At 43.1% G+C, this 72,089-nt stretch overlaps 1 long non-coding RNA gene and 5 pseudogenes across 1 annotated transcript; 4 read left to right on the top strand and 2 right to left on the bottom strand.

The window, feature by feature from the left end:
- Window positions 1-3,854: 3,854 nt before the first annotated feature.
- On the bottom strand, window positions 3,855-4,306 carry LOC135051195 (uncharacterized). Its single transcript, XR_010242108.1, has 3 exons — window positions 4,220-4,306; window positions 4,031-4,128; window positions 3,855-3,951 (listed from the first exon to the last, which is right to left on the bottom strand). It is a non-coding gene; the product is annotated as an uncharacterized LOC135051195 (long non-coding RNA).
- A 2,402-nt stretch (window positions 4,307-6,708) lies between these two features.
- Window positions 6,709-6,827, bottom strand: LOC135051997 (5S ribosomal RNA; annotated as a pseudogene).
- Window positions 6,828-9,804: 2,977 nt separating this feature from the next.
- Window positions 9,805-9,923, top strand: LOC135051738 (5S ribosomal RNA; annotated as a pseudogene).
- A 12,147-nt stretch (window positions 9,924-22,070) lies between these two features.
- Window positions 22,071-22,189, top strand: LOC135051981 (5S ribosomal RNA; annotated as a pseudogene).
- A 12,250-nt stretch (window positions 22,190-34,439) lies between these two features.
- On the top strand, window positions 34,440-34,558 carry LOC135051980 (5S ribosomal RNA; annotated as a pseudogene).
- Window positions 34,559-39,759: 5,201 nt separating this feature from the next.
- LOC135052429 (5S ribosomal RNA) lies at window positions 39,760-39,878 on the top strand (annotated as a pseudogene).
- The last annotated feature ends 32,211 nt before the right edge of the window (window positions 39,879-72,089 follow it).

Raw genomic sequence — 72,089 nt, 5'->3', positions numbered from 1 at the left:
GCCCTGTCTGTTCCAAGACTTACCGCGGCTGCGTTTGACGGCATGGCGGATCCTGAAGGAAAAGGGCATTCCGGAGGAAGTCATTCCTACGCTGATTAAAGCTAGGAAAGAAGTGACCGCAAACCATTATCACTGCATTTGGCGAAAATATGTTGCGTGGTGTGAGGCCAGGAAGGCCCCAACGGAGGAATTTCAGCTGGTCCGTTTTCTGCACTTCCTACAGTCAGGGGTGACTATGGGCCTAAAATTGGGTTCTATTAAGGTCCAGATTTCGGCTCTATCGATTTTCTTCCAGAGAGAACTGGTTTCACTACCTGAAGTTCAGACTTTTGTTAAGGGAGTGCTGCATATTCAGCCCCCTTTTGTGCCTCCAGTGGCACCTTGGGATCTCAACGTGGTGTTGGATTTCCTAAAGTCACATTGGTTTGAGCCACTTAAAACCGTGGAATTAAAATATCTCACGTGGAAAGTGGTCATGCTGTTGGCCTTGGCTTCGGCCAGGCGTGTGTCAGAATTGGCGGCTTTGTCATGTAAAAGCCCTTATCTGATTTTCCATAAGGATAGGGCAGAATTGAGGACTCGTCCCCAGTTTCTCCCTAAGGTGGTATCAGCCTTTCATTTGAACCAACCTATCGTGGTGCCTGCGGCTACTAAAGACTTGGAGGCTTCCAAGTTGTTGGACGTAGTCAGGGCCCTGAGAATTTATGTTTCCAGGACAGCTAGTGTCAGGAAAACTGACTCGTTGTTTATCCTGTATGCACCCAACAAGCTGGGTGCTCCTGCTTCAAAGCAGACTATTGCTCGCTGGATCTGTAGTACGATTCAGCTTGCACATTCTGCGGCTGGACTGCCGCATCCTAAATCAGTGAAAGCCCATTCCACAAGGAAGGGGGCTCTTCTTGGGCGGCTGCCCGAGGGGTCTCGGCTCTACAACTTTGCCGAGCAGCTACTTGGTCGGGGTCAAACACATTTGCTAAATTCTACAAGTTTGACACCCTGGCTGAGGAGGACCTAGAGTTTGCCCATTCGGTGCTGCAGAGTCATCCGCACTCTCCCGCCCGTTTGGGAGCTTTGGTATAATCCCCATGGTCCTTACGGAGTCCCAGCATCCACTTAGGACGTCAGAGAAAATAAGATTTTACTCACCGGTAAATCTATTTCTCGTAGTCCGTAGTGGATGCTGGGCGCCCATCCCAAGTGCGGTTTGTCTGCAATACTTGTATATAGTTATTGTTTAACTAAAGGGTTATTGTTGAGCCATCTGTTGAGAGGCTCAGTTATTGTTCATACTGTTAACTGGGTATAGTATCACGAGTTATACGGTGTGATTGGTGTGGCTGGTATGAGTCTTACCCGGGATTCAAAATCCTTCCTTATTGTGTCAGCTCTTCCGGGCACAGTATCCTAACTGAGGTCTGGAGGAGGGTCATAGAGGGAGGAGCCAGTGCACACCAGGTAGTCCTAAAGCTTTCTTTAGTTGTGCCCAGTCTCCTGCGGAGCCGCTATTCCCCCATGGTCCTTACGGAGTCCCAGCATCCACTACGGACTACGAGAAATAGATTTACCGGTGAGTAAAATCTTATTTTTTTTCTCCTCTTGTAATTAACACTTTCTGTGTAACAGTGTTAAAATAGCTGGATCTATTGTGTTCGTACGCCGCCCTCAATTTTGTCCTTCCATAAGTTCCTTCCCAAGTTCCCTGGGGATCCCCATGCCCAGTGAGTTGAGTGCTCATGGGAACTCATGAAACCATGATAGGTGGAGTGTCTGGGTGATGGGTATACTCAAGAAGCACTGTGGGACCCATCACCCATACCGTTGTGAAACACAGGACGCCGGGAAATAGGATTCGGGTCATGGTGTCTGTGAACTTGTGGAAAGACAGTGGAGACGAGACACAAGAGAGACTGGAGACTGGAGACCAGATCAACAACTGAGTATAATACGCGGCTGACACAGCCAGAGCTCTGGGCTTGACCAGAGAACCAGCAGGAGGCAGTGAATGGGACACTCTTTTACCGCCGTTTCCAAGGGTAAGGAGGAGATTTTGTACCCCTGTTTATTGGCAATGGGGTGCAGCTTGCCTTTTTTGACCAGGAGACAGTCACTCTCACTAACACCATTATTATTGCATAGTGTGGCACTGGCATATAATGTGAAATGGGAGCATTGCACAGTGTGTGTGTGGTATATAATGTGAACTGAGCACATGCACAATGTGGCAATCAGTGACGTGCGGTGGGGTGAGGCAGAGCCTTTTTTGTCATACTTACGTTTGTACCAGAGTTTTGATTGTGTAAAGTATATGAAAAATACAAAGAATATGAATATGTTTGAAATATCTTCTTTGTATTATTCTAAACATTTTTATAGCCAAAACTCTGGAGTAAAAAGCCTATGGCAAGTGACGCAGTGCCTCCCCTGCTTATCTTTTCTGCACAGCTCTGATCAAATCTCACCAAATTCTCAGGAGTTTATACTGCTGCACCTGTGTATAATGCCCAGATGTACCCTTTGGCTCATATTTTGTGTGTAAATCTTGCTCTGGTGCTAGCTAGTGCCTCCTTAGTCTTTTAGCTCACCGCACGTCCATGGTGGCAATAGCATATAATGTGAACTGGGCACATGCACAGTGTGGCATATAATGTAAACTGGGGACATGCACAATGTGGCAATGGCATATAATGTGAACTGAAGACATGCACAGTGTGGCATATAATGTGAACTGGGATATGCACAATGTGGCATATAATGTGAACTAGGGCATGCATAGTGTGGCAAGCAATGTGTGTTGGTAGCATGTACAATGTGGAACATAATGTGACTGGGGACATGCACAATGTGACAATGACATATCATGTGAACTGGGCACATGCACAATGTGGCATATAATGTGAATTGGGTCATGCACAGTGTGGCATATTATGTGTGTTGGTGGCATTCACAATCTGGCATATAATGTGAATTGGGTCATGCACATTGTGGCTTATAATGTGAATTGGGGGTTGTCCAGTTTCAGTTTGTTTATGTGCAAATTATGCATTTATATGGGGTGGGGAGTTCCATGCTGAGCCTGAGACTTTTAGTGCCATATAATAAGAAAATGCTGGAAATACAGGTACAGACACAATTACACTTTAAGCACTAAACATACTGATACAAAACAATGATGATAAACTACTAAATCTAAAATGGAGTAAAATTAAAGTTGGGTTTTCTTAGCGTTGATTTGGCTAAAAATGTAGGCCCACGTCATGGTGGGTGTCCTCATCAGGTGGTTTCTGGACCCTAACATGCCTAATACTGATATATATATATTATATATATATATATATATATATATATATATAAACAAGAGGGTTCTGCACTCTCATCAAAGTTCCTAATGGTGGGTGCTCCCGACAGACGAAATGTCCGCAAATGTAGACGAGAATTCCATGTGGTGGAGGGTGCACTCTCACTGTGTATAAAGTCCACACATTTCTTCAATAGAAAATTTTTATTGTAGCCTCAAAGGTTTCGACGTTTCGATCCAAAAACCAGGATCTTTTTCAAGAAGGCCATACATGAATCATCAAATCCAATCATAATATAATGAAGCCGAATAATTAAAAGTACAGTATATCTAGAAAAAATAGAACATAAACATGACTGAGCCTCCCAGGTCCCAATATATAACAATATTAGTGACAATGCTTGTATCAACATAAACTACTACATAATTCCAGATGTAGAAAAAAGGAACTCATATACCAAAAACAGGTGGCAGAGTAGTGAGACTACAAGGAGGAATAAAATAACACCCTGTGTTCACCACTGGTCTTAAAATGCATGCAAGGCCTACCCCTCCTCACCTCTATCAGCACATTCCAATGGGGCTGCATGTCTGAACTGCTGTATACCAAGTGTGGAGAATGTCCATATAATAACAGCTCTGCAACCAAACCACTGCTGTAATCAAAGGATATCTCTATTATAAACGTGTATCAGAATCAAATGTATATATCAAACCTTGTTACCACATAAATACCTATGGGTCTGGAAAGGTGTGCACAAGACTACACCTGGATAAGGCATTCTCCCACTCAGGGTCAACAGCTGCAGGATCTCAAAAAGGACATTCAGCCACTGTGATTACACATATACTCTGTTTAAACAATGTGCATCTGAGGCATAGAAATATATATCAAAAAAGCCATAATCAACGATCAATAAATACCTATAGGTCCAAGAGGATACACATAGGGCAGCCCCTGGGTTAAGCGTTCTCCCACATCAAATCCATAGCTACAAACAATAAATAAACCCAAATCAAAAGATTATAGGGTTATACAAACATCAAACTTAATCAGTGGGACAAACCCAACATAGTTACTCACAGAATCATGTGGAACACTGCACAAACCAGGGCTGCATGCGCCAACTGGATCTAAGCAGGGGATTTAAATACCCCTTGACCCGGAAGTATCAAGGGTATGAGGGGTCAACTCAAAAAATAACCTGAATAATTATCCAAACCTTTATTCCACTTGATTAACCGTTTACCACCAGCACAAAAGGCCAAATAAGCAATCAGTATGCCTGTGTATGCATTAATATTCACAGTACAACAGAGGGAATACACAAAATAGCGCTGCATGCGAAGGGGGACCGGAAACAGGAAGTGTCATGCGTTCCAACCGCCAAGCCTGGTGGAACGCACCCTGCAAACACCCCAGCGAACACACAGCGCACGACACCCGCACGGGGACAAAGTACCCGAATCACGAGCACAGTCCCCCCGCCACCAAACAGACACTTCCGCATCAACCCCACGGACCGAACCGATCCACACACGCCGGGGGCCAGAAACAGGAAGTTACGTGCGTTCCAGCGGCCGAAGCCGGTGGAACGCACGCTGCTAACATAAATAGGGGATGGAAAAACGATCTAATATATTTAGAGACAAAGTGATGTTTTATATCAAAAGATGAGATCATCCCTCAAGAAATATATATATATATATGTATATGGTTAGGGATACCCGATAGGGGTTCTAAGCGACCTGAGGTGTTTATGTGTGACCGAGTGTAATAAATATATAAAAGATATGAATAGTAAGATATAAATTTATTTCACAACACTAAGAGTAGGTTAAAATACAATGCCAAAGAGATATATAAATAAATATAAAAAATTCTTTACATAAAATGCAGTTCTCTAAAAATGACTATTTTAGAAAAAAATGGATACATATAAAATTCTCAATAAAGTGCGGATTGCTTGTGCAAATAAGCTACATAAATGTAGTAAAAATAGTAATGAGAGTCTTAACTGATATAGCAGGAGGTTTCTGGGTGAAGGCCCAACGCGTTTCGTCTCTAAGACTTCTTCATGGGGTAAGTGACAAGGTACTACAGAGCTCCTATATATAGCCCCCTAATTGGGAGTTAAGTGATGACGTCATATCCTGTCTATATTCATGCATATTCATTAGAAAGGTCACTCCTTGCTGGAGCACATGTTTAATACTTATTGATGGCCGCCATTACTGTGTACAGCATAAGATAAGCAGTGTAGATTACTTAATAACAAGGTTTGGGCATTAAAACAGATGATTCCGGAGACGTGCGGTACTTCCGCCACACTTCCGGCGTTTGAAAAGTTCATGTGCGCATGCGCGCCGTCTTCTCACAGTTCCCCGCTTCTGGTTGCGCGTGTGTGGCGCCTTGGTGACGTCTTTGTTGGTTCTGTCTCTGTGTATTTCCGGCGTTAGAGAAGTTCATGTGCGCATGCGCGCCGTCTTCTCACAGTTCCCCGCTTCCGGTTGCGCGTGTGTGGCGTCTTGGTGACGTCTTTGTTGGTTCTGTCTCTGTGTATTTCCGCCTCCATCTTACTGGTTGCTCGTGTCACATGGTCTCTCAGTCCCGGAACTGACATGTTGTGGAACGCACGGGTGAGCCGCATCACGTGACCCGGAGTCCCAGCTTTGCTTTGTAGTCATGGAAACGTTCTCCCCGTTCTCTCATGGTGTTTTTTTATACATATATTGCCCGAACGTGGTCACCAAAAAATAAATAAAAATATGTTTAGAAGGTTTTTATGTTACAGCGTTTTACACTTGAGAAACGAGGATCATGTATTCATGGAAAACATATACTTGTGTTTATGATCGACATTACACACACCTATGCATATTTAATTATGTTATATACCAAAACTTATGACAGAGTATATATCGTTTATAGGGATAGAGAAATGGATGATAAATATAGAAAATATATATATATAAAGATATATACATATATAAAAAAAATCCTTTTATATAAAATTTATTAAAAAAAATAATATATATATATATATATATATACATAAAAGGGGGGGGATATGGAATATACCCATTTTCCTCATGATTGTGAACAAGTGATTTCTATATATATTATTACATGATAGTGGTTGTACCATGCTGTGTCTAACATTTATTCCCTTAGTTAAAGGTGCCCGTGAAATATAAGACAGTGATCTGATTAATAAAGTGTTGTGGCCTTAATTTTAATACAGTGGTCTAATTAGTAAGGTGCTTTTACCTAGATACTGCATGCATATATCTATTTACAGTGATCATATATATTATTCATATGCATTTATACGGCTTATGGCCTACGTTTATGTGATCATGTGATCTATGGATATCTAACATGATTGGACATTAATAAGTTGCCTTTACTTTCAGTACAGTACCCAATATTCCCAATGGGTCGCCCCTTTTGGTACTAGTCAGGCCCAACACTGCTTCGCTTCCAAGTTCGGTTGAGATTGGGCCTTTCCAGTGTGGTTTGACTGTATTTATTTCGCGCGCAACAAAAAATGCCAACATGATATATTATATATATTTTATTATGTAAAAATTTTTTAGTGCAGTGCTACATATACTATTAACATACATGTGAAATGATGGGGAGTGCAGAGGAAAATTCTGGATATTTTCTAATAATTTTCAACGACACCTTTACAGAAATGGAGCGATCTCATAATTCTCATTCAGGCTGAGTGGATGCATGGTTTTAGCTGAAAGATCCAAAACATCTCTCGTTGCGATAGCTTGATTGCCAAGTCCCCTCCTCTCTCTCCAAGTTTGACCAGTTCTATTGCTTTAAAAGTTAGTTCTTCCGCATTCGAATTGTGTTTCTCAGTGAAGTGTCTTGAAATGGTATGACTGTCGACTTTATTCGTGATGTTGCGGACTTGTTCTTGTATCCTAAGTTTGAGTTGTCTCTTCGTCTTTCCCACTTACTTTTTTTCACACGTGCATTCCAATAAATAGATCACCGATGAGTTATTGCAATTAATGAAGTCCTTAATTTTGTATTCCTTCTGGTTCCCCATGTCACTGAAACTTCTCCGATTGGGATGAAGGAACTTGCAGACATTGCAACGACCGCACTTGTAAGATCCAACGCATTTGGGCATCATCGTAGTACCCTCTGTTCTGGTTTCAACATGCTTGGTGCCAGCAGATCCTTCAAGTTCTTTGATTTTTTATATATAATCTCTGGGCATGGCGAGAGTATCTCTCTTAGTACCGGGTCCATAAAAAGATCCCCCAATGTGTTTTAAATGATTTCCTTATCAGGTCCTCGTGACGGTTGTATGTGGTTACAAATGCTGTGGATTCTTTATTTGTGTCCTTTGCCTTGTAAACAAGTACATCTTCTCTCTTGAGGCCCTTTGTTCTAGTGAGAGCTTTTTCTAGGATGTCGGATGGATACACATTCTTTCAAGTCACTGCAGTTTCTTCTTAGTCTGTGAAACTGTGAATACGGAATGTTGCTTTTTCATTTTCTGAGATGATTACTTTTAAAGTGGAGGTAGCTGTTCCGATCTACTTCTTTGATATAGTTCTTGGTTTTGACCGCGCCTTCTGATCCTGTTAGGACTAAGTCCAAGAATTCAATGGATTCTTCATTGGTATTGGAGGTAAAGGAAAGGTTCATGTTGTTATTACTTATATAAGAAAAAAATTGATTAAAAGTATTCAGTGTTCCATCCCATATAATTAAAATGTCGTCGATGTATCTTCTATAAAAAAATATATTCCCTTTAAAACAATGTGGACCATAGATAAAAGAGTTCTCCCACTGTCCCATGAAGAGGTTCGCGAAACTTGGAGCGAGGATGGTACCCATAGCTGTCCCACAGCATTGTAGATAAAAGCGATCTAAAAATGTAAAATAATTATGGTTTAAAATAAATTTCATGATGTCGCATATGAAATCTTTGTGTTGGGTCGTTAGAGATGAATCGTTGTACAGGAAATGTCTGCATGCTGTAATACCTTTCATGTGTTCGATGCATGTGTACAATGATTGCACGTCGATGGTAACCCAAAGGTAACTGTCTGTCCATTTTTGATCCTTCATGAGGTTGAGTACCGTGGTAGTGTCTTTGAGGTAAGATGGTAAGTCCTTCACATACTTATTCAAGAAGATATCTACGTACTCTGATAAATTGGACGTCAATGAGTCAATACCGGCCACTATTGGGCGTCCTGGTGGATTGGAGATAGACTTATGAATTTTCGGAAGAAAATAAAATATGGGGGTAACGGGGTCGTTTTTCATTAAATACTGGTATTCGTCTTTGGTGATCAATTCCATACAGAGCCCTTTGATGAGTAATGTTCTTAGCTCCTCTATATATCCGTCCTTCGGATCGTTTGGTAGTAAGGTATACGATTTCTCATCTCCCAACAGTCTTTCTGCTTCCATAATATACCGATCCCGATCCAAGATCACCAGACCCCCCCCCTTTGTCAGCCGGTTTTAAAATTATATCTGTATTTTTCTGCATTCTCTTCAAAGCTTCACTTTCTTGATTACTCAGATTCTTTTCTCGCACTGGTTCAATATCACTGTCGCATAGGTCTTTCTTTACTAGTTCATAGAAGACACTGATGTTACTCCCTTTTGACTCCAACGGGTAGTATTTTGATGTCGGCTTGAGTCCAGACTTCGAGCGACTCTCGTAGTTGGATATAATGGCGTTTTCTTTCCTAACAAAATGTCTTTTAAGAGTGAGTTTCCTCACAAATTTATTGAGATCGATGAATGTTCCAAATTTATTAAGCCCTTCTGTGGGGGCAAATGACAGACCTTTTCCTAAGAGAGATATTTCTGGTTTCGTAAGGGTGTGTTTTGACAAATTGAAGATTCCTTTTGTGATTGGATCTAGTGTTGTAGTGTTCTTCTTTTCTGTTCTCTGCCTCCCGCCGCCCCGTTTTCCTCTTCTTCGTGTTGCTGCCTTTTGAGTGGTGTTGCATGTCTTATGTCTTCCTTGAGGTGATATTTTGTCAGTTATTTTGGACGGGCACCTATACCTGACGATAAAAAATGTTGGTCGGTGTCTGAGCCCAACCTTTGTAATGCACGTCCGCAACATCAAGAATAAAGTCGACAGTCATACCATTTCAATACACTTCACTGAGAAACACAATTCGAATCCGGAAGAACTAACTTTTAAATCAATAGAATTGGTCAAACTTGGAGAGAGAGGGGGGGACTTGGCAATCAAGCTATCACAATGAGAGATGTTTTGGATCTTTCAGCTAAAAACCATGCATCCACTCGGCCTGAATGAGAATTATGAGATCGCTCCATTTCTGTAAAGGTGTCGTTGAAAATTATTAGAAAATATTCAGAATTTTCCTCTGCACTCCCCATCATTTCACATGTATGTTAATAGTATATGTAGCACTGCACTAAAAAATTTTTACATAATAAAATTTATATAATATATCATGTTGGCATTTTTTGTTGCGCGCAAAATAAATACAGTCAAACCACACTGTAAAGGCCCAATCTCAACCGAACTTGGAAGCGAAGCAGTGTTGGGCCTGACTAGTACCAAAAGGGGCGACCCATTGGGAATATTGGGTACTGTACTTAAAGTAAAGGCAACTTATTAATGTCCAATCATGTTAGATATCCATAGATCACATGATCACATAAACGTAGGCCATAAGCCGTATAAACGCATATAAATAATATATATGATCACTGTAAATAGATATATGCATGCAGTATCTAGGTAATAGCACCTTACTAATTAGTAGAGATGAGCGGGTTCGGTTTCTCTGAATCCGAACCCGCACGAACTTCATGTTTTTTTCACGGGTCCGAGCAGACTCGGATCCTCCCGCCTTGCTCGGTTAACCCGAGCGCGCCCGAACGTCATCATGACGCTGTCGGATTCTCGCGAGACTCGGATTCTATATAAGGAGCCGCGCGTCGCCGCCATTTTCACACGTGCATTGAGATTGATAGGGAGAGGACGTGGCTGGCGTCCTCTCCATTTAGATTAGGGTTGAGAGAGAGAGAGAGAGATTGACCTGAGGCTGTGATACTGTAGAAGAGAGTGCAGAGTTTAGTGACTGACGACCACAGTGACCACCAGACAGTGCAGTTGTTTGTTTTATTTAATATATCCGTTCTCTGCCTGAAAAAAACGATACACACAGTGACTCAGTCACATACCATATCTGTGTGCACTGCTCAGCCCAGTGTGCTGCATCAATGTATATATATATCTGACTGTGCTCAGCTCACACAGCTTATAATTGTGGGGGAGACTGGGGAGCACTGCAGTGCCAGTTATAGGTTATAGCAGGAGCCAGGAGTACATAATATTATATTAAAATTAAACAGTGCACACTTTTGCTGCAGGAGTGCCACTGCCAGTGTGACTAGTGACCAGTGACCTGACCACCAGTATATATAATATTAGTAGTATACTATCTCTTTATCAACCAGTCTATATTAGCAGCAGACACAGTACAGTGCGGTAGTTCACGGCTGTGGCTACCTCTGTGTCGGCACTCGGCAGCCCGTCCATAATTGTATATACCACCTAACCGTGGTTTTTTTTTCTTTCTTTATAGTCATACTAGTTACGAGTATACTATCTCTTTATCAACCAGTCTATATTAGCAGCAGACACAGTACAGTGCGGTAGTTCACGGCTGTGGCTACCTCTGTGTCGGCACTCGGCAGCCCGTCCATAATTGTATATACCACCTAACCGTGTTTTTTTTTTCTTTCTTTATACATACATACTAGTTACGAGTATACTATCTCTTTATCAACCAGTCTATATTAGCAGCAGACACAGTACAGTGCGGTAGTTCACGGCTGTGGCTACCTCTGTGTCGGCACTCGGCAGCCCATCCATAATTGTATATACCACCTAACCGTGGTTTTTTTTTCTTTCTTTATACATACATAGTAGTTACGAGTATACTATCTCTTTATCAACCAGTCTATATATTAGCAGCAGACACAGTACAGTGCGGTAGTTCACGGCTGTGGCTACCTCTGTGTCGGCACTCGGCAGCCCGTCCATAATTGTATATACCACCTAACCGTGGTTTTTTTTTTTTTCTTTATACATACATACTAGTTACGAGTATACTATCTCTTTATCAACCAGTCTATATATTAGCAGCAGACACAGTACAGTGCGGTAGTTCACGGCTGTGGCTACCTCTGTGTCGGCACTCGGCAGCCCGTCCATAATTGTATATACCACCTAACCGTGGTTTTTTTTTCTTTCTTTATACATACATACTAGTTACGAGTATACTATCTCTTTATCAACCAGTCTATATTAGCAGCAGACACAGTACAGTGCGGTAGTTCACGGCTGTGGCTACCTCTGTGTCGGCACTCGGCAGCCCGTCCATAATTGTATATACCACCTAACCGTGGTTTTTTTTTCTTTCTTTATACATACATACTAGTTACGAGTATACTATCTCTTTATCAACCAGTCTATATATTAGCAGCAGACACAGTACAGTGCGGTAGTTCACGGCTGTGGCTACCTCTGTGTCGGCACTCGGCAGCCCGTCCATAATTGTATATACCACCTAACCGTGGTTTTTTTTTCTTTCTTTATAGTCATACTAGTTACGAGTATACTATCTCTTTATCAACCAGTCTATATTAGCAGCAGACACAGTACAGTGCGGTAGTTCACGGCTGTGGCTACCTCTGTGTCGGCACTCGGCAGCCCGTCCATAATTGTATATACCACCTAACCGTGGTTTTTCTTTCTTTCTTTATACATACATATTAGTTACGAGTATACTATCTCTTTATCAACCAGTCTATATTAGCAGCAGACACAGTACAGTGCGGTAGTTCACGGCTGTGGCTACCTCTGTGTCGGCACTCGGCAGCCCGTCCATAATTGTATATACCACCTAACCGTGGTTTTTTTTTCTTTCTTTATAGTCATACTAGTTACGAGTATACTATCTCTTTATCAACCAGTCTATATTAGCAGCAGACACAGTACAGTGCGGTAGTTCACGGCTGTGGCTACCTCTGTGTCGGCACTCGGCAGCCCGTCCATAATTGTATATACCACCTAACCGTGGTTTTTTTTTCTTTCTTTATACATACATACTAGTTACGAGTATACTATCTCTTTATCAACCAGTCTATATATTAGCAGCAGACACAGTACAGTGCGGTAGTTCACGGCTGTGGCTACCTCTGTGTCGGCACTCGGCAGCCCGTCCATAATTGTATATACCACCTAACCGTGGTTTTTTTTTCTTTCTTTATACATACATACTAGTTACGAGTATACTATCTCTTTATCAACCAGTCTATATATTAGCAGCAGACACAGTACAGTGCGGTAGTTCACGGCTGTGGCTACCTCTGTGTCGGCACTCGGCAGCCCGTCCATAATTGTATACTAGTATCCAATCCATCCATCTCCATTGTTTACCTGAGGTGCCTTTTAGTTGTGCCTATTAAAATATGGAGAACAAAAATGTTGAGGTTCCAAAATTAGGGAAAGATCAAGATCCACTTCCACCTCGTGCTGAAGCTGCTGCCACTAGTCATGGCCGAGACGATGAAATGCCAGCAACGTCGTCTGCCAAGGCCGATGCCCAATGTCATAGTACAGAGCATGTCAAATCCAAAACACCAAATATCAGTAAAAAAAGGACTCCAAAACCTAAAATAAAATTGTCGGAGGAGAAGCGTAAACTTGCCAATATGCCATTTACCACACGGAGTGGCAAGGAACGGCTGAGGCCCTGGCCTATGTTCATGGCTAGTGGTTCAGCTTCACATGAGGATGGAAGCACTCAGCCTCTCGCTAGAAAAATGAAAAGACTAAAGCTGGCAAAAGCAGTAGCACCGCAAAGAACTGTGCGTTCTTCGAAATCCCAAATCCACAAGGAGAGTCCGACTCCAATTGTGTCGGTTGCGATGCCTGACCTTCCCAACACTGGACGTGAAGAGCATGCGCCTTCCACCATTTGCACGCCCCCTGCAAGTGATGGAAGGAGCACCCGCAGTCCAGTTCCTGATAGTCAGATTGAAGATGTCAGTGTTGAAGTACACCAGGATGAGGAGGATATGGGTGTTGCTGGCGCTGGGGAGGAAATTGACCAGGAGGATTCTGATGGTGAGGTGGTTTGTTTAAGTCAGGCACCCGGGGAGACACCTGTTGTCCGTGGTAGGAATATGGCCGTTGACATGCCTGGTGAAAATACCAAAAAAATCAGCTCTTCGGTGTGGAAGTATTTCACCAGAAATGCGGACAACAGGTGTCAAGCCGTGTGTTCCCTTTGTCAAGCTGTAATAAGTAGGGGTAAGGACGTTAACCACCTCGGAACATCCTCCCTTATACGTCACCTGCAGCGCATTCATAATAAGTCAGTGACAAGTTCAAAAACTTGGGCCGACAGCGGAAGCAGTCCACTGACCAGTAAATCCCTTCCTCTTGTAACCAAGCTCACGCAAACCACCCCACCAACTCCCTCAGTGTCAATTTCCTCCTTCCCCAGGAATGCCAATAGTCCTGCAGGCCATGTCACTGGCAATTCTGACGAGTCCTCTCCTGCCTGGGATTCCTCCGATGCATCCTTGAGTGTAACGCCTACTGCTGCTGGCGCTGCTGTTGTTGCTGCTGGGAGTCGATGGTCATCCCAGAGGGGAAGTCGTAAGACGACTTTTACTACTTCCACCAAGCAATTGACTGTCCAACAGTCCTTTGCGAGGAAGATGAAATATCACAGCAGTCATCCTGCTGCAAAGCGGATAACTGAGGCCTTTGCATCCTGGGCGGTGAGAAACGTGGTTCCGGTATCCATCATTACTGCAGAGCCAACTATAGACTTGTTTGAGGTACTGTGTCCCCGGTACCAAATACCATCTAGGTTCCATTTCTCTAGGCAGGCGATACCGAAAATGTACACAGACCTCAGAAAAAGAGTCACCAGTGTCCTAAAAAATGCAGCTGTACCCAATGTCCACTTAACCACGGACATGTGGACAAGTGGAGCAGGGCAGGGTCAGGACTATATGACTGTGACAGCCCACTGGGTAGATGTATGGACTCCCGCCGCAAGAACAGCAGCGGCGGCACCAGTAGCAGCATCTCGCAAACGCCAACTCTTTCCTAGGCAGGCTACGCTTTGTATCACCGGTTTCCAGAATACGCACACAGCTGAAAACCTCTTACGGCAACTGAGGAAGATCATCGCGGAATGGCTTACCCCAATTGGACTCTCCTGTGGATTTGTGGCATCGGACAACGCCAGCAATATTGTGTGTGCATTAAATCTGGGCCAATTCCAGCACGTCCCATGTTTTGCACATACCTTGAATTTGGTGGTGCAGAATTTTTTAAAAAACGACAGGGGCGTGCAAGAGATGCTGTCGGTGGCCAGAAGAATTGCGGGACACTTTCGGCGTACAGGCACCACGTACAGAAAACTGGAGCACCACCAAAAACTACTGAACCTGCCCTGCCATCATCTGAAGCAAGAAGTGGTAACGAGGTGGAATTCAACCCTGTATATGCTTCAGAGGTTGGAGGAGCAGCAAAAGGCCATTCAAGCCTATACAATTGAGCACGATATAGGAGGTGGGATGCACCTGTCTCAAGCGCAGTGGAGAATGATTTCAACGTTGTGCAAGGTTCTGATGCCCTTTGAACTTGCCACACGTGAAGTCAGTTCAGACACTGCCAGCCTGAGTCAGGTCATTCCCCTCATCAGGCTTTTGCAGAAGAAGCTGGAGACATTGAAGGAGGAGCTAACACGGAGCGATTCCGCTAGGCATGTGGGACTTGTGGATGGAGCCCTTAATTCGCTTAGCAAGGATTCACGGGTGGTCAATCTGTTGAAATCAGAGCACTACATTTTGGCCACCGTGCTCGATCCTAGATTTAAAGCCTACCTTGGATCTCTCTTTCCGGCAGACACAAGTCTGCTGGGGTTCAAACACCTGCTGGTGAGTAAATTGTCAAGTCAAGCGGAACGCGACCTGTCAACAACATCTCCTCCTTCACATTCTCCCGCAACTGTGGGTGCGAGGAAAAGGCTCAGAATTCTGAGCCCACCCGCTGGCGGTGATGCAGGGCAGTCTGAAGCGACTGCTGATGCTGACATCTGGTCCGGACTGAAGGACCTGACAACGATTACGGACATGTTGTCTACTGTCACTGCATATGATTCTCTCCCCATTGAAAGAATGGTGGAGGATTATATGAGTGACCGCATCCAAGTAGGCACGTCACACAGTCCGTACTTATACTGGCAGGAAAAAGAGGCAATTTGGAGGCCCTTGCACAAACTGGCTTTATTCTACCTAAGTTGCCCTCCCACAAGTGTGTACTCCGAAAGAGTGTTTAGTGCCGCCGCTCACCTTGTCAGCAATCGGCGTACGAGGTTACATCCAGAAAATGTGGAGAAGATGATGTTCATTAAAATGAATTATAATCAATTCCTCCGTGGAGACATTGACCAGCAGCAATTGCCTCCACAAAGTACACAGGGAGCTGAGATGGTGGATTCCAGTGGGGACGAATTGATAATCTGTGAGGAGGGGGATGTACACGGTGATATATCGGAGGATGATGATGAGGTGGACATCTTGCCTCTGTAGAGCCAGTTTGTGCAAGGAGAGATTAATTGCTTCTTTTTTGGTGGGGGTCCAAACCAACCCGTCATATCAGTCACAGTCGTGTGGCAGACCCTGTCACTGAAATGATGGGTTGGTTAAAGTGTGCATGTCCTGTTTATACAACATAAGGGTGGGTGGGAGGGCCCAAGGACAATTCCATCTTGCACCTCTTTTTTCTTTTCTTTTTCTTTGCGTCATGTGCTGTTTGGGGAGGGTTTTTTGGAAGGGACATCCTGCGTGACACTGCAGTGCCACTCCTAGATGGGCCCGGTGTTTGTGTCGGCCACTAGGGTCGCTTATCTTACTCACACAGCTACCTCATTGCGCCTCTTTTTTTCTTTGCGTCATGTGCTGTTTGGGGAGGGTTTTTTGGAAGGGACATCCTGCGTGACACTGCAGTGACACTCCTAGATGGGCCCGGTGTTTGTGTCGGCCACTAGGGTCGCTTATCTTACTCACACAGCTACCTCATTGCGCCTCTTTTTTTCTTTGCGTCATGTGCTGTTTTGGGAGGGTTTTTTGGAAGGGACATCCTGCGTGACACTGCTGTGCCACTCCTAGATGGGCCCGGTGTTTGTGTCGGCCACTAGGGTCGCTAATCTTACTCACACAGCTACCTCATTGCGCCTCTTTTTTTCTTTGCGTCATGTGCTGTTTGGGGAGGGTTTTTTGGAAGGGCCATCCTGCGTGACACTGCAGTGCCACTCCTAAATGGGCCCGGTGTTTGTGTCGGCCACTAGGGTCGCTTATCTTACTCACACAGCGACCTCGTGCAAATTTTAGGACTAAAAATAATATTGTGAGGTATTCAGAATAGACTGAAAATGAGTGGAAATTATGGTTTTTGAGGTTAATAATACTTTGGGATCAAAATGACCGCCAAATTCTATGATTTAAGCTGTTTTTTAGGTTTTTTGGAAAAAAACACCTGAATCCAAAACACACCCGAATCCGACAAAAAAAATTCGGTGAGGTTTTGCCAAAACGCGGTCGAACCCAAAACACGGCCGCGGAACCGAACCCAAAACCAAAACACAAAACCCGAAAAATTTCCGGCGCTCATCTCTACTAATTAGACCACTGTATTAAAATTAAGGCCACAACACTTTATTAATCAGATCACTGTCTTATAGTTCACGGGCACCTTTAACTAAGGAAATAAATGTTAGACACAGCATGGTACAACCACTATCATGTAATAATATATATAGAAATCACTTGTTCACAATCATGAGGAAAATGGATATATTCCATATCCCCCCCTTTTATGTATATATATATATATATATATATTTTTTTTTTTTATAAATTTTATATAAAAGGATTTTTTTTATAAATGTATATATCTTTATATATATATATATATATATATATATATATTTTCTATATTTATCATCCATTTCTCTATCCCTATAAACGATATATACTCTATCATAAGTTTTGGTATATAACATAATTAAATATGCATAGGTGTGTGTAATGTCGATCATAAACACAAGTATATGTTTTCCATGAATACATGATCCTCGTTTCTCAAGTGTAAAACGCTGTAACATAAAAACCTTCTAAACATATTTTTATTTATTTTTTGGTGACCACGTTCGGGCAATATATATATAAAAAAACACCATGAGAGAACGGGGAGAATGTTTCCATGACTACAAAGCAAAGCTGGGACTCCGGGTCACGTGATGCGGCTCTCCCGTGCGTTCCACAACATGTCAGTTCCAGGACTGAGAGACCATGTGACGCGAGCAACCAGTAAGATGGAGGCAGAAATACACAGAGACAGAACCAACAAAGACGTCACCAAGGCGCCACACACGCGCAACCGGAAGCGGGGAACTGTGAGAAGACGGCGCGCATGCGCACATGAACTACTCAAACGCCGGAAATACACAGAGACAGAACCAACAAAGACGTCACCAAGGCGCCACGCACGCACAACCGGAAGCGGGGAACTGTGGAAAGACGGCGCGCATGCGCACATGAACTTTTCAAACGCCGGAAGTGTGGCGGAAGTACCGCACGTCTCCGGAATCATCTGTTTTAATGCCAAACCTTGTTATTAAGTAATCTACACTGCTTATCTTATGCTGTACACAGTAATGGCGGCCATCAATAAGTATTAAACATGTGCTCCAACAAGGAGTGACCTTTCTAATGAATATGCATGAATATAGACAGGATATGACGTCATCACTTAACTCCCAATTAGGGGGGTATATATAGGAGCTCTGTAGTACCTTGTCACTTACCCCATGAAGAAGTCTTAGAGACAAAACGCGTTGGGCCTTCACCCAGAGACCTCCTGCTATATCAGTTAAGACTCTCATTACTATTTTTCCTATATTTATGTAGCTTGTTTGCCAAGCAATCCGCACTTTATTGAGAATTTTATATGTATCCATTTTTTTCTAAAATAGTCATTTTTAGAGAACTGCATTTTATGTAAAGAATTTTTTATATTCATTTAAATATCTATTTGGCATTGTATTTTAACCTACTCTTAGTGTTGTGAAATAAATTTATATCTTACTATTCTTATCTTTTATATATTTATTACACTCGGCCACACATAAACACCTCAGGTTGCTTAGAACCCCTATCCGGTATCCCTATTCTCTTTTGCGGCAACCTACCATTGCCGTTTTTTTAGGGGGCAGCTGACGCCCAAATAACTGGGAGTGTTTTTTAATTATTTGGGAATTGGTGGTACCACAAGTGGCGCGGCATTCTCTTGCAATCACATAGACTTTTGGTTTACTTTGCATAGCGGCCTGGTGGGAACACAATCCCGTAGCAAATATGCTTAGGAGCAATGATCGCAACACTAGAAGAAATGATATATGTAAAAAAGTGTTTAACAAAAATAAGACTACTCCAGTTGAACACAATAAGTGTGATCTAGATGAACTATTCTGGGGGATGGAGAGACTGCTCACTAAGGAGCTTAAAACCTGGTGAGACATTAAAGAACTAGAACACTACATTTCTGTTAATAGAGTCCCCAGGGGTCTGAGGCTACTGAAGCAGCCAACAATAGGGAATATGGATTCAGAATTCATAACAAAATGTGAAATGATACTACATACATGCTCTATTGATTTGATGAAGCTACTTATTGTGGAGAAAAAGAGAGTCTTAGCAGAGTTGGAAAAGGACATTAAAATTAAGGAATCCGATATGGACCCATTTAAGGACAAAGAAGACTTTGCTATTAATGAGAAAGTACTGAATAAGAAAATAGAACATATAGAAAACGAGGTCATCAAAGGGAAAAAAGGAAAGTTTGAACGTGACAAGAAGGATTATGACCAGGGCAAGGTAAAGAACTGGAGCAGATTCAGAACACAGATGACTAACACACGGAGGAATGAGAATCCTCATTGGACACAAATACCCAACAAAGGAAGAACGCAAAGGACCACGAATTATACACCAAAATCACAAACAAGATCAAGTAACAGGTTCACGGCATTACAAAGGTTGGGCTCAGACACCGACCAACATTTTTTATCGTCAGGGATAGGTGCCCGTCCAAAAGAACTGACAAAATATCACCTCAAGGAAGACATAAGACATGCAGCACCACTCAAAAGGCTGCACCACGAAGAAGAGGAAAACGGGGCGGCGGGAGGCAGAGAACAGAAAAGAAGAACACTACAACACTAGATCCAATCTCAAAAGGAATCTTTAATTTGTCAAAACACACCCTTACGAAACCAGAAATATCTCTCTTAGGAAAATGTCTGTCATTTGCCCCCACAGAAGGGCTTAATAAATTTGGAACATTCATCGATCTCAATAAATTTGTGAGGAAACTCACTCTTAAAAGACATTTTGCTAGGAAAGAAAACGCCATTATATCCAACTACGAGAGTCGCTCGAAGTCTGGACTCAAGCCGACATCAAAATACTACCCGTTGGAGTCAAAAGGGAGTAACATCAGTGTCTTCTATGAACTAGTAAAGAAAGACCTATGCGACAGTGATATTGAACCTGTGCGAGAAAAGAATCTGAGTAATCAAGAAAGTGAAGCTTTGAAGAGAATGCAGAAAAATACAGATATAGTTTTAAAACCGTCTGACAAAGGGGGGGGGTCTGGTGATCATGGATCGGGATCGGTATATTATGGAAGCAGAAAGACTGTTGGGAGACGAGAAATCGTATACCTTACTACCAAACGATCCGAAGGATGGATATATAGAGGAGCTAAGAACATTACTTATCAAAGGGCTCCGTATGGAATTGATCACCAAAGACGAATACCAGTATTTAATGAAAAACGACCCCCGTTACCCCCATATTTTATTTTCTTCCGAAAATTCATAAGTCTATCTCCAATCCACCAGGACGCCCAATAGTGGCAGGTATTGACTCATTGACGTCCAATTTATCAGAGTACGTAGATATCTTCTTGAATAAGTATGTGAAGGACTTACCATCTTACCTCAAAGACACTACCACGGTACTCAACCTCATGAAGGATCAAAAATGGACAGACAGTTACCTTTGGGTTACCATCGACGTGCAATCATTGTACACATGCATCGAACACATGAAAGGTATTACAGCATGCAGACATTTCCTGAACAACGATTCATCTCTAACGACCCAACACAAAGATTTCATATGCGACATCATGAAATTTATTTTAAGCCATAATTATTTTACATTTTTAGATCGCTTTTATCTACAATGCTGTGGGACAGCTATGGGTACCATCTTCGCTCCAAGTTTCGCGAACCTCTTCATGGGACAGTGGGAGAACTCTTTTATCTATGGTCCACATTGTTTTAAAGAGAATATAATTTTTTATAGAAGATACATCGACGACATTTTAATTATATGGGATGGAACACTGGATACTTTTAATCAATTTTTTTCTTATATAAGTAATAACAACATGAACCTTTCCTTTACCTCCAATACCAATGAAGAATCCATTGAATTCTTGGACTTAGTCCTAACAGGATCAGAAGGCGCGGTCAAAACCAAGAACTATATCAAAGAAGTAGATCGGAACAGCTACCTCCACTTTAAAAGTAATCATCTCAGAAAATGGAAAAGCAACATTCCATATTCACAGTTTCACAGACTAAGAAGAAACTGCAGTGACTTGAAAGAATGTGAAGAACAGTTGGAGACATATAAGGAAAGATTTAAGCAGAAAGAGTATCCATCCGACATCCTAGAAAAAGCTCTCACTAGAACAAAGGGCCTCAAGAGAGAAGATTTACTTGTTTACAAGGCAAAGGACACAAAGAAAGAATCCACAGCATTTGTAACCACATACAACCGTCACGAGGACCTGTTAAGGAAATCATTTAAAACACATTGGGGGATAATTTTAATGGACCCGGTACTAAGAGAGATACTCCCGCCATGCCCAGAGATTATATATAAAAAATCAAAGAACTTGAAGGATCTGCTAGCACCAAGCATGTTGAAAACCAGAACAGAGGGTACCACGATGATGCCCAAATGCGTTGGATCTTACAAGTGCGGTCGTTGCAATGTCTGCAAGTTCCTTCATCCCAATCGCAGAAGTTTCAGTGACATGGGGAACCAGAAGGAATACAAAATTAAGGACTTCATTAATTGCAATAACTCATCGGTGATCTATTTATTGGAATGCACGTGTGGAAAAAAGTACGTGGGAAAGACGAAGAGACAACTCAAACTTAGGATACAAGAACACGTCCACAACATCAAGAATAAAGTCGACAGTCATACCATTTCAAGACACTTCACTGAGAAACACAATTCGAATCCGAAAGAACTAACTTTTAAAGCAATAGAACTGGTCAAACTTGGAGAGAGAGGAGGGGACTTGGCAATCAAGCTATCACAACGAGAGATGTTTTGGATCTTTCAGCTAAAAACCATGCATCCACTTGGCCTGAATGAGAATTATGAGATCGCTCCATTTCTGTAAATGTGTCGTTAAAAATTATTAGAAAATATCCAGAATTTTCCTCTGCACTCCCCATCATTTCACATGTATGTTAATAGTATATGTAGCACTGCACTAAAAATTTTTTACATAATAAAATTTATATAATATATCATGTTGGCATTTTTTGTTGCGCGCAAAATAAATACAGTCAAACCACACTGGAAAAGCCCAATCTCAATCGAACTTGGAAGCGAAGCAGTGTTGGGCCTGACTAGTACCAAAAGGGGCGACCCATTGGGAATATTGGGTACTGTACTGAAAGTAAAGGCAACTTATTAATGTCCAATCATGTTAGATATCCATAGATCACATGATCACATAAACGTAGGCCATAAGCCGTATAAACGCATATGAATAATATATATGATCACTGTAAATAGATATATGCATGCAGTATCTAGGTAATAGCACCTTACTAATTAGACCACTGTATTAAAATTAAGGCCACAAAACTTTATTAATCAGATCACTGTCTTATAGTTCACGGGCACCTTTAACTAAGGGAATAAATGTTAGACACAGCATGGTACAACCACTATCATGTAATAATATATATAGAAATCACTATTCACAGTCATGAGGAAAATGGGTATATTCCATACCCCCCCCCTTTTATGTATGTATGTATGTATGTATATATATATATATATATATATTTTTTTTTTTTTATAAATTTTATATATAAGGATTTTTTTTATATATGTATATATCTTTATATATATATTTTCTATATTTATCCTCCATTTCTCTATCCCTATAAACGATATATACTCTATCATAAGTTTTGGTATATAACATCATTAAATATGCATAGGTGTTTGTAATATCGATCATAAACACAAGTATATGTTTTCCATAAATACATGATCCTCGTTTCTCAAGTGTAAAACGCTGTAACATAAAAACCTTCTAAACATATATATATTTTTTTTTTGGTGACCACGTTCGGGCAATATATATATAAAAAAACACCATGAGAGATCGGGGAGAACGTTTCCATGACTACAAAGCAAAGCTGGGACTTCGGGTCACGTGATGCGGCTCACCCGTGCGTTCCACAACATGTCAGTTCCGGGACTGAGAGACCATGTGACGCGAGCAACCAGTAAGATGGAGGCGGAAATACACAGAGACAGAACCAACAAAGACGTCACCAAGGCGCCACACACGCACAACCGGAAGCGGGGAACTGTGAGAAGACGGCGCGCATGCGCACATGAACTACTCAAACGCCGGAAATACACAGAGACAGAACCAACAAAGACGTCACCAAGGCGCCACGCACGCACAACCGGAAGCGGGGAACTGTGAGAAGACGGCGCGCATGCGCACATGAACTTTTCAAACGCCGGAAGTGTGGCGGAAGTACCGCACGTCTCCGGAATCATCTGTTTTAATGCCAAACCTTGTTATTAAGTAATCTACACTGCTTATCTTATGCTGTACACAGTAATGGCGGCCATCAATAAGTATTAAACATGTGCTCCAGCAAGGAGTGACCTTTCTAATGAATATGCATGAATATAGACAGGATATGACGTCATCACTTAACTCCCAATTAGGGGGGTATATATAGGAGCTCTGTAGTACCTTGTCACTTACCCCATGAAGAAGTCTTAGAGACAAAATGCGTTGGGCCTTCACCCAGAGACCTCCTGCTATATCAGTTAAGACTCTCATTACTATTTTTCCTATATTTATGTAGCTTGTTTGCCAAGCAATCCGCACTTTATTGAGAATTTTATATGTATCCATTTTTTTCTAAAATAGTCATTTTTAGAGAACTGCATTTTATGTAAAGAATTTTTTATATTCATTTAAATATCTATTTGGCATTGTATTTTAACCTACTCTTAGTGTTGTGAAATAAATTTATATCTTACTATTCTTATCTTTTATATATTTATTACACTCGGCCACACATAAACACCTCAGGTCGCTTAGAACCCCTATCCGGTATCCCTATTCTCTTTTGCGGCAACCTACCATTGCCGTTTTTTTAGGGGGCAGCTGACGCCCAAATAACTGGGAGTGTTTTTTAATTATTTGGGAATTGGTGGTACCACAAGTGGTGCGGCATTCTCTTGCAATCACATAGACTTTTGGTTTACTTTGCATAGCGGCCTGGTGGGAACACAATTCCGTAGCAAATATGCTTAGGAGCAATGATCGCAACACTAGAAGAAATTATATATGTAAAAAAGTGTTTAACAAAAATAAGACTACCCCAGTTGAACACAATAAGTGTGATCTAGATGAACTATTCTGGGGGATGGAGAGACTGCTCACTAAAGAGCTTAAAACCTGGTGAGACATTAAAGGACTAGAACACTACATTTCTGTTAATAGAGTCCCCAGGGGTCTGAGGCTACTGAAGCAGCCAACAATAGGGAATATGGATTCAGAATTCATAACAAAATGGGACATGATACTACATACATGCTCTATTGATTTGATGAAGCTACTTATTGTGGAGAAAAAGAGAGTCTTAGCAGAGTTGGAAAAGGACATTAAAATTAAGGAATCCGATATGGACCCATTTAAGGACAAAGAAGACTTTGCTATTAATGAGAAAGTACTGAATAAGAAAATAGAACATATAGAAAACGAGGTCATCAAAGGGAAAAAAGGAAAGTTTGAACTTGACAAGAAGGATTATGACCAGGGCAAGGTAAAGAACTGGAGCAGATTCAGAACACAGATGACTAACACACGGAGGAATGAGAATCCTCATTGGACACAAATACCCAACAAAGGAAGAACGCAAAGGACCACGAATTATACACCAAAATCACAAACAAGATCAAGTAACAGGTTCACGGCATTACAAAGGTTGGGCTCAGACACCGACCAACATTTTTTATCGTCAGGGATAGGTGCTCGTCCAAAAGAACTGACAAAATATCACCTCAAGGAAGACATAAGACATGCAGCACCACTCAAAAGGCTGCACCACGAAGAAGAGGAAAACGGGGCGGCGGGAGGCAGAGAACAGAAAAGAAGAACACTACAACACTAGATCCAATCTCAAAAGGAATCTTTAATTTGTCAAAACACACCCTTACGAAACCAGAAATATCTCTCTTAGGAAAAGGTCTGTCATTTGCCCCCACAGAAGGGCTTAATAAATTTGGAACATTCATCGATCTCAATAAATTTGTGAGGAAACTCACTCTTAAAAGACATTTTGCTAGGAAAAAAAACGCCATTATATCCAACTACGAGAGTCGCTCGAAGTCTGGACTCAAGCCGACATCAAAATACTACCCGTTGGAGTCAAAAGGGAGTAACATCAGTGTCTTCTTTGAACTAGTAAAGAAAGACCTATGCGACAGTGATATTGAACCTGTGCGAGAAAAGAATCTGAGTAATCAAGAAAGTGAAGCTTTGAAGAGAATGCAGAAAAATACAGATATAGTTTTAAAACCGTCTGACAAAGGGGGGGGGGGGTCTGGTGATCATGGATCGGGATCGGTATATTATGGAAGCAGAAAGACTGTTGGGAGACGAGAAATCGTATACCTTACTACCAAACGATCCGAAGGACGGATATATAGAGGAGCTAAGAACATTACTCATCAAAGGGCTCCGTATGGAATTGATCACCAAAGACGAATACCAGTATTTAATGAAAAACGACCCCCGTTACCCCCATATTTTATTTTCTTCCGAAAATTCATAAGTCTATCTCCAATCCACCAGGACGCCCAATAGTGGCAGGTATTGACTCATTGACATCCAATTTATCAGAGAACGTAGATATCTTCTTGAATAAGTATGTGAAGGACTTACCATCTTACCTCAAAGACACTACCACGGTACTCAACCTCATGAAGGATCAAAAATGGACAGACAGTTACCTTTGGGTTACCATCGACGTGCAATCATTGTACACATGCATTGAACACATGAAAGGTATTACAGCATGCAGACATTTCCTGAACAACGATTCATCTCTAACGACCCAACACAAAGATTTCATATGCGACATCATGAAATTTATTTTAAGCCATAATTATTTTACATTTTTAGATCGCTTTTATCTACAATGCTGTGGGACAGCTATGGGTACCATCTTCGCTCCAAGTTTCGTGAACCTCTTCATGGGACAGTGGGAGAACTCTTTTATCTATGGTCCACATTGTTTTAAAGAGAATATAATTTTTTATAGAAGATACATCGACGACATTTTAATTATATGGGATGGAACACTGGATACTTTTAATCAATTTTTTTCTTATATAAGTAATAACAACATGAACCTTTCCTTTACCTCCAATACCAATGAAGAATCCATTGAATTCTTGGACTTAGTCCTAACAGGATCAGAAGGCGCGGTCAAAACCAAGAACTATATCAAAGAAGTAGATCGGAACAGCTACCTCCACTTTAAAAGTAATCATCTCAGAAAATGGAAAAGCAACATTCCATATTCACAGTTTCACAGACTAAGAAGAAACTGCAGTGACTTGAAAGAATGTGAAGAACAGTTGGAGACATATAAGGAAAGATTTAAGCAGAAAGAGTATCCATCCGACATCCTAGAAAAAGCTCTCACTAGAACAAAGGGCCTCAAGAGAGAAGATTTACTTGTTTACAAGGCAAAGGACACAAAGAAAGAATCCACAGCATTTGTAACCACATACAACCGTCACGAGGACCTGATAAGGAAATCATTTAAAACACATTGGGGGATAATTTTAATGGACCCGGTACTAAGAGAGATACTCCCGCCATGCCCAGAGATTATATATAAAAAATCAAAGAACTTGAAGGATCTGCTAGCACCAAGCATGTTGAAAACCAGAACAGAGGGTACCACGATGATGCCCAAATGCGTTGGATCTTACAAGTGCGGTCGTTGCAATGTCTGCAAGTTCCTTCATCCCAATCGCAGAAGTTTCAGTGACATGGGGAACCAGAAGGAATACAAAATTAAGGACTTCATTAATTGCAATAACTCATCGGTGATCTATTTATTGGAATGCACGTGTGGAAAAAAGTACGTGGGAAAGACGAAGAGACAACTCAAACTTAGGATACAAGAACACGTCCACAACATCAAGAATAAAGTCGACAGTCATACCATTTCAAGACACTTCACTGAGAAACACAATTCGAATCCGAAAGAACTAACTTTTTTTTTTTGAATCAATAGTTTTTATTGAAAAGATAAACATTTTTATGGGGTACAGAACGAAGAAAAAAGGGGGGGTGATACATCAACACAGTGTAAGGGTCGGTATGGTAGGGATGTAGAAGAAAGAGGGAGGGGGGGGGGGGAATAGGGGTCCAGACTAGAATTGGAGAGTGTTACATCGGAGCCTTGTATACATAATACATCAGAGAACAGAGAAGTTGTGACATATAGAAAAACTATACATTGCAGTAAGGTAGTAGTGGCCTAATCCTGTTGAGCAGAAGTTATAGGTACGCTTTAGAAGATGGTGTTGGGGGGAGACCTAGTAGGGGTCGACTCTTAACAGGGAGGGGAAGGTGTAACTGCCTAGGTAATGGGGGGTGTGATGATAGGTGTTGTATTTTAGATCCCGAATGGGCTAAGTGGGGGTGAGGTGGATTTATGAAGATACTGAGACCCTTCAATCGAGGAAATAAAGGTTTGCCACGCGAGCCAGCGCGTTTTGAGGGAAGAGAAGTTGGGGGAGGAGGAAGCTGAATCTGTCTCCATATGGAAATGGTGGTTTTTCTTATGTATAACTCTTAGCAGGGTAGGGGGAGTGGATTGTTTCCACATTTGGGCTAGGTTTGCTCGAGCGGCTATCAGGATGTGGCCCAGGACATATCTGGCAGGTGGCGTTATTGAAGCGGGGACGACTTGTAATAATGCTAGAGTTGGGTCTGGAGCTAGGTGGGTGGACAGAACTTTGTTTATTAGCTCAAATACATCTAACCAGTATTTAGTGATCTTTGGGCACGACCAGAATATGTGGAAGACATGTCCTACCGAGCTGCATAGTCTCCAGCATTTATTACTGTGAGAGGGCCAGAATTTATGTATTCGGTCCGGGGTTTGGTATAGTCTGTTCACTAGTTTAATATGCATTTCAGTGTGGTTTAGGCACTGGGACATGGAGTGCGAGGTTAAAAAGATTTGACGCCAGTCGTTTGGAGATAGGGTTTTTCCTAGGTCCTGTTCCCATTTCTTTTGGGCGTTTGACTTGGAAGGAGAGGTAGGGGTAATCCGAAGTTTATACCAGTATGTGATGTCGCCTTTGGAATCTGGTAAGGAGAGACGAGAAAAGAGAGTATGTGAGGATGTGTGGAGCGTTGCGTAGGTAGGAGGAATCGTCTTCCACCAGTGTGCTACTTGCACATAGTGGAAGAGTTCTGTAGCTGGAAGAGAGTAATGTGACTGGAGAGTAGAAAAAGATTTTAGAGAAAGTCCATCGAGGAGGTCTCCTAGGGATAATACTCCTGCGCGTCTCCATTTGGATAGGTTGAGATGTGGAATCATCGATGCTAATGTGGTGATGGATATCTGGGAAATATGGGAAATGGGCGATGTTAGGGAGGTCGATAGGGAGTCCCAGGTTTGTAAAGCAGCTTGCGTGGAGGGAAGGAGGGACGGTTGCGTAGGTCGGAGCGATTTTGGGATACGGAAAAGGACAGCTAGGGGGATTGGGTTTGATCGAATTTGCTCCAGCTCCATCCAACCACTGTGCAATTGGGTTGAGAAATAGTATTTAATGGGGGCTAGGAGGGAGGCTTCTTGGTATAGAAGAATATTAGGTATATTAAGACCCCCAAACGCTCTTGGCAAGGTCATTCTTGAAAGAGCCATTAAGGGTGGTTTTGCAGACCAGATATACTTAGTCATGATAGAGGAACAAGTTTGGATGGCTTTCTTTGGGAAGGGGTATGGTATAGTTCGGAAGAGATACATTAGTTTAGGGAGTAGGGACATTTTAAATGCCGCCATTCGTCCCAGCCAAGAGACCTCATAGGATGACCAGGCTTTCGTAAGTGCTTCTAATGACTTCATCAAGGGGGTTAAGTTGGCAGAGAAGGCGTCTGTAGTGGAGATAGGGATGTTGATACCCAGGTATTTAATTGTATGAGTTCGCCAGTTATATGGAAAGGTAGTTTGGAGTGCTGGGGTGGAGTGAGATAAATTGAAGGGGAGGGCGTCCGTTTTAGTAGTGTTTAGTTTATAGTAAGAAGCGAGGCTGAAGGCTTCTAGGACAGAGTGTAAGACTGGAAGAGTTGTAGTGGGGTTGGAGATAAATAGGAGGACATCGTCTGCAAAGAGGCTCAGTTTATGGAGGGATGAACCGAACTGAATCGCCGGAATGTTGGGATTGTCTCTTATTTTAGCTGCTAGGGGTTCAATTGATAGGACGAAGATCAGGGGGGATAGGGGACAGCCTTGCCTGGTGCCATTTGTAATAGGGAAAGGGTCGGATAGGAAGCCTCCATTGAACACCCGGGCCGTGGGGAAGCTGTATAACGCTAAAATAGAGGAAAGAATACGATCCCTAAATCCGAATCTAAGGAGGGTTTGGCGCATGTATGTCCAGTTTAATCTGTCAAAAGCCTTCTCTGCGTCTAACGAAAGCAAGAGAAGGCCCTGGTCTTCAGATAGGGAGTCTATCAGGTTGAAGACCCGACGTGTGTTGTCAGACGCTTGTCTCCCAGGGACGAAGCCAGTCTGATCCGGGTGTATCAGTGAGGGTAGGAATTTGTTAATGCGTGTTGCAATCATTTTGGCGTATAGTTTGATGTCGCAGTTTAGTAGCGCTATTGGTCGGTAGTTGTGTACGTGGGCGGGGTCTTTGCCGGGCTTAGGAATAGTAACAATACGCGCTTCTAAGAGTTCTGGGGGAAGGGAGCCTCGATCTGAGAATGTATTGTATAGCGAGGTCAGGAGGGGAGAAAGGACGTCATGGAAAGTAGTATAGAAGTCAGAGACAAAGCCGTCTGGGCCGGGGGCTTTATTCCTGGGTGTGGATCTAATAGTTGTAGAGATTTCATCCGCCGACCAAGGGGCATTCAGAGAAGAGAGCTGGTCCTGCGTAAGAGTATGAAGGGAAAGGTCATCTAGGAAGGACGAGATAGACGGAGGGGAGGGTTGTGGGGTGGACGGGTCAGTTGCTAAGTTGTATAATTTGGCGTAATAGCTTGCAAATTGGTTCGTTATATCTTTTGGGTTCAAGATCTTTTGTTTGGTGGGAGAATAAATACATTTAATTCTATTTCTGGCTTGCTGAACGCGGAGTTTGCGCGCAAGCATTTTGCCAGTTTTATTTCCTAGCAGGTAAAACTTGTGGCGCATTCTATTCAAGGCCGCTTGGGTGCGTGCGAGGAGTAGCTTTTGTAGTTGTCCTCGGACATTAGAGATCTCAGTTTTAAGTGTTTTGGAGGGATGGGCCCTATTCTTAGTCTCAAGGTCTAACAGGTCAGCCTCCAGAGTCTTCTGCTTTTGAAGGGCTTGTTTTTTGAGAGTGGCTCCGGCCTGAATGGCGGCTCCACGGGTGACGGCTTTAAAAGCACACCAGTGATTGATAGGAGAGGTATCTTGGGGAGAATTAGTGGTTAAATAGGAGTCAATAGAGTCAGAGATTATTTTTTTAGACAAAGGGTTATTTAGTAGGTAGGGATAAAGGCGCCATTGTCGGGGAGGGTTGTAGTTGCCCTGAAGGTTCCATTTCCAGAGAACTGGGGCGTGGTCCGACCATGTGATTGGTAAGATATCTACGTTATTAGTTCTCTGGAGAGACCATTTATCACATAGAATCAGGTCTATTCTGGAGTAGGAGTTATGGACAAGGGAGTGAAATGTGTATTCTCGACCTGAGGGGAATTGTGTCCTCCAGACATCGTATAAATCGAATTCTGCAAGCAGGTTGCGGAAGGCTAGGGAGGGGCCAGAGATAGTGGTTGGAACAGGCTGGGGGAATTGGCGGGACTTGTCCAATTTAGGGTCTAGAACAAGGTTAAAGTCCCCCAAAACTACCAAAGATCCCCTTAGAGCATTCCGTATATTGAGGAATAATTTTCGCAAAAAGGGGACCTGGTTAGAGTTAGGAGCGTATAGGGATACCAGGGTAACCGGTTTGTCATTGAGGAGGCCAGTTATGATAATATATCGGCCATTTTTGTCTGAAAGTTGAGAGTGTAGGGAAAAGGAGACATTTTTGTTAAAAAGGATGGCTACTCCGTTTCTTTTGGATGGGCCATTAGCATAGTACCCCACTGGGAAATGGCTGTCTTTAAAGAGGGGGGGATTAACAGAAGAGAAGTGGGTTTCTTGTAAAGCTACGACATCAGCTTTTTGCTGGTGGAAGAAGGAGAGGGCCAGCCTACGTTTGTTGGGAGAGTTCAGTCCCTTGACATTGAGAGATATAAGGTTCAACATTGAAAGTCTATATTAGACATGAGAAAGAGGGGTCTATGGAGATCTATTGGAGCGTATCTGCTCCGAGTGCTAATAGGCACTGGTAGCCAGGGATATGATTCAAGTCTGGAGCTTGAGGAGGAGGGGAGCATGCGGGAAGTGGATGGGTCGGGTTTAAAACAGGAGAGGAAGAGGTAAACAACGAAAAGAAAAGGTCCGGTATATTGGACCTGCATGACTACTGCAGGGGAAGGGAAAAAAAATTCTGGGGAATGCAGTAGTGCAGAAAAAGGTGAAGGCGGGCTGGATTAACCTGCGCCGCCACTCCAAAACAACTTCTGAGAAAGTAACCTTAGGGCATAGGCATCTATTGAAGGCTTCTCTAATTAGGAAACATATGCACCCTAGGGCATAGGCAGGTAATTAGTATGTGTCAGTAAATAACTGGGCAAAGTGTCGCCCCTTAAGATATAACAACAGTTGAACAACATGTGAGGGAGTAACCCCGTAACTTATAGACCTGGAAAACAAACTTATAATAAGGCACAACATTGCATTTGTAGAAAAGAGCATAATGAGGATATTTTCAACTCCCCACACTAGGGGGGGAGGAGGTCTACAGCCTCCGTGACTCGGAGGTTTTGGTGCATGGATTCCGAAAAGACCCAGCTCGGCAGTCCAGTGATTCAGGTGTTCGTCCAATCATGGCTGACGTTAGCAGCACGAGACGATGAAGACGGCTTCGAGATGGAAATGTCCCAGTCCATCAATAATTTCACACCTGCATCTAGGGAGGAAATTATGTAGGTCGAGTCTTCATACGAGACTATCAGTTTAACTGGGAATCCCCAGCGGTAGTGGATGTCGTGGGATCTCAAAGCAAGGGTGATAGGGGTGAAAGCACATCTCTTTGCTATGGTAGCGGCAGAGAAATCTTGGAACAACTGAAGTCCCCCCAGAGTGTCTGAATTTTTGGATTCTCTAGCGGCCCTCATAATGCGTTCCTTAACTGGGAAGAAATGGACTCGAAGGAGGGTGTCTTTAGGGAGGTCGGATGAGACAGTTCGGGGTCTGGGGAGGCGGTGAATGCGGTCAATCAGGAGTTCCGAAGGATCCGCCTTTGGGAGGAGTTTCTTGAATAGGACAGTGGCGTAGGCTTCCAGTTCAGAGTTGGTGACTGAGTCTGGGATGCCTCGAATTTTGATGTTGTTCCGCCTTGATCTGTCCTCCATATCTGCCAATTTAGATTTGAATTGGTCTAGATCTTGTTGTTGGCGATCGTGAGATGAGAGTAGGTCGTTGTGGGAGGTAACCAATTCCTCCATCTTGCGTTCCAAATGATCCGTCCTATCTCCCAGAGATATCAGCTCAGTTTTGACCTCACGGATGGCAGAGGTCAGATCTTTAGAGAGTTCAGACTTGAAGGCGGAAAGTATCTGGCAGAGGGATCTCACAGTTAGGGGGGCATCCGACTCGCAGTCTACTCCCGAAACTGAGAGAGCTGTGGACAGGACACTAGATCCCAAGGGGTCCAGTGTGGCGGAGGGGGAAGGAGCATTTTGTAGCGGGGAGATTTGGAGAGATTTTCGCGAGGGGTAGGCGACTTTCGGGGGAATTGTCTCCTTTTTTTTTGTAGGAGCCATTTCTCGTCAGTAGCAGCGCACTTAGAGTACTCGGAGAGACGTGCTTCAGGGGAGGGTCCAATCGGCTGGTAATAGTGAAACAGGGGTGCTCAGTCACATTGATGGATATTTCGTGTTATTTAGACAAGCATGAGTGGCGACAGACAGGTTAGAGAGCGCTCACATTGTGGAGGTCACTGAGGTCATAAAGCCGGAGGGTGTGATTGCAGGAACAGATCTGAGCTGGGCGGGATGACAATCAGGCCTGTTAATCCAGAGGGGTAAGGGATCTGGTTTTGTCCCGAGGGTGGTGCGGCAAGAGTAGTGGGAGTGCTTCTGGTCTCCGATCTCGTGGTGTTTGGGGTGGTCTGAGTGTTGGGTGCGGGGTATAATAATCGCCGCACGCAGCCGCTAGAGCTATTCCGTCTGCCTTTCTCTGGAGTAGGTGCTGGCTTCAGGAGATAAGATAACAGGCAGGGTTATAGAGATAAAGTATAGTGGCTGAGTTGACTATACCAGTATTCGCCACAAGATGGAGCCTTAGTTACAGCCAGCACCAGTCAGGGAGTGAGATGTGTGCTTTGCCAGTCCCAAGATGGCCGCCGCTTATCAGTGAGAGTTAGGCCCACCGGAGGACTCCCGGTCGTCGATCCCCGCCAGCGGGGGAAGAGATCTTGCTAGATCTTGCTAGCAGTGTTGTGTGAGACGGGGGAGGAAGGGCAGGCGCCTGGAGAGGTCGGGAATCGGCCAGGTAAAGTCTAGAGGCCGAGCGGCGCCAACCGCAAGATGGCCGCCGGCTGCCAGCCAGACACTTCTCGGCCCTTACCTCCAGCCGATCGTCCGGTCCCTGGTCTCCTGCGAGGATCAGCGCCCGGTGGGTGAGTCCCCCAGTGCCAGGGAGAGCCTTTCAGGTGGGTGGGAGAGTCTGCAGGGTCGCCGAACCGGGTCCCAGGAAACGCCGGCACAGCTCCAAAATCGAGGCCCCGGCTTCTGGGGCGGAGGTAGGCCGCAATCCGCAGGGGGCAACGCAGGGCCCCCCCGATTCCGCAGCTTCTTCCTCCAGGTGCTGGGTGTAGTGGTGGGGCTTAGGGGACTAGTCCCTTGTCGGTGGGCCTCCAAATCTGGTCAAAAAGTGGGTTTTAATACAGTGCCAGCCAGAGCTCAGCAGAGACCCGACCTTCCTCTATGCTAGCCAGGCCACGCCCCCCGAAAGAACTAACTTTTAAAGCAATAGAACTGGTCAAACTTGGAGAGAGAGGAGGGGACTTGGCAATCAAGCTATCGCAACGAGAGATGTTTTGGATCTTTCAGCTAAAAACCATGCATCCACTCGGCCTGAATGAGAATTATGAGATCGCTCCATTTCTGTAAATGTGTCGTTAAAAATTATTAGAAAATATCCAGAATTTTCCTCTGCACTCCCCATCATTTCACATGTATGTTAATAGTATATGTAGCACTGCACTAAACATTTTTTACATAATAAAATTTATATAATATATCATGTTGGCATTTTTTGTTGCGCGCAAAATAAATACAGTCAAACCACACTGGAAAAGCCCAATCTCAATCGAACTTGGAAGCGAAGCAGTGTTGGGCCTGACTAGTACCAAAAGGGGCGACCCATTGGGAATATTGGGTACTGTACTGAAAGTAAAGGCAACTTATTAATGTCCAATCATGTTAGATATCCATAGATCACATGATCACATAAACGTAGGCCATAAGCCGTATAAACGCATATGAATAATATATATGATCACTGTAAACAGATATATGCATGCAGTATCTAGGTAATAGCACCTTACTAATTAGACCACTGTATTAAAATTAAGGCCACAAAACTTTATTAATCAGATCACTGTCTTATAGTTCACGGGCACCTTTAACTAAGGGAATAAATGTTAGACACAGCATGGTACAACCACTATCATGTAATAATATATATAGAAATCACTTGTTCACAATCATGAGGAAAATGGGTATATTCCATATCCCCCCCCCTTTTATGTATGTATGTATGTATATATATATATATATATATATATATATATATATTTTTTTTTTTTATAAATTTTATATATAAGGATTTTTTTTATATATGTATATATCTTTATATATATATTTTCTATATTTATCCTCCATTTCTCTATCCCTATAAACGATATATACTCTATCATAAGTTTTGGTATATAACATAATTAAATATGCATAGGTGTGTGTAATATCGATCATAAACACAAGTATATGTTTTCCATGAATACATGATCCTCGTTTCTCAAGTGTAAAACGCTGTAACATAAAAACCTTCTAAACATATATATATATTTTTTTTTGGTGACCACGTTCGGGCAATATATATATAAAAAAACACCATGAGAGATCGGGGAGAACGTTTCCATGACTACAAAGCAAAGCTGGGACTTCGGGTCACGTGATGCGGCTCACCCGTGCGTTCCACAACATGTCAGTTCCGGGACTGAGAGACCATGTGACGCGAGCAACCAGTAAGATGGAGGCGGAAATACACAGAGACAGAACCAACAAAGACGTCACCAAGGCGCCACACACGCGCAACCGGAAGCGGGGAACTGTGAGAAGACGGCGCGCATGCGCACATGAACTACTCAAACGCCGGAAATACACAGAGACAGAACCAACAAAGACGTCACCAAGGCGCCACGCACGCACAACCGGAAGCGGGGAACTGTGAGAAGACGGCGCGCATGCGCACATGAACTTTTCAAACGCCGGAAGTGTGGCGGAAGTACCGCACGTCTCCGGAATCATCTGTTTTAATGCCAAACCTTGTTATTAAGTAATCTACACTGCTTATCTTATGCTGTACACAGTAATGGCGGCCATCAATAAGTATTAAACATGTGCTCCAGCAAGGAGTGACCTTTCTAATGAATATGCATGAATATAGACAGGATATGACGTCATCACTTAACTCCCAATTAGGGGGGTATATATAGGAGCTCTGTAGTACCTTGTCACTTACCCCATGAAGAAGTCTTAGAGACAAAACGTGTTGGGCCTTCACCCAGAGACCTCCTGCTATATCAGTTAAGACTCTCATTACTATTTTTCCTATATTTATGTAGCTTGTTTGCCAAGCAATCCGCACTTTATTGAGAATTTTATATGTATCCATTTTTTTCTAAAATAGTCATTTTTAGAGAACTGCATTTTATGTAAAGAATTTTTTATATTCATTAAAATATCTATTTGGCATTGTATTTTAACCTACTCTTAGTGTTGTGAAATAAATTTATATCTTACTATTCTTATCTTTTATATATTTATTACACACGGCCACACATAAACACCTCAGGTCGCTTAGAACCCCTATCCGTTATCCCTATTCTCTTTTGTGGCAACCTACCATTGCCGTTTTTTTAGGGGGCAGCTGACGCCCAAATAACTGGGAGTGTTTTTTAATTATTTGGGAATTGGTGGTACCACAAGTGGCGCGGCATTCTCTTGCAATCACATAGACTTTTGGTTTACTTTGCATAGCGGCCTGGTGGGAACACAATCCCGTAGCAAATATGCTTAGGAGCAATGATCGCAACACTAGAAGAAATGATATATGTAAAAAAGTTTTTTAACAAAAATAAGACTACCCCAGTTGAACACAATAAGTGTGATCTAGATGAACTATTCTGGGGGATGGAGAGACTGCTCACTAAAGAGCTTAAAACCTGGTGAGACATTAAAGGACTAGAACACTACATTTCTGTTAATAGAGTCCCCAGGGGTCTGAGGCTACTGAAGCAGCCAACAATAGGGAATATGGATTCAGAATTCATAACAAAATGGGACATGATACTACATACATGCTCTATTGATTTGATGAAGCTACTTATTGTGGAGAAAAAGAGAGTCTTAGCAGAGTTGGAAAAGGACATTAAAATTAAGGAATCCGATATGGACCCATTTAAGGACAAAGAAGACTTTGCTATTAATGAGAAAGTACTGAATAAGAAAATAGAACATATAGAAAACGAGGTCATCAAAGGGAAAAAAGGAAAGTTTGAACGTGACAAGAAGGATTATGACCAGGGCAAGGTAAAGAACTGGAGCAGATTCAGAACACAGATGACTAACACATGGAGGAATGAGAATCCTCATTGGACACAAATACCCAACAAAGGAAGAACGCAAAGGACCACGAATTATACACCAAAATCACAAACAAGATCAAGTAACAGGTTCACGGCATTACAAAGGTTGGGCTCAGACACCGACCAACATTTTTTATCGTCAGGGATAGGTGCCCGTCCAAAAGAACTGACAAAATATCACCTCAAGGAAGACATAAGACATGCAACACCACTCAAAAGGCTGCACCACGAAGAAGAGGAAAACGGGGCGGCGGGAGGCAGAGAACAGAAAAGAAGAACACTACAACACTAGATCCAATCTCAAAAGGAATCTTTAATTTGTCAAAACACACCCTTACGAAACCAGAAATATCTCTCTTAGGAAAAGGTCTGTCATTTGCCCCCACAGAAGGGCTTAATAAATTTGGAACATTCATCGATCTCAATAAATTTGTGAGGAAACTCACTCTTAAAAGACATTTTGCTAGGAAAAAAAACGCCATTATATCCAACTACGAGAGTCGCTCGAAGTCTGGACTCAAGCCGACATCAAAATACTACCCGTTGGAGTCAAAAGGGAGTAACATCAGTGTCTTCTATGAACTAGTAAAGAAAGACCTATGCGACAGTGATATTGAACCAGTGCGAGAAAAGAATCTGAGTAATCAAGAAAGTGAAGCTTTGAAGAGAATGCAGAAAAATACAGATATAGTTTTAAAACCGTCTGACGAGGGGGGGGGGGGGTCTGGTGATCATGGATCGGGATCGGTATATTATGGAAGCAGAAAGACTGTTGGGAGACGAGAAATCGTATACCCTACTACCAAACGATCCGAAGGACGGATATATAGAGGAGCTAAGAACATTACTCATCAAAGGGCTCCGTATGGAATTGATCACCAAAGACGAATACCAGTATTTAATGAAAAATGACCCCCGTTACCCCCATATTTTATTTTCTTCCGAAAATTCATAAGTCTATCTCCAATCCACCAGGACGCCCAATAGTGGCAGGTATTGACTCATTGACGTCCAATTTATCAGAGTACGTAGATATCTTCTTGAATAAGTATGTGAAGGACTTACCATCTTACCTCAAAGACACTACCACGGTACTCAACCTCATGAAGGATCAAAAATGGACAGACAGTTACCTTTGGGTTACAATCGACGTGCAATCATTGTACACATGCATCGAACACATGAAAGGTATTACAGCATGCAGACATTTCCTGAACAACGATTCATCTCTAACGACCCAACACAAAGATTTCATATGCGACATCATGAAATTTATTTTAAGCCATAATTATTTTACATTTTTAGATCGCTTTTATCTACAATGCTGTGGGACAGCTATGGGTACCATCTTCGCTCCAAGTTTCGCGAACCTCTTCATGGGACAGTGGGAGAACTCTTTTATCTATGGTCCACATTGTTTTAAAGAGAATATATTTTTTTATAGAAGATACATCGACGACATTTTAATTATATGGGATGGAACACTGGATACTTTTAATCAATTTTTTTCTTATATAAGTAATAACAACATGAACCTTTCCTTTACCTCCAATACCAATGAAGAATCCATTGAATTCTTGGACTTAGTCCTAACAGGATCAGAAGGCGCGGTCAAAACCAAGAACTATATCAAAGAAGTAGATCGGAACAGCTACCTCCACTTTAAAAGTAATCATCTCAGAAAATGGAAAAGCAACATTCCGTATTCACAGTTTCACAGACTAAGAAGAAACTGCAGTGACTTGAAAGAATGTGAAGAACAGTTGGAGACATATAAGGAATGATTTAAGCAGAAAGAGTATCCATCCGACATCCTAGAAAAAGCTCTCACTAGAACAAAGGGCCTCAAGAGAGAAGATTTACTTGTTTACAAGGCAAAGGACACAAAGAAAGAATCCACAGCATTTGTAACCACATACAACCATCACGAGGACCTGATAAGGAAATCATTTAAAACACATTGGGGGATAATTTTAATGGACCCGGTACTAAGAGAGATACTCCCGCCATGCCCAGAGATTATATATAAAAAATCAAAGAACTTGAAGGATCTGCTAGCACCAAGCATGTTGAAAACCAGAACAGAGGGTACCACGATGATGCCCAAATGCGTTGGATCTTACAAGTGCGGTCGTTGCAATGTCTGCAAGTTCCTTCATCCCAATCGCAGAAGTTTCAGTGACATGGGGAACCAGAAGGAATACAAAATTAAGGACTTCATTAATTGCAATAACTCATCGGTGATCTATTTATTGGAATGCACGTGTGGAAAAAAGTACGTGGGAAAGACGAAGAGACAACTCAAACTTAGGATACAAGAACACGTCCACAACATCAAGAATAAAGTCGACAGTCATACCATTTCAAGACACTTCACTGAGAAACACAATTCGAATCCGAAAGAACTAACTTTTAAAGCAATAGAACTGGTCAAACTTGGAGAGAGAGGAGGGGACTTGGCAATCAAGCTATCGCAATGAGAGATGTTTTGGATCTTTCAGCTAAAAACCATGCATCCACTCGGCCTGAATGAGAATTATGAGATCGCTCCATTTCTGTAAATGTGTCGTTAAAAATTATTAGAAAATATCCAGAATTTTCCTCTGCACTCCCCATCATTTCACATGTATGTTAAAAGTATATGTAGCACTGCACTAAAAAATTTTTACATAATAAAATTTATATAATATATCATGTTGGCATTTTTTGTTGCGCGCAAAATAAATACAGTCAAACCACACTGGAAAAGCCCAATCTCAATCGAACTTGGTAGCGAAGCAGTGTTGGGCCTGACTAGTACCAAAAGGGGCAACCCATTGGGAATATTGGGTACTGTACTGAAAGTAAAGGCAACTTATTAATGTCCAATCATGTTAGATATCCATAGATCACATGATCACATAAACGTAGGCCATAAGCCGTATAAACGCATATGAATAATATATATGATCACTGTAAATAGATATATGCATGCAGTATCTAGGTAATAGCACCTTACTAATTAGACCACTGTATTAAAATTAAGGCCACAAAACTTTATTAATCAGATCACTGTCTTATAGTTCACGGCACCTTTAACTAAGGGAATAAATGTTAGACACAGCATGGTACAACCACTATCATGTAATAATATATATAGAAATCACTTGTTCACAATCATGAGGAAAATGGGTATATTCCATATCCCCCCCCCCTTTTATGTATGTATGGTAATATATATATATATATATATATATATTTATAAATTTTATATATAAGGATTTTTTTTATATATGTATATATCTTTATATATATATTTTCTATATTTATCCTCCATTTCTCTATCCCTATAAACGATATATACTCTATCATAAGTTTTGGTATATAACATAATTAAATATGCATAGGTGTGTGTAATATCGATCATAAACACAAGTATATGTTTTCCATGAATACATGATCCTCGTTTCTCAAGTGTAAAACGCTGTAACATAAAAACCTTCTAAACATATATTTATTTATTTTTTTGGTGACCACGTTCGGGCAATATATATATAAAAAAACACCATGAGAGAACGGGGAGAACGTTTCCATGACTACAAAGCAAAGCTGGGACTTCGGGTCACGTGATGCGGCTCACCCGTGCGTTCCACAACATGTCAGTTCCGGGACTGAGAGACCATGTGATGCGAGCAACCAGTAAGATGGAGGCGGAAATACACAGAGACAGAACCAACAAAGATGTCACCAAGGCGCCACACACGCGCAACCGGAAGCGGGGAACTGTGAGAAGACGGCGCGCATGCGCACATGAACTACTCAAACGCCGGAAATACACAGAGACAGAACCAACAAAGACGTCACCAAGGCGCCACGCACGCACAACCGGAAGCGGGGAAATGTGAGAAGACGGCGCGCATGCGCACATGAACTTTTCAAACGCCGGAAGTGTGGCGGAAGTACCGCACGTCTCCGGAATCATCTCTTTTAATGCCCAAACCTTGTTATTAAGTAATCTACACTGCTTATCTTATGCTGTACACAGTAATGGCGGCCATCAATAAGTATTAAACATGTGCTCCAGCAAGGAGTGACCTTTCTAATGAATATGCATGAATATAGACAGGATATGACGTCATCACTTAACTCCCAATTAGGGGGGTATATATAGGAGCTCTGTAGTACCTTGTCACTTACCCCATGAAGAAGTCTTAGAGACGAAACGCGTTGGTCCTTCACCCAGAGACCTCCTGCTATATCAGTTAAGACTCTCATTACTATTTTTCCTACATTTATGTAGCTTATTTGCACAAGCAATCCGCACTTTATTGAGAATTTTATATGTATCTATTTTTTTCTAAAATAGTCATTTTTAGAGAACTGCATTTTATGTAAAGATTTTTTTATATTCATTTAAATATCTCTTTGGCATTGTATTTTAACCTACTCTTAGTGTTGTGAAATAAATTTATATCTTACTATTCATATCTTTTATATATTTATTGCACTCGGCCACACATAAACACCTTAGGTCGCTTAGAACCCCTATCCGGTATCCCTATTCTCTTTTGCGGCAACCTACCATTGCCGTTTTTTTAGGGGGCAGCTGATGCCCAAATAACTGGGAGTGTTTTTTAATTATTTGGGAATTGGTGGTACCACAAGTGGTGCGGCATTCTCTTGCAATCACATATGTATATGGTTCCTCAAAAAATCAACTGTTGAACAACATATGAAAAAGGGTCAAAAATTGTTATAGGGGACCCAGGAGGAGGCTGCAGCAATAACAATACAAAAACATAAACAAAAAAACATACATAAAACAGTTACAACAAAAAAGACAAGCTGGCTATATAGTGAACAAACCTATACAGCAAGCATATCGGTATCTATACATTATATACTGACACCAATCGAGGGGTGCATTGGACATGTGTTGAAGATATACCATTGATAAACAGGTCAGAGACTTATAGACAAACACTTAATGGATTATATTCATTGAGCCCCCTGGGGGCTACTGTGTCCAATTCAATGATCCAATAACATTCCTCCGTTTAAGCTGCCCCACTCGATCGCCTCCAGTCGACATAGGGGGAACCCAATCAATCAACATACACTTTAGACTTGCTACTTGGTGCTTAGCCTCTAGAAAGTGTGGTGCGACAGGTTTATCAGAGGTTCCACTGTTTAAAGCGGTATGTATAGAAGATCGGTGGTTGGCCATCCGGTCTCTAAAATTCCGCATAGTCAACCCAACATAAAGGAACCCACATGGACATTTCAGTATGTAGATGACATGATCCATTCTGCAATGTAGATGAAATCTGATCTTGATGGTGGTCCCAGTGTGGGGATGATTGAAAGTCGATCCAACCATCAATGACCTGCACGTCGTGCAGTTGCCGCACGAGAAACATCCGGGTTTCTGTGTATACAATTGTGTACGGGAAGGCCTAGCTTCAGGATACATGGTGGGTCTCACAGCAAAAACTACAAAGGGGATCTGCACTCTCCAATTGTGTATTCAAAGATATTAAAGTGAAAAAGATCACTTCTAATAACCCCAATGTATATTTCAGGGATTAATATACCTCAATCTTGGGGGTGCTACCTAAGACAACCAATTAACAACGTATATTACAGACAAAAGAGAATGGGGTTGTACAGGTAAGGTGCACATAAGGTCAATTAAAATATAACTTTTATTATCACATTAAGAGACCGTAAATCGGTCAGCATAGCGAAATATATGGTTAAAATTAAGTATGAAGAAAAACTTAAAGTGCTCTAAGATAGAAAGGTGGTGAAATTAAAAATATCTCCACTAGATGGATGCAAGAACTACGGATCCACATGTCAGTTCCGGGACTGAGAGACCATGTGACGCGAGCAACCAGTAAGATGGAGGCGGAAATACACAGAGACAGAACCAACAAAGACGTCACCAAGGCGCCACACACGCGCAACCGGAAGCGGGGAACTGTGAGAAGACGGCGCGCATGCGCACATGAACTACTCAAACGCCGGAAATACACAGAGACAGAACCAACAAAGACGTCACCAAGGCGCCACGCACGCACAACCGGAAGCGGGGAAATGTGAGAAGACGGCGCGCATGCGCACATGAACTTTTCAAACGCCGGAAGTGTGGCGGAAGTACCGCACGTCTCCGGAATCATCTCTTTTAATGCCCAAACCTTGTTATTAAGTAATCTACACTGCTTATCTTATGCTGTACACAGTAATGGCGGCCATCAATAAGTATTAAACATGTGCTCCAGCAAGGAGTGACCTTTCTAATGAATATGCATGAATATAGACAGGATATGACGTCATCACTTAACTCCCAATTAGGGGGGTATATATAGGAGCTCTGTAGTACCTTGTCACTTACCCCATGAAGAAGTCTTAGAGACGAAACGCGTTGGTCCTTCACCCAGAGACCTCCTGCTATATCAGAATTAAAAAATGTGTAAAAAGTAACTTGCGCCCTAGCTTCAACTCGGCAGATCACCAAAAAGGAGCACCACTCCTCTTACAGACACAATAGAAACACAGAGGCGATCTCCCAGCGATGCTATAATATGTTCCAAATCCGTGTGTATTCCTGTTCCTCAAACAGAGAACATAATATATGACATGTCCATTAGTAGATATCAAATATTTCCACAGATGACTTTCCAAGGTCACTATCATTCAGTGACTGACCTGTACTAAATGAGATGCATTCCCATAAAGGTTTCTTTCACACTTCATATACCAACAGCCTTCTAGCACACGGTCTATTAGTACCAGGCTTACCTTTATGGCCTTCCGTCACCTCCACAGAAATGGCTCCAAATGACAGCAAGTGGTGAAAAAAGTATTTTTATTCCAAAAAAGAATTCTCCCACAACAATGCAATGCAGGATTAAAAGAATTAAAAACAACAAATAATAAAATACAAGAGGCACCCAATATTAGGAATAGCAGGGCCACTTCCAATGATACCAGGGGATGGACTAGGCAAAATGTTCCCAAATATGGGAGATTCAAAAAAGGGGGAGAAAAACAGATTACCCACAAAGTGTTGCCAACCACCATGGAAGAATATGGCCCTGTTGTGGGAGAATTCTTTTTTGGAATAAAAATACTTTTTTCACCACTTGCTGTCATTTGGAGCCATTTCTGTGGAGGTGACGGAAGTCCAGACGTCAACCAGGACTGGAAAAAGATACCTCTCAGTGTATATAGGGCATGCCATAAAGGTAAGCCTGGTACTAATAGACCGTGTGCTAGAAGGCTGTTGGTATATGAAGTGTGAAAGAAACCTTTATGGGAATGCATCTCATTTAGTACAGGTCAGTCACTGAATGATAGTGACCTTGGAAAGTCATCTGTGGAAATATTTGATATCTACTAATGGACATGTCATATATTATGTTCTCTGTTTGAGGAACAGGAATACACACGGATTTGGAACATATTATAGCATCGCTGGGAGATCGCCTCTGTGTTTCTATTGCTCCTGCTATATCAGTTAAGACTCTCATTACTATTTTTCCTACATTTATGTAGCTTATTTGCACAAGCAATCCGCACTTTATTGAGAATTTTATATGTATCTATTTTTTTCTAAAATAGTCATTTTTAGAGAACTGCATTTTATGTAAAGATTTTTTTATATTCATTTAAATATCTCGTTGGCATTGTATTTTAACCTACTCTTAGTGTTGTGAAATAAATTTATATCTTACTATTCATATCTTTTATATATTTATTACACTCGGCCACACATAAACACCTTAGGTCGCTTAGAACCCCTATCCGGTATCCCTATTCTCTTTTGCGGCAACCTACCATTGCCGTTTTTTTAGGGGGCAGCTGATGCCCAAATAACTGGGAGTGTTTTTTAATTATTTGGGAATTGGTGGTACCACAAGTGGTGCGGCATTCTCTTGCAATCACATATGTATATGGTTCCTCAAAAAATCAACTGTTGAACAACATATGAAAAAGGGTCAAAAATTGTTATAGGGGACCCAGGAGGAGGCAGCAGCAATAACAATACAAAAACATAAACAAAAAAACATACATAAAACAGTTACAACAAAAAAGACAAGCTGGCTATATAGTGAACAAACCTATACAGCAAGCATATCGGTATCTATACATTATATACTGACACCAATCGAGGGGTGCATTGGACATGTGTTGAAGATATACCATTGATAAACAGGTCAGAGACTTATAGACAAACACTTAATGGATTATATTCATTGAGCCCCCTGGGGGCTACTGTGTCCAATTCAATGATCCAATAACATTCCTCCGTTTAAGCTGCCCCACTCGATCGCCTCCAGTCGACATAGGGGGAACCCAATCAATCAACATACACTTTAGACTTGCTACTTGGTGCTTAGCCTCTACAAAGTGTGGTGCGACAGGTTTATCAGAGGTTCCACTGTTTAAAGCGGTATGTATAGAAGATCGGTGGTTGGCCATCCGGTCTCTAAAATTCCGCATAGTCAACACAACATAAAGGAACCCACATGGACATTTCAGTATGTAGATGACATGATCCATTCTGCAATGTAGATGAAATCTGATCTTGATGGTGGTCCCAGTGTGGGGATGATTGAAAGTCGATCCAACCATCAATGACCTGCACGTCGTGCAGTTGCCGCACGAGAAACATCCGGGTTTCTGTGTATACAATTGTGTACGGGAAGGCCTAGCTTCAGGATACATGGTGGGTCTCACAGCAAAAACTACAAAGGGGATCTGCACTCTCCAATTGTGTATTCAAAGATATTAAAGTGAAAAAGATCACTTCTAATAACCCCAATGTATATTTCAGGGATTAATATACCTCAATCTTGGGGGTGCTACCTAAGACAACCAGCTTGCCTCGACAAAGCTATATGCGAAATGCGCGCATCGGCATCTCTCTCCACTGAGATGTTTTTGCAATAACTACGTTAGCTGTTGAAACCTCGGATATAATAGGGAGCTGGACTACTGCACGGCTAAAACGGGATTACCCGTGATCGGACAAATGCCGATTTTATAGGTGCCGTTGCAGTGTGTCTCAGTCTCCCAATTTTGTGTGTATTGTGTCCACCTTAAATCCATTTGTGAAATTCTATATACAACAGGGAGCTGGACTACTGCACGGCCAAACGGGATTACCTGTGATCGGACAAATGCCGATTTCATAGGTGCCGATGCAATTTGTCTTAGTCTCCTTATCTACCATATATTGTGTCCACCTTAAATCTATTTGCTAAAAAATTTTTTTTCACATAACAGGGAGCTGGACTACTGCACGGCCAAACGGGATTACCCGTGATCGGACAAATGCCGATTTCATAGGTGCCGTTGCAGCGTGTCTTAATCTCCCAATTCTTGTGTACTATTGATCAAACTCCATATACATCAGGGAGCAGGACTACTGCATGGCTAAACGGTATCACCCATGACCGGACAAACGCCGATGTGATAAATGCCACTACAGCGTGTCTCAATCTCCCGATCTCTCGTGTATTGTATACGTCGGCAACAATACTCTTACCTTTGCAATCCTTAGTCACATGTGTTTTCCTTTACATTGATTATATCAATTATATCAGCTAGCCACTATAGGAGTAAAGGAAATACCAGTATATGAATAATTGAATGATCAATGATATTCTTTACAAACCATAAATTGTCTATATCTCTGGGACACTGATTATAGGATTAATAAAAGAATATGTGTATTGCCTCCACACATGCTGATTGAGCTAACTCTCTATGCTTCCTACTTCATTTATTTGATGTGGGCCCTGACATTCAGTGATAACAAAAAGTTGTATGGTATTAGAAAAATACGGGACTTATCATATGTCCACACATTAATTTTGAAACACATCATGCCATGCATTCCATCCTTATAGCATGCATTCATCAGGTTTAATATAAGACCAGGTGCAGCAATAAGGGGGCAAGTACAGATTGGGCATATGTTGTAGTAGTAGGCAATACGCAATTAGCCCATAACAATTAAGGATAACTTAAGCAGTGTTCACTTTTGCTGTGAACGGGAAGCATCCATTAGTCGTGTCCCTGAGTGTAAGGTGTAAGGTGTGAGACATATCTAAAATCTATGATAGAGACACATATTAGATAGAATACCGAGAAAGTTTCACAGCAGCCAACAAATATAGGCATGATATAGTTATATGAGTATATAACAAACTCATTTGATAATTGCCAATTAAACAAATTTCTATTATCCGTAGTTCTTGCATCCATCTAGTGGAGATATTTTTAATTTCACCACCTTTCTATCTTAGAGCACTTTAAGTTTTTCTTCATACTTAATTTTAACCATATATTTCGCTATGCTGACCGATTTACGGTCTCTTAATGTGATAATAAAAGTTATATTTTAATTGACCTTATGTGCACCTTACCTGTACAACCCCATTCTCTTTTGTCTGTAATATACATGGTGGGTCTCATCAACATTTGTTTCAGGTTCGGACCTCGCCTATACGCCAACATTGGTGGTTTCATATGGGTGAATGGTAACGTGGGATCAGAACTGACAATAGCCCAATGTTTCTTCAAAACTTTATTGACATGTCCAGAGTGGTTATCAAAGTGGGTGGTAAACACCATCCTATCTTTAGATTTATTGCACTCACTATCACATGTCCCTGAGAAGATCGCTTTTGCTTTTTCAAGACATCTAGATAATACTCTAGTATGGTAACCTCGTTCCCTAAAACGTGTAGTAACATCAGTGAGTTGTGTCTCTACCTTCTCACTGGCTGAGTTAATCCTAAGAACCCAAAGGTATGGGGACACAGGTAAGTTGTCTTTTAGGGCCAGTGGATGATGACTAGAGGCATGCAGGGTGAGGTTACGATCTGTTGGTTTCCGATATAATGTTGTTGCCAACAGATTATTAGTTTTATTGATAGTCACATCAAGGAAACTAATACTGGTGTCTGAGCAAGTTGATGTAAATTTAATGGGACTAGCTAGAGAGTTTAGTTCACTGACCATAGATAAAAACAGCTCCTCTGTGTTGGTCCAAAGCAAGAAAATGTCGTCGATAAAACGACGATAGAAGAAAATTGAATGGCCATATTTAGGAAAGTTGTTGACAGACTCATACTGTCATGTATAGGTTAGCGTATATGGGGTGGGGAGTTCCATGCTGAGCCTGAGACTTTTAGTGCCATACAATAAGAAAATGCTGGAAATACAGGTGCAGACACAATTACACTTTAAGCACTAAACATACCGATACAAAACAATGATGATAAACTACTAAATTTAAAATGGAGTAAAATTAAAGTTGGGTTTTCTTAGCGTTGATTTGGCTAAAAATGTAGGCCCACGTCATGGTGGGTGTCCTCATCAGGTGGTTTCTGGACCCTAACATGCCTAATACTGATATATATATTTTATATATATATATATCTATATATATATCTATATCAGAAAACACAATTCCTGAGTGTGCTGTATTGATTGTATAGATTTGACGGAAGTCCTTCCCAATGGGTATATCTTATACTGTGCAGGATTTTCTGGGTTCCTAAAATGGATAACCCCTCACCAGAAAGTCACCCAAACAAATGGCCCAAGGATTTGGCTAAAAATGTAGGCCCACGTCATGGTGGGTGTCCTCATCAGGTGGTTTCTGGACCCTAACATGCCTAATACTGATATATATATATATATATATATATATATATATTTTATATATATATATATATATATACATATATATATATATATATATATATGTATCTTGACAAAGGTCCACATCAGGACAGAAACATTGATGTGTTTTTCTATGATATGTTGGTCTAATTAAATACCTACAGTGCATCCGGAAAGTATTCAATTCACAGCGCTTCACTTTTTTAACACTTTATGTTACAGCCTTTTCTGCTGCGGGGTACACGGGGCTCCACAAGGAAAGACATAGGGGGTGTAGAGATCTTGATCCGAGGCACCAACAGGCTCAAAAGCTTTGACTGTTCCCAGAATGCATAGCGCCGCCTCCTCTATAACCCCGCCTCCCTGCACAGGAGCTCAGTTTTGTAGTTGGTGCCGCAGATAGCAGGCACATAACAGAGGGGCTGCTCTGGGCAGCCCTAAGAAGAGCTTTTTGAGAAGAAAAGTGAAGACTTCAAGGGCTGCAACAGTGTGTACATGTCTAGTGACATTCACTGCTGCAGCTTCATTTCTCCCCAGCGGCGCTGTACACTCCCGAGCCCTGGTTGCCGGGTAACTACAGCAGGAGGCTCCGGTTTTCTTCTAAAGTCAGGCACACATGACGGGGGCTCTCCGGGATTGTGTGGCCGCACTTCGGGAGGTGGTGAGTGGGTCCCGCTCGCTGGACCCGTACTTTATCGCGATCCGGCGTGGTCAGTGGGAGGGTGCCCACGCGCGCTGTCGGTGGACACTGTGGCAGTACAGGTGATCCCACTAGATCACCAGGGCATGGCTGCAGGTCAGGTTTTACCTTAAAACCGTTTTACTAATAGCCCACAGTACCCGGTGGTTTTGCCAGCAGGGGGATAAGGCTTAGACCTGGAGCCCCTCTCCCAGCCCCAGGGCACCATTTCCAGCAAATGTTCCCGCCCTGGAGCTGCATATCTGTCTCTCCCTCACTCCCTGTCAGTGTTTGGGCGCCATTTCTCTCAGCTACACTGTTCCTGGGACTGCTTGGGCAAATCCTCCTGTGTAAAGCCGCCTGGTTGTCAGCGCTGTGACTTTACATGACACTTAAGTATTCTACATGTCGGTTAGACAGTGTTAGTTAAGAAAGAGTGCATTTAGTCAGGGTTCTCTGGTACAAGTACCCTGTGATATTCATCCAGTTCTTACTGTGCAGTGTTATATCTATTGACTACATAGCTATATAAGCTGGTCCAGTGCAGTATTATTGTTAGTAATAACCTCCGCATTGTTTACATGTGACTATATGTGTGCGCATTAGCTTGCTGAATGGTTTCCATTTCGTGTCTCTCACTCAACCTGCTATCCCTATATTCTATAACCTGAGGGGGCTTGGTGTGTCAGGTTTTATAATTATATAGGATTTTCAGAAGATATACTCTAATACGTATTTTTCTCTGTGATTTTAGTCACCATATCTCTCCTGTATCTCTGCTTGTGCTGACTACACTGCGCAGGGGTTTGGGTAAGAGGTATTGTGCTGCTGCCAATTGTACTGTGTTACCTGATACTGCAAGTTATATCATGTCTGCTTCTGAAGGTAACGGTTCTGGGGCTGAACACACTGCCGGTGTTGCTGAAGCCACAGACCCCTATGAGGAGACTATAGCAGCTGTGGGCTCTGGTTCTGGGGGCTCCTTGTCCCCCGGTGGGACTGCGGCAATGGGGGTACATAATGACCCACCGTGGGCTACTTTCTCCACGCTTCTACATACGCTAGTTACTAAACTAACACCCCCTATGGGACCTCCTATGCCAGTGCAACCATATGTGGTCCCCGCAGCTAACCCGCCTTGGGCGGACAATTTATCTGCTCAATTGAAGAAGTTGAACCAGTCCTTGACCACTAAACAGTCTGACCCGCGCTCACCTAAGACCAAGGGGTCCTCTAAGCGAGCTCTTATCTCCTCACAATCCACTGCTGTCACTGACACCTCGTCTGATGAAGATGGCGCTTACACTGACCCCACAGATTCTGACACAGATACTGCTGATGGGGAGGGTAGTTCACATGTGGATGTTCCTGATCTTTTGGAGGCTATTAAGTTAATTTTACAGATTACGGATGATCCCGAGCCATCCGCCCCTCCTAAGAAACCAGATAGGTTCAAGCGTCAGAAGGTGGTTAAACAAGTTTTACCTCACTCTGACCACCTAGAGGACATACGTCAGGAACCCTGGGGAAACCCGGGAAAGAAGTTTGTGCCTCAAAAGAAGATGCTGGCTCGCTATCCCCTCTCGCCAGAGCTGTCTAAAAATTGGGAAACGCCTCCTCCAGTAGACTCACATGTGGCTAGAATGGTGGTTTCCTCAGCTCTACCTGTCACTACCGTCACGTCTCTAAAAGTGCCTACGGATAAACGTGTGGAGGGTTGGCTGAAAGCGATTTACACCCTCACGGGTGCTGTACAAAGGCCCACTATTGCAGCAACATGGGCTGCAGAGGCTATTGAAGCATGGGCCTTGTAGTTAGAAGCTGAAATCTCTTCTGACCATGCTAGACAATGCTTGTCATATATTGTCACAGCTTCTCACTATATTAAAGAGGCGGCTTCTGATGCCGGTATCCTAGCAGCCAAGGCCTCTACTACATCAGTCCTGGCTCGCCGGATATTGTGGCTGAGATACTGGTCTGTGGATCTGGACTCTAGAAAAACCCTGGAGGTACTCCCTTTCAAGGGAGATATTCTGTTTGGGGAGGACTTAAATAAAATAGTGGCTGATTTGGCTACTGCCAAAACTGCCTGTCTGCCCAGTACCGCTCCTTCTGTGTCGAAGGCTAAAGGTACTTCCTTTCGCCCCTTTCGTCCTTCAGGTAAAGCAAAAGGTCAGGCGTACAACAAGCAGGCCCGCACTTCCAAACCTGGTAAGTCGAAGCTCAAAAGAGCCTGGGCTGCCCGTCAGCCAGCTTCCAAGACTGATAAGCCTGCCGCATGATGGGGCGGGCTGGGGGATCCCTGGGTGGGGGGCCGGCTTCTAAGGTATACCCAGGAATGGTTGAAGACCACTTCAGATGCCTGGGTACGGGAAGTCGTCACTCGAGGTTACGCCATTGCCTTCAAAAACCGACCCCCTCATCGATTTTGCTGGACCGACCAGACAAAGTCAAACACTCTACATTCGGTGGTACAGACCCTCCTGGATACAGGAGTCGTAGTACAGGTGCCTCTTGCTCAGAGGGGCCGGGGGTACTATTCTCCGCTGTTTCTGGTCCCGAAACCGAATGGGTCCTCCCGGCCCATTCTCAACCTCAAGGCATTGAACAGGTTTGTGAAAGTTCCCAAGTTCCGTATGCAAACCCTTCGCTCTATAGTTCTGGCCTTGGAACCTGGGGACTACATGGTCTCCCTGGACATACAGGATGCTTACCTGCATATTCCTATAGCAGTGTCACATCAGCAATACCTGAGGTTTGTGTTTCGCAACCTCCATTACCAGTTTCGGGCATTACCTTTTGCTTTAACTACGGCCATGTGAGTCTTCACCAAAGTTATGGTGGTGATGACGGTGGTACTCCGCCGTCAAGGGGTCAGGATACTGCCGTATCTGGACGACTTGTTAGTCCTGGCAAATTCCCCAGAAATTTTCCCACGTTATCTGGATAAGACTGTCCAGTTTCTACAAGCCCACGGGTGGCTCATCAACTGGAAGAAATCCTCCCTGGTCCCTGCTCAGAGCATGGTGCACCTGGGAGCGCTATTGGACACTCACAACCAGCGGTTGTTCTTGTCTCAGGAGAAAGTCCTGAAGCTACAGGACAGGATTTGTTGCTTCCTTTCTCGTCCGCAAGTGTCGATACATTCGGCGATGCAGGTGCTGGGCCTCATGGTATCAGCATTCGACATGGTGGAGTATGCTCAATTTCATTCTCGCCCCCTCCAGAGGCTGATTCTAGCCAAGTGGGATGGCCTGCCTCACCGGATCAGGTCTCACATGATCTCATTGACCTCGGAGGTCCGTCTGTCGCTGCACTGGTGGCTCCAGGACCAACGATTGTGCAGGGGCCGTCCCTTCTGGATATCCGACTGGGTCCTGTTGACGACAGATGCCAGTCTCAGAGGTTGGGGAGTGGTGCTGGAGCAACACTCTCTTCAGGGTTGGTGGACCAAGGAGGAATCTCTCCTCTCGATCAACATTCTGGAATTGCGGGCGGTCTTCAATGCGTTGAACCTGGCCCAGCATTTAATTCAGAACCGTCCTGTTCAAGTACAGTCGGACAACGCCACCACAGTGGCTTACATAAATCATCACGGTGGCACTCAAAGCCGTTTGGCAATGAAGGAAGTATCACGGATTCTACATTGGGCGGAACACCATCTACCGGCATATCGGCAATATTCATTCCGGGAGTCCTGAATTGGGAAGCGGACTTTCTCAGTCATCAGGACGTACATGCCAGAGAGTGGGGCCTCCATCCAGAAGTGTTTCAACTCCTAGTGGAAAAGTGGGGCCTTCCAGACGTAGATCTGATGGCGTCTCGACACAATCACAAGGTTCCGGTCTTCGGAGCAAGGACAAGGGATCCTCAAGCAGCATTGGTGGATGCGCTGGCGGTGCCGTGGAGGTTTCGGCTGCCGTACGTGCTCCCTCTGGTGTCACTCCTGCCCAGGGTAATTCGGAAGTTCAAGCAAGAAAGAGGAATTCTGCTTCTCATAGCTCCAGTGTGGCCCAGACGGCACTGGTTCTCAGACCTGCAGGGCCTATCGTCAGAGCGTCCAATTCTACTTCCACAACGCCCAGACCTCCTCGTTCAGGGCCCCTGTGTCTACCAGGACCTAGCCCGGCTGTCTTTGACGGCATGGCTCTTGAAGCTTCCGTCTTGAGGGCTTAAGGGTTTTCTGAAGCGGTTATTCAAACTATGTTGTGGGTCCGGAAACCGGCTTCTGCTCGGATTTACTATAGGGTCTGGCATTCTTACTTTGTTTGGTGCGTATCTAACCATTATGACGCTTCCAAGTTTAGTATAGCCAAGTTGTTGGCCTTTCTTCAGCAGGGCCTGGACTTAGGCCTGCGTCTGGCCTCCCTCAAGGTTCAAATTTCTTTCTTGTCGGTGTGGTTTCAGAGAAAGATTGCGACCTTACCTGATGTGCATACCTTCACTCAGGGTGTGTTACATATCCAACCTCCCTATGTCCCGCCTGTGGCTCCTTGGGACTTGTCGGTGGATTTGGAGGCATTACAAGAGTCTCCGTTTGAACCTCTTGGTTCAGCTGATCTTAAGTGGCTTTCCCTTAAGGTGGTGTTTCTGCTGGCTATTGCTTCAGCTAGAAGAGTGTCGGATTTGGGTGCCTTGTCTTCTAGTTCCCCATATCTGATATTTCACCGTGACTGGGCGGTTCTTAGGACTCGTCCCGGTTATTTGCCTAAAGTGGTTTCTTCGTTCCACCTTAACCAGGAGATTGTGGTTCCGGCACTTGTTTCTCCTGATCTGTCTCCCAAAGAGCGGTATTTGGATGTGGTACGGGCTCTCTGTATCTATGTGAAGAGAACTGCTTCTATTAGGAAATCTGACTCTCTCTTTGTGCTGTTTGGATTTCACAAATGGGGCTGGCCTGCTCACAAGCAAACGTTGGCCAGATGGATTAGAATGGTGATTGCACATGCTTATGTGAGGGCTGGTCTATCAGCTCCTGCTCACATTACGGCCCATTCTACTCGGTCTGTTGGACCTTCTTGGGCGGCCCGCCGTGGTGCGACCCTTGAACAATTGTGCAAGGCGACTACGTGGTCCTCAGTGAACACGTTCATAAGGTTCTATGCCTTCGATACTGCCGCTTCCCAGAACTGCTTTAGGACATCCTCTATGTCTTTCCTTGTGGAGCCCAGTGTACCCCGCAGCAGAAAACAAGTTTTATGGTAAGAACTTACCTTTGTTAAAACTCTTTCTGCGAGGTACACTGGGCTCCACAAGGCGCCCACCCTGACGCACTTAGCTTCTTTGGGTTGGTATGGCATTAGCCGCTGACACTTCTCCTGCCGTGAGAGTGTGGTGTATGTGGCTACTAACTGTTGTCGTCTCTTTTCCTGCTACTGCATTGGGCTGGTTAACTAAAAACTGAGCTCCTGTGCAGGGAGGCGGATTTATAGAGGAGGCGGCGCTATGCATTCTGGGAACAGTCAAACCTTTTGAGCCTTTTGGTGCCTCGGATCAAGATCCTACTCTACACCCCCTATGTCTTTCCTTGTGGAGCCCAGTGCACCTCGCAGAAAGAGTTTTAACAAAGGTAAGTTCTTACCATGAAACTCGTTATTTCCAAGTGGAATAAATTAATTTTTTCCCTCAAAATTCTACACACAATACCCCATAATGACAAAGTGAAAAAAGTTTTTTGAGATTTTTGCAAATTTATTAAAAATAAAAAAATTAAAAATTACATGTACTTAAGTATTCACAGCCTTTGCTCAATACTTTGTTGATGCATCTTTGGCAGCAATTACAGCCTCAAGTAATTTTGACTATGATGTCTGCGGGTGCGCCTAGTCACAGACAGAGCCACAACTAGCATGGCTCCATCTGTATGTACATGTGATTTTTTTTATTTTTAATAGATTTGCAAAAATCTAAAAAAAAAAAATCACGTTGTCATTATGGGGTATTTTGTGTAGAATTTTAGGGGAAACAATGAATTTATTCCATTTTGGAATAAGGCTGTAACATAACAAAATGTGTTAAAAGTGAAATGCTGTGAATACTTTCCAGATGCACTGTACATAAAGAAGACTGTGAGTGCTCCCACTAATATATATACACTGCTCAAAAAAATAAAGGGAACACTTAAACAACACATACTAGATCTGAATGAATGAAATATTATTATTAAATACTTTGTTCTTTACATAGTTGAATGTGCTGACAACAAAATCACACAAAAATTATCAATGGAAATCAAATTTATTAACCCATGGAGGTCTGCATTTGGAGTCACATTCAAAATTAAAGTGGAAAAACACACTACAGGCTGATCCAACTTTGATGTAATGTCCTTAAAACAAGTCAAAATGAGGCTCAGTAGTGTGTGTGGTCTCCACGTGCCTGTATGACCTCCCTACAATGCCTGGGCATGCTCCTGATAAGGTGGCGGATGGTCTCCTGAGGGATCTCCTCCCAGACCTGGACTAAAGCATCCGCCAACTCCTGGATAGTCTGTGGTGCAACGTGGCGTTGGTGGATGGAGCGAGACATGATGTCCCAGATGTGCTCAATTGGATTCAGGTCTGGGAAATGGGTGGGCCAGTCCATAGCATCAATGCCTTCGTCTAGCAGGAACTGCTGACACACTCCAGCTACATGAGGTCTAGCATTGTCTTGTATTAGGAGGAACCCAGGGCCAACCGCACCAGCATATGGTCTCACAAGGGGTCTGAGGATCTCATCTCGATACCTGATGGCAGTCAGGCTACCTCTGGCGAGCACATTGAGGGCTGTGTGCCCCCCAAAGAAATGCCACCCCACACCATTACTGACCCACTGCCAAACCGGTCATGCTGGAGGATTTTGCAGGCAGCAGAACATTCTCCTTGGCATCTACAGACTCTGTCACGTCTGTCACATGTGCTCAGTGAGAGCCTGCTTTCATCTGTGAAGAGCACAGGGCACCAGTGGTGAATTTGCCAATCTTGGTGTTCTCTGGCAAATGCCATACGTCCTGCACGGTGTTGGGCTGTAAGCACAACCCCCACCTGAGGGATCTCCTCCCAGACCTGGACTAAAGCATCCGCCAACTCCTGGATAGTCTGTGGTGCAACGTGGCGTTGGTGGATGGAGCGAGACATGATGTCCCAGATGTGCTCAATTGGATTCAGGTCTGGGAAATGGGTGGGCCAGTCCATAGCATCAATGCCTTCGTCTAGCAGGAACTGCTGACACACTCCAGCCACATGAGGTCTAGCATTGTCTTGTATTAGGAGGAACCCAGGGCCAACCGCACCAGCATATGGCATCTACAGACTCTGTCACGTCTGTCACATGTGCTCAGTGAGAGCCTGCTTTCATCTGTGAAGAGCACAGGGCACCAGTGGTGAATTTGCCAATCTTGGTGTTCTCTGGCAAATGCCATACGTCCTGCACGGTGTTGGGCTGTAAGCACAACCCCCACCTGTGGATGTCGGGCCCTCATACCACCCTCATGGAGTCTGTTTCTGATTGTTTGAGTAGACACATGCACATTTGTGGCTTGCTGGAGGTCATTTTACAGGGCTCTGGCAGTGCTTCTCCTGTTCCTCCTTGCACAAAGGCGGAGGTAGCGGTCCTGCTGCTGGGTTGTTGCCCTCCTACGGCCTCCTCCACGTCTCCTGATGTACTGGCCTGTCACCTGGTAGCGCGTCCATGCGCTGGACACTACGCTGACAGACACAGCAAACCTTCTTGCCACAGCTCGCATTGATGTGCCATCCAGGATGAACTGCACTACCTGAGCCACTTGTGTGGGTTGTAGACTCCGTCTCATGCTACCACAAGAGTGAAAGCACCGCCAGTTTTCAAAAGTGACCAAAACATCAGCCAGAAAGTATAGGAGCTGAGAAGTGGTCTGTGGTCACCACCTGCAGAACAACTCCTTTATTGGGGGTGTCTTGCTAATTGCCTATGTCTATTCCATTTGCACAACAGCATGTGAAATTGATTGTCAATCAGTGTTGCTTCCTAAGTGGACAGTTTGATTTCACAGAAGTGTGACTGACTTGGAGTTACATTGTGTTGTTTAAGTGTTCCCTTTATTTTTTTGAGCAGTGTATATATATATATATATATATATATATATAGATAGATATGTATATATACATTACACACACACATACATAGACACACAGTATATATATAGCTATACTGTACACTTTGGAATATGTGAACGACCACATGAGTCAACCTTTTCAGGGCTCCTGTGCCTAAGACAGCTGCCTGGTCCCTTCCCTGAGCCACGCTGCCACTCATACACGATACAAAGATAAAATACTGGAGAGTGATACCAGGCGCAGACAGCACCTGGTGTCTCTTTCCACTATTTTATCTTACTCTAATTAAAGATTGTGTGACAAGTTGGTCCAGCACATTTCAAATGGTTTATCACCTTCTACAGGTGAAGGATTCTGTGGTCCAAGTTGCAGATGAGATTCGTTAGGATTTTTTTTAAGCTCATATAGACCTGCATGGACTGGCAGACAAAATGAAAATTAAACTGGAACACTTCAGCTGCTTCCTATTTCCCAATGAGGCAATGTTCTCTCCACTTGCAGCTGCTGCTTGTTTTCTTGATCCTACAGTTGCTGGAGATGCTGTCATTGAAAACACAGATGATGGAATCCATAAACTTTTGTAAGAAGCAGAATAATTTGTCCTCCTCAGTGGTTCCACATTCACAAAAAAGGGGGGAGGAGGAGTTGAATAAAGATGATGGTTATGGTAATGCATCAGTGAAGGATGTTGTTGAAGAGGTGCCTTTAAGAGTAGAGCAACCATGATTTAAGTTTTTGTCCACCAAGTTTGCATCTTTACTGTCAAAATTACCCAAAGCCAGTGCTCAACAGGAAATAAGGAAGTACAAAGATGAGCTTTCATCTCAGAAGATCTCAGATTTTGAACGTGGCATGGACTTATAGTTACTACAGAACTCAGTGACATAATTGAGTTTGAAGCCTCTGGCCTTATATTTATTTGCAATGTCTGCATCACAGGCTTTTGCTGAGCAGGTGTTTAGTGTTACAGGGAACATCACAACAGGGCAAGGGTCATCCTGGAGAGAAGTGCCTTCCTAAAAATAAACAGAGATGAGTAAACTGTAGTATGTCAGCTGTAAGTAATGAAAATCACACAGATTAGCTATGTACAGTATTATGCTCCTTACGGTTTATTGTTTGTACTTGTAATAGAGCTGTTATAAATCAGCCAGTTTAATTTTTGTAATTTATTGCATTTTTTTATTAATACTGTTTTTTACAGTTTTATCAATCCTCTCTGGTCCTATATATACTTTCAACAAGTCCCAATGCCTGCACCACAGGCTTTTGGCAGGTAGGTGTTTAGTGTTGGAGGGTACCTGATAAGTGCCCGCTGCAATGGCGGTGGGGGGATGGGGAATCAAGAATTATTTTATGTGGAAAGAGAACACAGATTAGTTCATCTTTATGTTGACCACCTTAAAGCTTATTTGTTGTTTAAGCAATTTGGCTGTAATCAATAAGAAGTCTATTTGTCATTGTATTTTTTAATACAGTTGTGTCTTTTATACAATACAGTTTTATCATTATGTATGTACTAGTATTACTAGTAGTACACTACTACTTTGTTCTAACATTTGTATACAGTATGTTATATGGGAGTACTATGGTAAGTCAGACTTAGTATGTAACACTTTCTCAGCCTACTGAGCCTAGATTACTAAACACAAAGTTAAAGATCTGCAGACTTCTCAAAAAGATTTTTAGAGACATGTTCTTCAGTGAAATCCATTACAGTATCATTAAACTGCAAAAGTTATGACTAAAACATGGTTTGTTAGCAAACCAAAAAAGCACACTAATGGGCAAAACCATGTTGCATTGCAGGTAGGGCAGATTTAACATGTGCACTTAGATTTGGGTGAGGTGTGTTCAAACTGAAATCTAAATTGCAGTGTAAAAATAAAGCAGCAATTTACCATGCACAGAAATAATATAACCTACCCATATCTAAATCTCTCTGCACGTGTTACATCTGCTCCACCTGCAGTGCAACATGGTTTTGCCCATTAGTGTGCTTTTTTGTTTTGCTTATAAATCTGAATAACCTCCTGAGATCCACTAACTATATTTTAACTAAAGCAATGCAAAAAAAGACTAAAATGTGACTTTAAATCATGTCCAATTTTAAGTAAGTGACAAATACTAAAACTAAATTACCAATCCTTGTCAAAATTAACACTTCTTTGTAATATATATTTTAAAGAACAATAAAATTTTTTTAAAAGGTTTAAATCAAAAGAAATTGAGCTAGCTATATATTAGTCTCATAGGCAGTGCCGTAACTAGGCATTTTAGCGCTGTGTGCAAGAAACGGCATTGGCGCCCCCTCCCCCCCATGCAAGATAGGGGCAGTGCGTGCCGCAGGCGCGTGAAAAATATATAGGGGCGTGGCTTCATGGGGAAGGGGCATATCCACAAAATAATACCAATTCATACTACGGTGCACAGTAGTCTCCATTATTCAAATTACGCTACACCAGGTAGAGCCCCTTTTCCACATTACAGCAGACAGTCCCCCTTTTTCCACATTACAGCAGACAGTCCCCCTTTTTACACAATATGGCAGACAGCGTCCCCTTTTTTACACATTACGGCAGACAGCATCCCCCTTTTTAAACATTGCGGCAGGCACAGTCCCCCTTTTTACACACAACGGCAGCCAGTCCCCCTTTTTACACATTGCGGCAGGCACAGTCCCCCTTTTTACACATAGCGGCAGCCAGTCCCCCTTTTTACACACAACGGCAGCCAGTCCCCCTTTTTACACATTGCAGCAGGCACAGTCCCCCATTTTACACATAGCGGCAGCCAGTCCCCCTTTTTACACACAATGGCAGCCAGTCCCCCTTTTTACACATTGCGGCAGGCACAGTCCCCCTTTTTACACATAACGGCAGCCAGTCCCCCTTTTTACATATTGCGGCAGGCACAGTCCCCCATTTTACACATAGTGGCAGCCAGTCCTCCTTTTTACACATTGCGGCAGGCACAGCCCCCCTTTTTACACATAGCGGTAGCCAGTCCCCCTTTTTACACATAACAGCAGCCAGTGCCCCTTTTTACACATTGCGGCAGACGAGAGAGAGAGAGACAGAGAGACAGACAGAGAGAGACAGAGAGAGATACTTACCATCTCTCCCGCTGGCAGTCAGGCTCCTCGTGCAGCTCCCATGCTGGGATGAAGGAACCGCATCCTAGCATCCACAGCAGCGCCGGGCAGCCAATACGGAAGGAGAGGGGACAGATGCAGCGGCACTTACTACCAATGACATAGTGCTGCAGCAGCTCCAGCCCCCATCCCTCCTCCTCCTTCTGCGCTGCCTCCGGCGCTGCTCTCTCTTCCACAGAGCGGCGCACACAGCAGAGGCGGCATGTAATAAGTCAATTTAACTCATTACATGTCATTAGTCGTTGCGCCCTCAGGGCAACTGCGCTGTGTGCCAGGCACACCTGGCACACACATAGTTACGGCCCTGCTCATAGGCATGCGCAACACATTTGAATAGGGTGTGTAATGTCTGAGGGGAATGTCTAGCCCCACCTATCAGGCGTGTCTAGTGCTGTTTTACAATTATTGTATGGGGAGAGAGTAAGAAAGCAAAAAAGAGGTGGTAGCAAGGTTAACAACATATTTCTTAGAGCATGTTGACTTAATCGGTATTACAACTGTAAATATACTATACTAGTTAGTTACCTGTATTCTGGGATCGTCAGATCGACATAAGTAATTTACCACAGCTAATTAAATCACCGGGGGCGATTCAATTAGCCCCTATATCCAGCACTTATGCATCGGGCAAACCAAAAAAGCACACTAATAGGCCAAACCATGTTGCACTGCAGCAGGGGCAGATGTAACATGTGCAGAGAGATTTAGTTTTGGGTGGGGAGTGTTCAAATTAAAATCTAAATGGCAGTGTAAAAAAAAAAAAGCAGCCAGTATTTTCCCTGCACAGAAACAATATAACCCACCGACATCTAAATCTCTCAGTACATGTTACATCTGCTCCACAGGGGTACAGGGGAAACCCCCGGTGGGCCCCACTACCTTGTCCCCCACCTCCTTGTATAGGGATCAGGTTCTAGACTGTGCACTTGAATTATACATTATACATATGTTACCTTATACTGCACTGGACTATAGGGTATTTTCTACAGTGCATCGCTGTTATTAATTAATCTGGTACATTATCATGCATGCACTAGCAGTATTTACTACAGTTCACCATTCTATTTACTCTCTAATGGTTAGTCAAACTACTGTGGTAGCTGGCCAACCCCCCCCCCCCCCCACCCCCTCTGGAGACTGGCCACTTCCATAAACTTGGGCCCTTATAAATGCATTCCCCGGTGGGCCCTTCATGCTCCAGTCCGACACTGACCTGCAGTGTAACATGGTTTTGCCCATTAGTGTGCTTTTCGGTTTGCTAGCAACTCTGAATAACCCCCATGGGTCCTGTTAATTATGCCGGTTCACACGAAAATGGGACATTTTTCTCACAAAAAATTTTACTTTAATTGGATAGCCTGATAATCACTTTGGGTGAAAAATTGCGCTATCAGCCCGTTTTCCAGTCATAGTCGATCCTGTAACTACTCTGCACTAGAGGGAGAGTCGGCATCCTCATGGAGGTGGCGCCATTTTTCTGTGGTCAGTCCTAGACGACGGTGCTGTGCCTAGAACATGATGTCAGATCATGGCTTACAGTATGCTGCTAATGTCTAGAGGTCATCCAAGGCTCTTTAGAAGTTCTATTCCTTTCTACTCCCTCTGAAGCTCCAGGCCGGTGACCTGTGTAAGAGGCTGGCAGGTGGATCTTCATGACTGCCTCAGCTGCTGCAGAGAGGGAAACCGATGAGTGACGAGCTGGTCCTGTATTAGGCTGAGGAACTCCTGGCACTGGCCTGTAGTTGCTCCTCAGCTCATCCTCACACAAGCTGCTCACAGAGTGGTAGATGTATTAACTACCGATATGGGAGAGAAGTGGTATCAGTGCATGTTATGTGCACGGATACTGCTTCTCCCCCATGTATGACTGCGGGATGTGTGTGAAATGACCGTTTGACCTAAACTGTATGAAAACAATATTGTGAACTGTGAGGTGGTCAAAATTGACTGGAAATGAATGGGAATTGTGGTTAATAATACTGTAGAAACAAAAACTGGCCACAATTCTAAGCCTAAGGTGCTAGTACTTGGGGATGGGCCAAGACGTTCCCAGCTGGGGAATAAAATGAAGACCTAATTTATTTCATGTTGGTGGTAGCTACACACAGCTTAATTAAAGAACATACAGCCATCCTAGGGTGGTTTTGATTGAAGTTCTTAAAGTGACTACCTGATGGTTGTGGTTAAATAACCATATAGCTTGCTGCTAAAACTCAGCAGCCTGAAGAGCTACCTTCAGTTTTCTTTAGAGTCTTCTTTGTATTCCCCAAAAACCAAAGTCTACTTTATATTCCACAATCATTAGATGCCAAGATGAAACTTGTCAATTGTATAACCTTTGTTACCCGCACATGTGCAGTATGAATTGTGGCTTCCTGATCATGTATAAACAGTGTGCTCTTTGTTTAGCAGGGGATACGGTCATTAGGTCGACCACACTAAGGTCGACAGTCATAAGGTTGACCACTATTGGTCGACATGCATTAGCTCGAAATGGTCATTAGGTCGACATGAACAAGGTTGACATGGAAAAAGGTCGACATGAGTTTTTCAAAAATGTTTACTTTTTTTTACTTTTTCATACTTTACGATCTACATGGACTACAATTGGGAATAGTAACCCGTGCCGAGCGCAGCGGTAGCAGAGCAAGGAACCTTGCCCGAAGCATGGCGAGTTAAGCGAGCCATGCGAGAGGACACGGTGCACTAATTGGGGTTCCCCGTCACTTTACGAAGAAAACGACACCAAAAAAAGTTAAAAAACTCATGTCGACCTTTTTCCATGTCGACCTTGTTCATGTTGACTTAATGACCATGTCGACCTACTGCACGTCGACCAATAGTAGTTGACCTAATGACTGTCGACCTAAGTGTGGTCGATCTAATGACCCATACCCATTTGGCAGTATTACTGGGGGTGCTACAAGTGTATAAACCTAGGGTGCCTGGAATCCTTAATCAGGTCCTGTTCATAATATGTTTATTTCAATAATTTGCTTAGGTACAGGATTGGAACCTACAGATGTATCCACATGCATCTATCCTCCTCGCAGGTTAAATAGCCCTCCTAGTCGCACCATGCTGTGGCGCACCATGCCATGGTGTGACTCGGTAGAGCCAATCGTCTTTTTGTGAACTTTTTCCATTAAAATGAATCTTATTCGCAAAACAAAGCAAATAAGATGCACAGGCAGTATGCCTATATTCTGTGTGCAACTGTGGCTGTATCTGCATACGAAATGCTACAGTATGGGGGTCATTCCGACCCGTTCGCACGTAGCGGTTTGTCGCTGCGGTGTGAACGGGTCTGGAATGTACATGCGCGGCGGCCGCACTGCGCACGCGCGTCTCGCCAGGTTACATCGCAGACAACGAAGAAAGCGGTCGCAGAGGCGACTGCAAGAAGATTGACAGAAAGAAGGCGTTCCTGGGTGTCACCAGATCGTTGCCTGCCGTTTTCGGGGAGTGGTGAAGAAAATGCAGGCGTGTCCAGGAGAACGGGGGGCAGATGTCTGACGTCAAAGCCGGCCCCAGCATCGCTGAGATCGTCGCACAGGGTAAGTATGTCCAGGGCTAGTCTTGTTCTGCATTAAAAATTTTTAGCTTAGCAGGGCTGCACAAGCGATCGCAGCCCTGCAAAGCTAAAATACACTCCCCCATAGGCGTGGACTAGTTGATCGCAGCAGCAGCAGCAAAAAGTTGCTGGCTGCGATCAACTCGGAATGACCACCTATGTTACAGTGTTTTACTGGAAAAAAATATAACGTAGCATTTCTCTATGCAGATGCAGCCACAGCTGCACACAGAATATAGGTATTCTGCATATCATAATTTAATTAGCATAAACTGCTTCTGCATCCTGTTTGCATCGCTTTTTAATGGAGTAAGTCGCACTAAAAGACGCTTGGCGGTACCGAGTCACACAGTGCTGATGCGTTATATGTATTGTGACTTGTAACACACAGAGGATAGCTGTATGTGTACACATCTATATTGGTAGGACACGTTATATGGGTCCTGTTTATTAAGCTAAAACTAGAAATGCACTGATGGGGGTAAATTTACTAAGGTGGGAGATTTTTAGAACTGGTGATGTTGCCCATGGCAACCAATCAGATTCTACTTACCATTTATCTAGCTGCTTCTAGCAAATAATAGATATAATCTGATTGGTTGCTATGGGCAACATCACCAGTTCTAAAAATCTCCCACTTTAGTAAATTTACCCCCATGGAGTTTTCAGTCACTGACAGTCAGGGATTCCTCAATAAAGAGGCATAAACTATGGATATTTTACGAAAGAGCAAAAACATCTATTACAGTACCAACAAAATAAATTGTGAAGGATGCAAGCTACAAACTAGTATCTTGCCTCGAAACCCATGATGTTTTAATCCAGCTCTGACTGTAGATGATTATTTGTCTTACTTTATTACTAGGTCCTGAGGCTGTTTTAGAAGCACCAAGTGGGGAAACAATTTTCAACACATATCAAACATCCTGTGTTACACTTTCAAAGGCAGAGCGTAATGACTAATGTGATGAATATTTGCATGCAACAATCCCTACTAGCTACTGGTTGCAAAATAAGGTCTCATACAGTACCATTTCAAGGGATGCCTACTGTTTGTATATGGAAATGTTTGCATGTACATACAGTACAGTATATCAGTCCTTTAGGGTATCTCCTATTGGATCAAGTTGTAGAATGGGAATTCTGTAAATGAGAATATGGAGTTTTGACTTGGCTGAATAAGGGGAGGCTTTTTTTGATGGGCGTGGTATAATAGATCTAAACTGTCTAGGTAGACAGTAAATGGTCAACAATCTATGATCAACAGGTACAAAAGGTCACAGTGATTACGGTCAACAGGTACAAAATGTTGTCATGGTACAAAGGTCGATGTGACAACGGTGGACATGAAATGATCGATACAAAAACAGTCAATGCATGCTTTTTGGGCCAAATGTATGTTTCATGTTCAGTAACCACCATAAGTAGAAACATATAACCTCATGGGCTTGCCTCGCTCACCACACTCAGGCAGGTTACTATTCCCAAACATAATCCACGAGTATAGTTAATCAAGCAAATGTGTGGAAAACATGCGGAAAACCCACAATATATGTCAACCTTTTAAACTTGTCAAACTTATGAACTGTCGACCTTTCATCTGAAAACCTTTGGTACCTGTTGACCTCATGCATATTGACCATATGTTGTCAACCCCATTGGCTGTCTACGTTGACAATGTATATCTATCATGTGGATAAATTTTCTGACTGGTACACTGTATTGGCATACAGTGGTTTGGGTATATTAGCATTGTGCACTGCCTGATTAGTAAAGGTCCCCACACATGGCGCGATATAGCTGTCAATCCAATGAATTGGAACGATATAGCAGCTATATCGTTCCATGTGTGGGCATGATGTCATCCATTGCGCGCACCCGTGAGGTCGCCTGCCCGAATCGCTGATCTTTCTGTATGTTTAAATGATCAACGATGCTGGCGGACAAACCCATGCAGCGTTATGTGGAGGAGGGCCGGCATAGCAGGTGGTAGGGTACCGGAGCGCCCTGTCTGTGGGGACCCCCCGATATGTTACCCCTTTGATGCTCCGTCACATAGGCCATGCACATCACTCTGTGTGCAGCCAGCCTTAATTATTTTCTGCATTTAGAATGTTGCATTTAGGGATGGGATGCAGGCAGCACTGCTGCTAGAATACACATTACCGTTGTCAAAGTCGAAAAATATTCCAGAACACACAGCACGTATAAAATACACACACATGCCCACTGCGCGTGCACTTGTTCCGCCGTGCGTGCACATATCCGCAATTTGCGTATGGTCGCTCCCGCGGTCCTGCGCATGGTATGGGTATTTACGGCAGAGTTTGTGAACGCATGGAGGGCTATCAAAACATTACATATTTAATCCAAATAGTACACATTGTACACATAACCCCCCTGCACCACTTCAGCAAGTATCAACAGTTTAAATGATTTCAGAACAAAGGGATTCACCTTTACAGGATAGGAGGGGACAGACTAAGGTTATAAGGTGGTGTCTGGTATCCAGCTATAGGGTATTTTAAGGGTAACTTTCCGGTGTTGGTTTGCGGAAGATCGCATGCTCCTGTGGATAGTTATGTGCAGAAGCAGAATATAGATATAAACTGTATTTACTGTATATTATGTATGCGGCGGGAATCCAGAGAAGACCACCCACAAGAGCAGTTGAAAAAGACATCGCCCACCTTTTCAAATCAACCTATGACCTCTCCTGTACTGTAAAGATGCATCCCTGTGTCCAATGGACAAAGGGATTACAGTATCCATTGTATTGCTTTTGGAAGTATTGTATAAATAGCCTGTTGCTGCCTGGCCGGTCAGAAGACTCTTAACGCTATCTACCTGATTAGCGGAGGACTGGACCAGGAAGCGCATGCGAATATTCTCACGTATGTACATTGACTGTAGCCATTTACTCTGTTGTATTGTAGTGCATAATTTGTATTGTTAAACCCCTTTTCAGATATATTACTCTGTGGTGTCGGAACCCAGTGATTAACTACAAATCCGTGTTGTGTCCTCTTTTCCCTGCTAGGGTTTAAAGTGTATTACATTGACTAACTGTATAAGGTTTTAACGTGTATCAAATTGAGTGTGTACGTGCTGCGTGTACTTTGTACCCCCAGCGCGGCGTTTGTACGCAGAGTCCGTACACGGTACAGGACTCATTACGCAAATAGCGTAAAAGGTAAATAGAGTGAATATTAAGTTTAGCGGCCGTAGCGGCTTCATGGTAAAAGTGTGTTTAAAGGTATAGCTTTATGGTTTAAGATAATTCGACATTATCAATTGGGGGCATCTTCCGGTTTTTCCACATACCCGCAGCCTAGCAGGTTAAAGCAGACTTTATCTATCAGCAAAGGGCGGACAGGTATCCTACGTGAACCTTTTTCTGGCCGTAGGAGACACTGGGAAATCCTATTTTATTGCTGATTAGATGGCGTCTGCTCTGCGTGGTTTGTAGGGATGCTGGTGGGACCCGTAAAGTAAATACGCAAAGCTTTTTAAAAAAGTCTGTGAATTTCTTTTTGGCACCAAATGCGCACACAACACAAGCGTACACCTGTACTTTGTATACCTGCTCATATTGTTGCCATAAATACTGATTACTAGATTCATTTAGACCTGTGCGGAGAAATTTGTTGCTATTTAGTTAAAAATATAGAATAAATATTAAGGAAGTAAACGTAAAACACAAATACAGTCTGGCCTAGTTAAAAAGGTTTATACAGAAAGAAACTGTGTTGTGTTAAGTAAACGATTATAGGTAATATCACTTACATTTATAGAAGTGTGGGATTTGTACTATTGCGGACGTAGGGTTTTTGTACACGTGTCTAGGAAAAAGTACGGGACTGCGTACGCAACGTAAAGACATACACACGGTCGCGTGTTTACGCAACGTGCGTAAGGGTACGACTGCTAAGTACAAATTACATAATAGCATTGTTTAGTTTAGGGGCGGAACAGTAGCCACGCTACAATAGCACAAATTGCTCGGTTTCCAAGATTTAGTTTAAATAAAACCTTTTTTACTGTATTGCCTCTGGGAATAAAGCTGTTTATCTGAATGAAAGATAATTTTCTGTACAGAAAAACCAAAGTGTATTTGAATGAACGAACATGAGTGAGCAAACATAATAAAGGTTTTGTGGTCCCAGGGAATTCGGGATCCCGTCGAGTGGTACATCAAGTGAGTGGAGACTTGGTGGCGTGAGGCAGCTGACTCACGTTAATATAGATTGAAATACAAAGGAGCAAGGTAGCAGAGTACCGCAGACCAGAAGGTCAGCGAGGTTTAGAGTACCGCAGACCAGAAGGTCAGCGAGGTTTAGAGTACCGCAGACCAGAAGGTCAGCGAGGTTTAGAGTACCGCAGCCCAGGGGGTTAGCGAAGGTTTACCCATATAGTTTTTTTTATACGCTCCGGCTGAGGTTTTCGCAGCCTGAAAATCGATTCCATTGGTCGTACGGCGGATAAGTAACAAGTACCTATACGCTGTGCGATTGGACCGCGCGTTAGTGGGTGCAATATTGGCGTAACGTGATACCCTTTTTACGAGCTTTGCGTAAAATTGTGGTATCATTAGCGCTAAATATAGCATACGTAAGCGTGATTTGTGTATAATAAAGGTTTAGGGAGTTTTCACTGGTCTCTCTCAAGAAATCAGTAAATAGAGGTTACATAGGGCCCTAGGTTGGGTACATTGCCTTCGCTATCAACAGTGTATGGTAGTACTGGCCAATGTGGGCGGTGAGCGGGTGAAGAGCGCTCAGAGAACTTTCACCGTTGCCTTGTATTGAGTATTTTGTTTTTTTTTGTGGGATTAGCCGAAAGGACAATACCTGCAAAAATATGGGGGCCAGTTGCTCAAGTAAGGGACGTTCAACCAGGGTTCATGTTGACATACCGCGACCCAGGGGGTCAGCGATGTTCATAATGTGTGAGAAGTATGGACCACACACAGAAGTTTTGTGCAATGAATGGGAACGTATGACTGCGGAAGATAAGGAACCATTCCATAAGGTAGGCAGTTTTGAACCAGAGGTATTGCAGAATTTAAGGATTAGGATATGTCTGATAAAATCCCGAAAGCAAAGGGTCAGACACACAAACTGTTTAAATTTATGGCAGCAAGAGGGCGATATGCAAAGAGAATTAGCTCACGCAGCAAGTTCCAAACCTAGCAGGAAAATTATGGCAACCGCACCACCACCATATATTGTAGGGGAGAAAGTTGCTACAGACAATGGCATATTGGTATCCGATAAGAGTATAGTTGATAAATGCACTAACGCTAACCCTTGCAAGTTGTATCCCATTTTAAACTTTCCTCAGGACTGCGAGCAAGAAGATGAGCCCAGCACGATATCGGCACTCTCTCTAGCAGCCACCATACAGAATACTCAGGTGGGCACGGCCCAACCAGTAAGATCAGTAGTGAGGCCCCCTAGCGGAGAGATAAGTGAGTTCGTGTCCACAGGTAAGTACGGTACCATACATTATGCAGAGACAATAGCACCTCAGATTGTGGAGTCAACTCAGAATGACGTAATTGAACTAAATCCTGTCAGGGTGATCGCAGTCCCCAATGGGAAGACTGACGCTCAGGGAATCACTCCCATCAGGAACATTGCTATGCATTGTCCCTGGTCCCGGACAGAATTGAGGACAATTATATCTGAATTTCCCGATCCCAGAAAGGATCTAGTCGCATGCCAGAGGTTCATTAAAGAATTAGGTAACGCCACCGAACCCACAAACAAAGATTGGCGAACAGTGCTACGAGTATGTTTACCTTCCAATATTGACCCAGCGAAATTCACTACTGATTGTAAATTAGACGCAGAAGTACCTCTCACTGATGAGTACACTCAGGAGAATGTACGACAAATCAATCTGCAATTAGGAGTATATTTCCCTACTGTGGTCAAATGGAATAAAATCTTTTCCATAAGACAAAAAGAAGGTGAAACGGCATCTGAATATTTCCACTGAGCACTGCAGGAAATGGCTAGATACACTGGGATCGAGGACATTAAGTAAAATGTACATCACAGGGAGGTAGCTGTGTCAGTATTAATGGACAGGTTAAAAGAGACATTAAGAACAAAGGTACAAACCACTCTACCTAACTGGAGAGGTATCTCGGTGGCTGCATTAAGAGAGTCCGCTATCGAGCACGATCAGAACGTCATTAAGCACAGGGAGTCACAGGGGGATAAGCTGATAGTAAGTATAAATGCTCTTACAACCAAACCGCATCAGCCAAAACCCCAGACCCCTGATGGTAAGTCACGTTTAGTAGTATGCTATAACTGTCAGAAGGAAGGACATTTTGCATGGAATTGTAGGTATACAAACACACATAAGGTATACCGACCCCCTAGACCAGGATATGAACCACACTATAATACACATAATAGGGATCAGGGTTCGCATAGGAGAAGTTATGAGCCGCATGCAGGGGAAACAAGGAGGTACCCACCTAGGAGGGACTGGCAGACCTCCGAAAATTTTCAGTTACCCACCTCACATATTGTAGCTGCCAGTGCGCTGCGGGAGGGTCACAATATACAATAGGCGTTGGGCCACACCTGAAGTCTGCAGCCAGTGAAGTTGATTGCTAGCCTTGGTAGTGAACCTGAGGTCACAGTTGATGTAGCTGGTAGATCACTACCTTTTCTTGTAGATACTGGGGTGGCCAGGTCAGTGTTAAATTCGATGGTAGGTATGAAAACCATGGGTAAAACAATTTCGGCAATGGGAGTAACAGGAGTAGTGCAACACTACCCTTTGAGTAGACCTGCGGAGATTACGATAGGGCCTTTGCAGACCAAGCATTCCTTTTTGCTAGCTGCATCAGCTCCGTCTAATCTACTTGGGAGAGATTTATTGTGTAAAATGGGGTGTGTCATATATTGTACTCCTGAGGGTGTCTTCTTGGATATACCCGAGAATCACGTTCAGGAAGTGCAGGATGTGTTAGACACCCCACAAAGGCTAATGTCACACTCTGCTGGTATAGACAGGTGTTCATCCAAGGTAGAGGAAATGATCTCACAAATACCGGGATCCCTCTGGACCAAAGATGGACAAGACACTGGATTGATGGCGAATGTAGCTCCCGTAGTAGTGCAAAAAAAAGATGGTAGGATAGCTCCAAAAATCCCTCAGTATCCTCTGAAGCCAGAGGTGGAATTAGGAGTGTACCCAGTCATAGAGCGCTTGCTACAACAGGGCATCCTAGTCAGGACATCCAGCACTGCCAATAGTCCCATCTTCCCTGTGAAAAAGAGTGGGGGGAGAGGTTACAGGCTAGTGCAGGATCTAAGGGGGATAAACAAGATAGTTGAGAGCCAATTCCCAGTAGTGCCAAATCCAGCTGTCATCCTCATGCAAATTCCCCCTACTGCAAAATTTTTCACTGTCATTGACCTCTGTTCTGCTTTCTTTTCTGTCCCTCTGCACCCTGACAGCCAATACCTGTTTGCATTCAGATACAGGGGAGTACAGTTCACCTGGACTCGCCAACCCCAAGGTTTCATTGACAGCCCAAGTATTTTCTCCCAGGCTTTGCATGACCGTTTACAATCCTTTCAACCTGAGAGCGGATCAATATTAATATAGTATGTAGATGACTTACTGCTGTGTTCTGATTCACTTGAATCGTCCTTGAAAGACACAAAACAGCTTCTGTTTCACCTTTCTAATACGGGACGCAAGGTTTCAAAGGATAAGTTGCAGTTGTGCCAGACCAGGGTAAAATATTTGGGACATTGCTTGACGCAAGGACTTAGACACCTCACCGCTGATAGAATACAGGCGATCCGCGACATGACTCTGCCACAAACCCAGCAACAGATCCACACTTTTCTTGGAA

Source organism: Pseudophryne corroboree, chromosome 2 (assembly GCF_028390025.1).
Source record: "Pseudophryne corroboree isolate aPseCor3 chromosome 2, aPseCor3.hap2, whole genome shotgun sequence".
Taxonomy (NCBI): Eukaryota; Metazoa; Chordata; class Amphibia; order Anura; family Myobatrachidae; genus Pseudophryne; species Pseudophryne corroboree.
Note: the sequence above shows the minus strand (reverse complement) of the source record. Positions and strands in the feature narration are given on the sequence as shown.